General features: G+C 37.6%; 3 protein-coding genes and 2 pseudogenes across 3 annotated transcripts; 1 reads left to right on the top strand and 4 right to left on the bottom strand.

Annotated features, from left to right (window-relative positions):
• Positions 1–5,373: 5,373 nt before the first annotated feature.
• LOC120298030 (olfactory receptor 11L1-like) lies at positions 5,374–8,392 on the bottom strand. Its single transcript, XM_039321363.1, has 2 exons — positions 8,172–8,392; positions 5,374–6,660 (listed from the first exon to the last, which is right to left on the bottom strand). Exon 2 carries the CDS (start codon positions 6,623–6,625, stop codon positions 5,684–5,686), a length of 942 nt encoding a protein of 313 aa, XP_039177297.1. The 5' UTR covers positions 6,626–6,660; positions 8,172–8,392; the 3' UTR covers positions 5,374–5,683.
• Positions 8,393–14,510: 6,118 nt separating this feature from the next.
• Positions 14,511–16,766, bottom strand: LOC120298035 (olfactory receptor 1044-like). Its single transcript, XM_039321374.1, has 2 exons — positions 16,669–16,766; positions 14,511–15,869 (listed from the first exon to the last, which is right to left on the bottom strand). The coding sequence occupies exon 2, from the start codon at positions 15,843–15,845 to the stop codon at positions 14,910–14,912; it is 936 nt and encodes a 311-aa protein (XP_039177308.1). The 5' UTR covers positions 15,846–15,869; positions 16,669–16,766; the 3' UTR covers positions 14,511–14,909.
• Positions 16,767–26,158: 9,392 nt separating this feature from the next.
• On the bottom strand, positions 26,159–27,601 carry LOC120298075 (annotated as a pseudogene).
• Positions 27,602–30,425: 2,824 nt separating this feature from the next.
• On the bottom strand, positions 30,426–34,411 carry LOC120298020 (olfactory receptor 6B1-like). Its single transcript, XM_039321349.1, has 2 exons — positions 33,854–34,411; positions 30,426–32,383 (listed from the first exon to the last, which is right to left on the bottom strand). The coding sequence occupies exons 1-2, from the start codon at positions 33,884–33,886 to the stop codon at positions 31,361–31,363; spliced, it is 1,056 nt and encodes a 351-aa protein (XP_039177283.1). The 5' UTR covers positions 33,887–34,411; the 3' UTR covers positions 30,426–31,360.
• A 9,623-nt stretch (positions 34,412–44,034) lies between these two features.
• Positions 44,035–47,752, top strand: LOC120298074 (annotated as a pseudogene).
• The last annotated feature ends 24,337 nt before the right edge of the window (positions 47,753–72,089 follow it).

Below are 72,089 nucleotides of genomic sequence, written 5' to 3'. Positions count from 1 at the left end.
TAGTTTTATTCTTATTCACCTTAAAACCAGAGACCTGTCCATACTGCGCTAAAATTTCAATCAATTCATTAACCGAATCTATTGGATAAGATAATGTCACCACCAAATCATCAGCAAAAGCTTTCAACCTATAATCAATCTTATTTATTTTTATTCCTTTTAATCTAGAGGATTCTCGAATTTTAATAAGTAAGATTTCCATAGTTAATACAAATAGCAAAGGGGATAAAGGACAACCATGCCTAGTACCTTTTTCTATTTTAAATTGCTCTGTTAATCCCCCATTAATTATAATTTGTGCTGATTGTTGCTGATATACAGCTTTAAAAGCACACAAAAATTTATCTCCAAAATTCATTTCCTCTACCACTTTCAATAAAAATTTCCAATTTAATTGATCAAAAGCTTTCTCCGCATCTATAAATATTAAGGCAGCAGGAATTTGATTATTCTTATCCAAATATTCTATTATATTAACCAATTGTCTTACATTATTTTTCATGTATCTTCCCGTTATAAATCCCGATTGATCAGTATGAATCAGTTGTTTCAAAACCTGGATTAATCTATTTGCCAAAATCTTTGCAAAAATCTTATAGTCCGTATTTAACAAAGATATAGGCCTATAATTTCTAGGCTGGGACAAGTCCTGATCATCCTTTGGAATCAATGATATGAAGGCCCTTTTCCAGGATGGAGGTAACTCTGCTCCCAGCAAAATGTCATTAAAAAGTTCCTTCAATGGTTCTATCATTTCTTCCAATAGCATCTTGTAATAAATTGCAGTTAGTCCATCAGTACCTGGCGTCTTACTAACCTTTAATTGTTTAATTGCAGAGGTAATCTCTTCAGCAGTAATTGCAGCATTAATTCCATCACGCTGATCAGTCGTAAGTCTGGGAAAATTGGCTTGTTGTAAATAATTTTCTACATCTGAGATTTGTATAGCTTCACTAATATATAACTTAGAATAAAAATCTAAAAAAGCCTTTTTAATCAAATTTTGTTGATACACCTGTTTGCCTTTATAACATATTTTGTTTATAATCCTTGATTTCTGCTTCTTACGTAATTGATAAGCCAACCATCTACCAGGTTTATTTGCATTACAAAATGTATTATACTTCATGTACCTCAAATTAATTGCCATCTGATCCGCTATTAACATATTAAATTGTTCCTTAAGCAGAGTTATAGAAGCTTTCAAATTATTATCCATTGGATTTGATAATAAAATCTTTTCCTTACATTTAATCTCATCTTCCAACTCTTTACGCTTCTCAGTTTGTTTACGTCTATGAGCATTATTCATAGAGATCAAAATCCCTCGTATGTATGCTTTACTGGAATCCCAAACCATTGGCATCGAGGTGCCCTTATTCATATTCCAAGAGAAAAATTCTTTTAAATAACCTCTACATTTCTGTATATTCTCTTCATATCTAAATAAATTCTCATTTAACCTCCAAGACCTTCTAGACCCTTTATCCAAAGAAATTTGCAACCATATAGGACTATGATCTGAAAAAAATTCTAGAAAATATCTTACTATTCTTCACTCTGAAAGAAAAGTCATTAGTAACTAGAAAAAAAATCAATTCTAGAATAAGATTGATGCCTGTCTGAAAAAAAGGTGAAATCTTTTTCCTGAGGGTTACGTTCTCTCCAAATATCTCTGAGTTCCAAATCTTCCTTTAAATCAAAAAAAGTTTTCAGAAGTCTAGTTACACACTTTAAAGTCTGGTTACACACTTTAAAAGAACCCTTCTTATCTTTGCTTGGATCCAAAACACCATTCCAATCTCCCATCATAATAACCGATTTATAATCCAAAGAAATTAATTTCTGATGAATCATCTTGTAAAAATGTTTTTGTTGTTGATTGGGAGCATATAGTCCAACAAGAAGAGTTCTATTATCATTTATTAAAAGATCAATAATAACATATCTGCCTTGTAAGTCCAAGTCAATTAATTTTGGTGAAAGCTCTTTTCTTACATATATAAGTACACCTCCTTTTTTCTGCAATGCAGGAGCTATAAAATGTACCCCAAGCCGAAGTTTAAACAAGTATTTTTGATCTTTGGAGATAATATGAGTCTCTTACAAACAAATAATATCATTTTTATGTTGTTTCAAATAGTAAAAAACTTTATTTCTTTTCTGTGGAGTGTTTAGCCTGTTAACATTCCAGGTTAGAAGCTTTGCCATTCTTGGCAGCGGTTGCCATGTTTTATTGTGTCCTTAGCTATATGGGCTTCTTAGCCTTTGCTAGTTTTATTGTAGCTTCCTTTGCAAGGAATCTGCATGATAGCTTTATTGAGGCTAAATTCATTACATTCAGCTTGTTTGTGTTTTGTAGTGTTTGGGCTTCCTTTGTTCCCGCTTACTTGAGCACCAAAGGGAAATACATGGTTGCTGTAGAAATCTTTTGCATTTTGGCCTCTGGTGCAGGACTACTGGGTTGTGTCTTTTTTCCAAAGCATTATATTATAATTGTGAAACCTGGACTTAATTGCAAAGATCATTTGATAAGAAAACTTAATTAAACTAGATATTATTATTTTTATTTACTTCCCTCTTTCATTTGTAATTATTTTTAGTATTGTTTTTCTTATATTTTTCATAAAACACAGTATCTAATAAAGTCTCTTTATTAGTTTACTATTGAAAACAACCTATACCCATGTTTTAAATAAAACAATATATTATAAAAGCAAAAACATTGTATAGTAAACTTCCAACATGTTATTTGCTGAAATGTATAACGAAGATTCCTCTGACAGCCTATCTCATGGACTCAAATACAACCATAACTCACATTCATATGGTGCAATGATAATGTAAATGTGATTACATGTAATTCTCACTTACCAACTGCAATTAGGACTGGCAACTCTGTCACTAAGTGGGCAGTCATAAAGTGTCCATGTCTCATTTACAACTTCAGTTCTGGCTATGGAAGTTAGCAAATCACCTATAGTCATTAAGCACAAAGTCACATGACCATGACTAGTAAAGTACTGCTGGCTTCCTTATTTATTTTGCTTGTTGGAAGTCAGCTCTTACAGTCACAAATAGTAATCTTGTCACTACATGACTTTGTAGCCAATATAAATGCATAATGCACAATGATTGTCCAATTCCTAAAACTTGTTCACTAACAGCAGAGATACCACAATGGCCGCAACTTCAAAGGCCAGTCATTAAGTCTCCTTTTTCAAAACTATTGTAATTTTGAATGTGTGGTTGATAAGTTAGGACTATCTTCAACAACAGCCTAATGATAGATTTGTCACCTCAAACTAGTGGACAACTACATTTAAAGGAGAAAATGTAGAATGAAACTGCTCCCCAGTAAAGCACACAATAATCAAGCCATTCTTCCTTCCCCACTAAACACATAAAAATTGCTGATAAAACTGACTACTGCAGTTCCTACAGAGAATCAAAATGATGGTCTCAACATTTGCTGAAATTCTAACAGATTATAAATTTAATATGAAATCTGATAAATACATCACAGAAACAAAACTATCAGAGAGCAGTAGTTTTAATAGAGCTTTCAGGTAAACATTTGCAGATGCAATAAAGTCAGAGAAATGAGCCTGCCCTGGTGCCTTTATTGCAAAAGCGTATTGCCTGAACATGGAGTCATATCTTTGATCATATCTACTCTTTGTGTATGGCATTACTCCTCTAGGATTATAAAGATCTGTGATTAGTGGGAAGATAGTTGTGTGAAATTCATCCACAGCCCTGATCATCTCCTTAGTTTAAAAGGCAATAAAATGTTGCATGACATAGAATGTCAGAAAAGCTACCAAGACTCTCTTGATCCAATATAACCTAGAGCATCTAGGATATATTGGTTTCTGTCTAAATATCAGTGATTCACGTGTATACATCACAAGAGCATCAAAATTTATGATGAACTCAGGATTAGTTCAAGTATTACAGTTCCTTATTTTTTTCATGGGAAGAAGATGGAGTTTCTGGCCCACAATTTAAGAATTGGTATCTATCCACAGGATAGACAGAACTGAAACTAGAGAATCTTATTTTGATGGCAGTGCCACTCTTTAACAAAGTATGCGTGTAGCAATAGAAATCTGGTTTTACTTTCTTTATTAATAGAACAAGTTTTTATTTCAATTTATTTTATAGATGTCTTTTAAAAATGTACCATGTTTCCCTGAAAATAAGACCAGATCTCTCTTTTTTTGCCTCCAAAAGAAGCACCAGATCTTTTTTTGGGAGGGATGGGCTTTCCCACTCACTTCCATCACCATCAATCCCACACAGCTGGTCCACGTCTGTGACCAAAGGAGCAGTTTCATTCTGCAGCTACATTTTGGCCTGCATTTCATAGTCAGGCCTTTCTGGAAGGCCTCTACAGCTGAATACTGAGCTATGGATTCAATGTATTCATAAGCAAAGACCCCAGAATAGCTTTTCATCAGATATAGTTTGTTATTCTTAATTTGTATAGTTAATTAGAGTCTAATCAATCTGGTTTAAGTCCTGATGCTTATATGGACAATCTTGACTCAGCACTTTACAATCTTATCTCTGAGCCCGTTTATTAATATGGATTTAATCCATAGCTGGGTCCTCAGCTGCAGAGGTCTTGCAGAACCGAGCTATGGATTGAATCCATAGCTTGGTTCTTGGCTGCAATGGCCTTTCAGAAAGGCCTATGACTGAGAAATGCAGGCCTGGCTGCAGAAGATGTGTCAGAAGAAGTGGGCTGGCGAGAAGAGGCCTGGGTGCAAGGTAAGTGGGTACGGGGTACTTGGGGCAACTCCATACCCCCACTCCCATCCTAGCTGGATTTTTAGGTGTATGCCTTGCCCCAAAACTATGGTTTATTTTTGGGGTAGGACTTATATCAAGCCCACCCCCAAAAATCAAACTTATTATTGATGTAGCCCTTACTTTTGGGAAAACATGGTAGAAATATTCATTAGATTTTATAAAATATTCTATAACTTATATGGCTATTATTTTTGTAAGCTGGGGAGATAAAGCACTGAATATGGATTTGCATTCTCTGTATGTTCTCTATTCAGGATTCAACAGAAGTGGAGATGTTCACAGAAGTGAAGATGTTCAAATTGCTTTCCAAGAATCTGAGCTGGTAGAAATGCTTGTGAAGTGGAAGTAATTTTATTGAATCATCACTCAGAATCATGTACACAAAATATTCTAAATATTAGTGCAGAAGTAATATTTTTATTATTGTAATTGTTTACAAAAATAAACAAACCCAAACCCTTGATACTATGAATCAAGTTAATGAGGCTATACCTTCCTCACTTCATTTTGGTATATTGGCAAAAAACAAAAAGAAAAATCAAACCGATTGGAGAAGAAAAGTCATGAATAAAATGAATAAATGGGCTCAGAGATAAGATTGTAAAGTGCTGAGTCAAGATTGTTCATATAAGCATAAGGACTTAAACCAGATTCATTAGGCTCTAATTAACTATACCCATTAAGAATAACAAATTAGATCTGGTGAAAAGCTATTCTGGGGTCTTTGCCTGTGAATACATTCACCAAGTTGGAAATTGTACCACCTATTGATGACATTAAAATGCATCATTTTTATATTTGTTGTACCACTAAAAAACAAAGGATAGTATATTGAAGGGCAAGTAGGATAGATATCTGCTTACAGTCAAACAAAAATGTGATTGATAGCTTTCCTCAAAGCTTGCTTTATATCTTTATTCCTCAGACTGTATACAAAAGGATTTATCAGGGGAATCAAAATGGTGTAGAACACAGAGCAGATCTTATTAAGATCTCTAAGGGATCTGTTCTTTGGCAGCACATATACTATCACTATAGTTCCATAAAAGAGTATAACCACAGTGAGATGGGATGAGCAAGTAGAAAATGTTTTCTTCCTTCCTACAGTGGATGGAATCCTTAAAATGTTTTTTACAATGCAGCCATAAGAGATAAGGGTTAAAAGAAAAGGAAGCAATCCAAAGAGAGCTGACAGAATAAATATTAGGAGCTGGATTTTCATGGTGTTGCTGCAGGATACTTGGAGTAGTGGTGTGAAATCACAGAAAAAGTGATCAATTACATTAGGTCCACAAAATACTAGCTGTTTTATTAAATAGGTGGGCACAGAGTTCACAAGAAACCCAATAATCCAAGAGCAACCTGCTAACTGCAGACAGGTTTTCATACTCATAATGGCAACATAATGCAATGGTTTGCATATTGCTAAATACCGATCATAAGACATGGCAGCAAGTAAGTAGCATTCTGCTGTAGCCAATCCCCCAAAGAAATATAACTGTGTGAAACAGGAATTTAATGGCATCAACTTATTTCCAGTTAGGAAGCTGTCAAGCATTCTGGGAAAAATAGTTGAAATATAGCATGTTTCTAAGCAAGATAAATTTATCAGAAATAAATACATTGGAGTGTGAAGGTGATGGTCAGCTACAATTAAGACAACAATAAGAAAGTTCCCTAGCATTGACACAAGATAGATAACTAGAAACATCAGAAAAAGAAGAATTTGAAACTCATAAATATTTCCAAATCCCAGGAGGATGAATTCTTTTATTATTGTTAGATTATTCTCTTCTCTGCCTCCCATGGTTATTCTGTAGGTTACATCAATGAGCTGCAAAGCTTACAGAAAACAAGGATTCCTAATAAAAAACTGATACAAGACCTAAAAGTATTCAGTATAGAATTCAGTATAAAGTATTCAGTATAGTATTCAGTATATGAATGTGCAAGAATATATATATTCTGACATGAGTGATGAGAGGATCAATCGACCGGGCCCCATAACGAGGTCTATGAGCCGTGTGCAGACGCGTTTGTGCCTATAAACGAGCTCTCCCACCCTCTGGCTTTTAACACCCTGACGATGATGGCAGCAATATAGCCATCGAAAGCTAGGTTATTTATTTATTAAACTTTTAATTGTTTTACCTCCTGGTGCTCGTTTTTATCTTTTGAATATGTATACACCCAGGAGACTACGTTCCTCAATTTTTATGTTAATTTTTAATATATATATATATATATATATATATATAATATATATATATATATATATATATATATATATTTTTCTGAGGTTTTCGCGGGTGTTTGTATGTAGGTCTTTGATTGTTCGGGTTTTCTCCCGAACAACGCGGGAGAAAACCCGAACAATCAAAGACCTACACACACACACACACACACACACACACACATATATATATATATATATATATATATATATATATATATATATATATATATACCTATAATAAGCAAGGTCTATGGTCAGTAATTGAATGGTAATCTCCATTACAGTCATCTGATTTACCCAGGATCTTCCCTCTTAGAGTTAAATATAAGATTTATTCATCTTAATTATGTCACCATTCTTCAGATTCTAGCTATGTCTTCTTCTCATATATGCATACTTTTAACCATGGTTATAAGAATTATTGTCACTTATGGCATAAAACTGATTTAATGATCTGGCACATCCTTATTTAAGTTAAGACTTCATTCCAGTTAAAAACATTTTGTTGTCATCATCCTCATCCTTTAAAAAAAAATCTAAGACATATTTACAATAATGTTTTACTGGTGGCAAAAGGTATCAATGCCCATTGACTTTTCAGCTGTTCCCCACAAGGAGCTGCAATCTTCAAAATTTCCTCTCCCTGGTGGTTCCACAGCCATACAAAATTTGTTTTGTATTATTCCTAAGTGCTCACTTTTTAAATCCAGGCAGCAAAACTGCCAAAGAACCAGCTCTGAAAGCAAACAGCAGATTGTGAGTAAGAGAAAGAAAATTCCTTACTCCTCAGCAGCCATCGTCATCCTCATTCTTATTATCTGCTTTGTTCAGACATAATAACCAAATAATGTGCATTAAAAGATGTAAAAAAAGATAAAGAGTACATAGATATATACCCATATAGTTTTACTGGCAATGTCATTGCTTTCTTCTGAGTATTTTCTAATTTCTCATTCTACCTGACAACAGTGGAATTCACTTGTGCTTTCCCATCAAAAAAGCCCAGAATTCATTAACTAGATTCTTGCATGAGACCATTTTAAGATTATCCGTTTTCTTATTGCATTTTACAGCCTCAGATTCTACACAACATTCTATAGGGATTAAAAATAAATACCTGAGATCCAGCTCCATGCGTGTTTAATAAAGTGAACTGAAATGATAAAGCTGTTAAAAATGTCTATCAGATTAGAAATGTTTCACCAAGTATGTTCTAATCCTTAAATCTGAATGTGCAGAATGCAGACTTTTTCCATGAAATCGTAACTGTAAGTAAATTTCTTTTCCTTTCCCCCCCCTCAAATCTACAATATATACCACATTACATTTGAAGAAAAACATAATTTACAACCTGAACCTTAGACTTCATTCAGTCTAAGATTCAAAGCTATATTTAAAGATATGAAAGAAATTTCTCAAGTAGGCAAAATGTTCACAAGCAGTGAGTGTCCATACAGGTTTAAACTGTCCCTATGGTAAATACTAAGTTTTCAACACCAGGGAATTAATTAAAATATTTAACCAAACAAATGAAGAAAGGCTAATGGGAAAAGTTGATAATTTCTAATATCCAAATAAGTGAAATTTATTTATTTCCAGTGACTAAAAATATTGTAATAAGAACTAAATCATGAAATAGGTTTAAATTCTACATAGTAGAATACAGCAGTGGTATATTGTTTTGCTCTAAAATTCAGTAATAAAACAAATTTTGGCCATTCTCTTAAAGAGTGTCATTGATTTAACTGCTAAGGAATAAGAATAAGAACATTTAGTGTCAATTCATAATATGCCTAATTAAGTCATTATGTCAGATCAAAACAAGGAAAGTGGAGAAGGACATGAGCCACTCATTTATGCTCCTTGAGTGGACAAGAATATATACATTTAGTTTTATATTTAACCTGTCTTCTAATAATAATGAAACTAATGCACAGTTCAGTTATAGCTTTGATAAAGCTTCCTTGGAAGAGTTTGAGCTCAAATATTAGTAGAAAAAGTAATAGATTGAAAGATTGGAGACACCTGGCCCATAGAACAACCAAGAGTTGCACATGACTGAATGGATATCATCATCATCATCATCATTTATTTACCCTAATTATTTATGAAAATTTCCAGGAGGGGCATGGAAGCTGAGGATTCTTACTAGATTAATATAAGCTAGGTTTTTAAATGGCAGAGCGGTATTATGCCAGATACCAGCTGTAATGAAGAATTGGAAGGGAATTTTGTGTGTGTGTGTGTGTGTGTGTGTGTGTGAGAGAGAGAGAGAGAGAGAGAGACAGACAGAGAGACAGAGAGACACAGAGAGACAGAGACATAGACACACAGAGATAGATAGAGAGAGAGAGAGAGAGACAGAGACAGAGACAAAGACAGAAACACATAGAGAGAGTACATGTTATATTGAGGCAAACAAATAAGATTTTTGACTGAAAAGCTTTAGTAGGGTACATATGATATTTGTCAAACAGTGTGCTGTAACTTAACCAACACACAACCTTTTTACTTTAATATTTTTCAAATACTAAATATCTGAAAGGAGATGGGTCTTGCCGTTCATATTAGTTTGGTTGATGAACATGTTCTATGTTTTCAATAATTTCCCGAGCATATTACTGCTGGTTTTTCATAATTGAAAATTGGGTTATTTTCTCTGAAAACAGGGTCAAATGTCCTGAGACATCTTCTCAAACCTGTTTATATTTTTTTTTTTAAAAAATGCTCTCAATGTATGTGAAGTGTTAATATACCACTTTATATTGTTTTGGTAAGATTGCATCCAAGTCATTATACAAAAATTAAGAAGAAATTGAACAGCCATGTAATGTATTGATATGAATTACTTGGAACTGTTGAAAAACGGTCATAAGTCTATGTCTGTTAGATGCCAGACTTTCTGTCTACATGCCCATTGACTCCTGTTTAAAGCAGGAAAGATACTTGAATCCTATTGGCTGCCGCCTTTTGCCAAGTGTATAAATAGAGATGGAGCAGCATTTAACCAGGCTTCTGTTTAAACCTTTAATAAAGAGTTGTTTCACCTACTGCCTCGTGGATGTCTCCCCGATCACCAAACATAACAGTGGCGACAAAGGTGGAATGTGCTGCCTACGTCGAAGAGCTGAGTTACTAAGGGGTAAGCCAAGTGATGATGCCTTGGTCAGATCACGTCCCCCATTCCTGCTAGTACAAAAATGATGGAGGAAGAGCGCTCCCAAGGAATCATCCCTGGGAGATTAAAAGAAGCCTAGGTAGCACAAGACATTGTTAGGCCAAAAACACAGCAAAGAACTCACCATGGCCAAACTTGGGAAACTCTTGGAATTTGAAGTTGCTCATCCAGAGAGGTGGAGCTCATATGTCATGAGAATCAAGAATTAATGCGTGTGTGCAGCCAAGAAACTTTTGAAATCGCTGAGAAATTGGTCACTCCAGCTCCACTTGAGTCCATCACTTATTCAGAACTTTAAAAAATGCTCAAAGAATACTTTGTGCTGAAGCTATCAGTCATCGCCTAGAGACCAATGACCGGGTAAGTCGGCTACCGAGTTCATAGCCACCCTTCATCAAGTGGCACAACCCTGCAAATTCAAAGACCTTGAAGAGTGACTACGAGACACCTTAGTGTGTGGGTTGAGAAGTAGCGAACTCCAACAGAAATTATTCGCTAAAGAGACTATTTCATTCCAAGGTGCCCTAAGGGAGATCATAGCCAAAGAAGCTGCTGGAGAAGTCGTCAAAGCTTTATGGTTCTCCAGGAGCACTCCCTGCATAGAGGCCGTCACCAGGAGGGTGCTGAGAGAGTCAAAGACACTGTATTGAATCAAGAGGTCGATCAGTTACAGAAGCCAGAAAGAAGGTCACAGCACCCAGTTGACAAGGCAATTCCCTTCTCTCGATGTGCAGGGTATGGAGGTTGACACAAACACGTGGAATGCAGGTTCCATTCAGCAATGTACCAGGTGTGTGGCAAACAAGGCCACAACACCACTGTCTGTCAGGGTCACCGGAGAGAAAGCCCACCAGAAGAGTTTCCCCGAAAAGGTACCCGGGCCCCGGGGCAACACAGGGTTGGCTATTGCACCAGTAGAAGGAGCATGTATAGAACAGATGCCCATCGCCCACTCAGGGAGAAGTTGCATCTCAAAGTCAAACTGCACAGAGGTCCATGCAACATGGAACTTGATATGGGGTCAGCATTATCCATAATTTCCCAGGGAACCTTCAAACACATTTTTAGTTGCAGCAGCAAAAGAGTTAAGCTCAAGCTGTCGAGCCTCATATTAACGGATTTCCAAAACTCTAGTGTAACAGTTAAAGGGGAAGCTACATTCAGGGTACAATTCAAGGGATTTGAGGGCCCACTGGAAGTTGTAGTAGTTGAGGGCAACCGCACAAGCCTCATAGGGCTTGATTGGTTTGATGCATTGGGAATCAATGTAACTGGAATTAACAGCACACAAGCAGTGGACTTAGTGGTAGTTTGCCAGGAGTTTGCTGACATTTTTAGCCCTCACTTAGGTAAATAAAAGGGTCCTCCCATAGCTCTTCAGCTTGATCCTGCCATAACTTCAATAAGAATCAAGCCACGTAGAGTACCCTTCGCCCTCAAGCAGAAGATCATTGCAGAGCTGGACAAGCTGGTGCAGCAAGGCATCCTGTAGCCAGTTGATAGCAGTCAGGGGGAAAACCCCATAGTTATGCCACTTATGGCCAAGCATAGCACATGGTCTGAACAACTAAAGAATCCTTGAGGAGGATAGTAACCGGCAACTGGCAACACAGACTGGCAGATTTTCTACTCTGCCAATGCACAATTCTGTGCACTTCCATGGGCAGAAGCCCAGCAGAATTAAGATGGGGCCAACGTTTGATCACAAAGCTGGATCACCTATATCCAGATGGAATTGCCTCACAAACATCACAGCTAAAGGAACCATGACACTTGCAAGTTGGCAACCCAGTTTGGGCACAGAACTATGGGCAAGGGGCACTGTGGGTGGTAACTGTGATTTGTAAGGTGATTGGGCCACTTTCTTATGAAGTGGTCCTGGAGAATGGTTGCATGCTACGTAGGCACATCTACCAACTGTAGCAGAGGGTAGCAAACCAGCCAACAGCTCAGGACTCTAATGACAGTCTAGCTCATGGTTCTTGTGACAGTCAAAGTCAGGAGCAGCACGATGGCAGTAAGTGCATTAGAATCTGCCAGCAACAGCAGAACTCTCCGACTGAGGAATGGGGCTCTAGCATCTGGTAAGTCAGTCTTAAATTGATACTTCAACCAATGTGCAATGCCAGCAGATGGCTCCATTTTCTGGACCAGTGGACTCTGTTCCACCTATGGACATTGTCTCAAGTCTACCAGGACAGACCTGCCATGGAGACTTGATTCTACCTGTAATGGATGGGTCCCATAGCCCCGGTCTACCTAGCTGGGCAGGCTAGCAAGCAGATCGGGGTCCTCCAGTGGTTCCGAAGCATTCGGAACAGGCAAAAAGGCCACCATTGTGTTTAAAAGATTTTGTTCAATAATTGTCATTATGAACTATCTAGGGGGCAAGGGTGTAATGTATTGATGTGAATTACTTGGAACTGTTGAAAAAACGGTCGTAAGACTGAGTCTGTTAGGTGGCAGACTTTCTGTCTACATGCTCATTAACTCCTGTTTAAAGCAGTAAAGATACTTGAATCCTATTGGCTGCCTCCTCTTGCTGAGTGTATAAATAGAAGTGGAGCAGCAGTTAACCAGACTTCTGTTTAAACCTTTAATAAAGAGTTGTTGTTTCATCTACTGCCTCATGGATGCCTCACCGATCACCAAACATAACAAGCCATTTGTCCAGAATGCTTATTTAGGGTCTCTGGCTTGAGCAGGGGGTTGGATTATAAGACCATCAAAGTCCCTTCCATCTCAGTTACTCTGTATTCTGTATCATGTATATTCAGTAAACACTAAATCGTTTTATTGGCCAGAGGGGAAATGCAACTCTATAATAGGAATCTAACAATAGAATTTATGTAGTTATACCTGTGTTGAAATGTAGTTCTTTTTTCTTTTCTTTTTAATGAACATGAGTGAGAAAGTTAAGCGGATGTTCTTCAGAATATTATATCTAACTGGAAGTATGTTGTTCTATAATTGGAATAAAGTTTCATAATTGGAATAAAGTTCTAATCAATTAAGTAATAATCTTATTTCTAGAAACTGAATCAAGTGCTATCTTCATATCTATGAATGCAACATAACAATTTTCTCTGAGGTTGAGTGATGTATATTTCACCTAAATGGCAAAAGACTAGGCAATAGTGTAAAGCTGACCAATCTTTGCACTTTTATTCTTCTGCCAAAATGTTATTATTGCCACATCCAATCTACAAGTTTCTGTTATAGGTATCCATCACAAAACATGTTATGAAATTCAGCAGATTGAGTATTAATTTGCTGGATTTCTTTCATACACTTTTAATACAATGGGAGAGTCTTAGATTTGTTCATAGCATTTCTGATGTCTATGTGTGTTATGCTGTTGTCTAGTATTAGCTCCCAACACTACATCCATTTTCAATAATTCCTTTGGAATTAAATCTTCCACAGTGATATTGCCATTTAAAAAAAAATCATGAAAAATAATTTAGTAATCCCAAAAGGAAATATAGAAGTGTAGTTTGTAGTATTTTAGGACACAAATAAAAAAAAATGTAGACTAGTATTGTATCTAATCTAAATCTAAAATGCAGAAGGCGTTTAAAAGCAAACATCAGGAGAAAGGCACAAAAATACAAAGGGAATCTACACCAAAATAACTAGAATTGAATATAGTCTATAATCTGTAATATGATTTGTGCAACTCTGCTGTGAAGGAGAGTAAAAATTAAAATCTGATAAACATGTTTTCTTTAGAAGTTGGAAGGGAAGTGGTTCTACAGAATTGTTATCATCCTAAAATTATAGTTCTTCCTCTTGGGAAATCCTCAATGGATTCCACATATATTGTATGCATATAAATATTGCCTGATGAATGAAACTCTATATACAGAGACTTACCTATTGCAGGATTACTGAAATTCACTAGGTCATCCTGATCTGTAGACAAAGAGGCTTGTTTCTTTGATAATAGCTGTATATTTTATTATTAAGTTTTTTATATCTTTAGGCTAAAATCTTCTCCAGAAAACTGACTGGAAACTGCCTCAGAGCAAGGAAGAGAACCACTTCCGATTCCATGGTTGACTATACTGAAACATTACTCCGAACCCACAGTGTTTATGCTACAGTTTCCTAACTATTTTTCCATGTTGTCCTCAGAATAATCTTTATTTCTTAAGTTCAGGGTTTTAAAACTTCATTCTTTTCAACACATAAACCCAACAATCATGAAGAAAGAAATTGATTGTTTAATGAGCTTAGACCAAAACTATTAACAAGACAATTATAGACTCATTATAGACTTGTAGGAGGATGGGAGCCAAAATTTAAAAGCCATGTAATAATTTTTCCTAATTAACATATTTTTAATAAATAAACTTTGAGCTTTATTATGCCTTTTAATAACATTTGCTAGATTAATTCTAATATTTGACTAAACAATATCAGTAAATTTGTAAAACTTCACATAAACTGAAAACCCCAAGTGTGATGCTCATAACTTTTCATTTTTAGCCAAAAATGATACATATAATATTTTGATGCACATAAAATTAAGCAGTTTTTGTTTTCTGATTAAACATTTATCTATAGAACTGATTTTGAAGATAGAACAATCAATGAATGAAATATTATCTAAACTATAAGAAGAAAATAAAGTATTTCATTTAAGAATATAAGAGGAACATATTTTGACTCTTTTTATATTTTTCTAAACTTGAACAAAATGTAACAAAGTCTTCTCAAAGAATCCTTTACTTCTCTATTTCTTAAACTGTATATAATAGGATTAAGCATGGGGGTTATTATGGTGTAGATCACAGAGAATACTTTATGAAGCCCATTCAGTTTGTTAGTGTTAGGTACTACATAGATACTCATCAGAGTCCCATAAAAAATAGTCACTACCAAGAGATGAGAAGAACAGGTGGAAAATGCCTTTTGTTTTCCTACAGTGGAAGGCATTCTCATTATGGCTACAATGATAAATGTGTAAGATGTTAGAGTTAATATAGATGGTGGGAAAGTAAATATTGAGCTTAAAACATAAAGAAAAACTTTTAAAGCATATGTGTCCCCACAAAATAATTCTATAATTGGGAAGGTGTCACAAAAGAAATGATCAATTCTATTATTGCAGAAAACTAATTTGGATATGATAATCAGTGTAATAGTGTTTGCTAAAAAACCACTAATCCAAGAATAGGCTATCAGTTTAAAACATATTCTGCCATTCATCATGGTAGTATAACGTAGTGGTTTGCATATAGCTAAATACCGGTCATACGACATTGCAGACAACAGGTAACATTCCACAGATACAAAAGAACCAAAAAAATAATGTTGCACAAAGCAAGTGGTATAAGAAATCAGTTTACTTCCAGTAAGTAAGTTGAATAGCATTTGTGGTAAGATGTTTGAACTGCTACAGGCCTCCAAGTATGAAAGGTTCCCAAGGAAAAAATACATGGGAATGTGGAGGTGTTGATCAAAAACAACCAGCAGAATAATAAATAGGTTTCCAGCCATGGTCCCCATGTAGATGAAGAAGAAGGGCCAGTAGAGAGGAATATGTAGTATCTGATTGTTTCCAAATCCAAGCAGAATGAATTCAGCATTGAATGTCTGATTTATCATTTCAGTAGTTTCCAATAACTGTTCCTGGGAAAAGTAATATGGTAAATCATATTGTCATTTTTCTCTTCGATTTAAAAATATATGAAAATGAGAAAAATCCACTTCCACTACCTCCTCAATTTCATTAATGTTATTGGTTCCACCCCTTAAAATATTTTTTCTAAAATAATAAAATATTATTTGACAGAGCCAATTAGGTACTTTTATTTTTACTGTTGTTTACTGACAGATTGGTCTCAAGTACCATTGTATTTTCTAAAAATAGAAATCAAATCTACATTTTGCATAACAAAAGGCAATAGCTATTATAAAAAAAACATGATTATTTACTATAAACACACCTGACTCAAATAAATTTAGTGTTTTAGAATTTTCTGACTTAAAGTATGACTTGATTTCTTTTTCTTTCTTTCAGCTTAGAATGTTTTCACTTACACTGCTTTGTCTTAACCTTACAATGTTCCTGGTATTTACAATTATGTCACTGTTTCTTTAATGGAATGAAGTGGAGAGAAAAAACATCCATCACAAAAAAAAATGAAATCTTTAAAATTATTTATGAATATATTAGACAAAATGAAGAAAGTTGGATATCTTTATTTCCAACTTAAAATCTCTTTCTCTATGATATGGGAGAACTTTTGATGTATTTATAAACCCGCAAAATATAAATTCATTCTCACATTTGATTTGATTTGATTTGATTATGAGACAAAGCAGAAAGAAAAGAAACTTGTACCTAAAATAGGCATGACAAATGTCTAAAATGAAAGAAATATATTCCATAAAAATGATCAAATATTATAGAAACTGAATATATTACCAAATCATCTATAAATAAAGTTGTTACCACTGATGTGATGGAAACTTGAACAGAGATTCAGTCTTAATCCTAATACCTTACTTAACTTTATATTTCTTTCATAGCTTTCTTATTAATATTATGTTTATATGAGTGTTTGGATTTTTAAAATGTAATTGTACATTGTGCTTTGTGAGGGTATTTTTATCAGAGTAGAAGAAAGTTTCCTTTACTCCCCAGGCATAGGCAGATCACTAGGGAAAAAGCAGCATGAGGAAATCTAGGGAAAGAAAGATCTTCAATTTCATAAAAAAGAAACTTAGAAGAATGTTTATTGTGCAGTGTGCACCTGTTTACAAATGATCTGTTTTATTAACACACAAAAAAAAATCTGATTGGGACATGATAGATTGTTACTGCAGTTGGGCAGAAAACCTAATCTAAGAGAAGGCTGTTATTCCAAAACATAGTCTGCTATTCATTGTGATAGAGCAGTTTGCACATAGATAAATACTTAGTATAGGATATTGAAGATAACAGGTAACACTCCACAGCTCCTAAAAAAGCAAAGAAATAATGTTATAGAAAGCAGGTGCTTAGTGAAATTATGTTGTTTCCAGTAAGAAAACTGGATACCATTGAGATATTTGAACTGTAGCAGGTCTCCAAATATGACAGATTCCCAAGGAAGACAAACATTGAAGGTGGAGGTATTAATCAAGGGCAACCAATAGAATAATAAGTAGGTCCCCTTTACATGGTCCCCTTATAGAGGAGGAAGGAGAGGAATATGTAATATCAAATTCAAGCAGAATGAATTCAGCATTGAATATCTGATTTATTAATTCTGCAGTTTCAGATAATTGTCCCTGGGAAAAATAATAGTGTAAAATCATATTGAACTTTTTCTCTTTAACTTCAAAGTATATGATAATGGGAAAAAAGACACCTGGAGAAGTTTGACTTCAATTTCTTCAAACATTCTAATTCCACAATTTCAAATTTCATTTCTGGCATTTTTGTTCTAAAATCAGAATTCTAACCTAGTGAACTAGAATTATATAAAAATGGAACTTTAAAGTTGTTTAAATTTGACTTTAATACTTCCAGAATAGAACGCTCCCAGTGGGTCCCCAGGCCAATTTGCATCCTTATATGGAAGAATTCTGCACTTTTTTATTCATTCAATTAAAGATAAAATGATACATTATCTCTCTCTATAAATGCAAGTAGTCTTGATTAAATTAAATTAAAATTATAGTCATAAGTGATGGTCATTAAGTAGGTGACTACTGTATTTTCCGGCGTATAAGACGACTGGGGTATAAGACGACCCCCAACTTTTGAGAAGATTTTCATGGTTTAGAAAGTCATCTTATACGCTGGAAAATATGGGTACTTTAACTTTCTAATAAAAGTAATGTAAGTCCTAAACACATTAGCATTTCATTATATTGCATTGCTTGTTCCTGATCTGCTGAAGACAAATGTAGCTGGGTAACATCCCATAATAATCATGGGGGTGAACTTGTGAAGCTTTGCAGTATATGAGGAACTGCCTCACCCAATGGGACTAGTTGGCCCCTCTCGTTCTAGTGGAAGCAGCCTAATTTGGATCCTACTGGCCAAAGAATTTCTGCTGCTGGGCTCCAGGAGAAGAGTTCTGCTGTGCCCCCCCCAGAATATTCTACCATCAGAGGTGAGATTTTCCCCCCCCCAGACATACAAGAACACAATCCTGGCCTTCTGGCAGAGCCAGAAGTTCCAGTTGACAGTTAACCCAAAGGTGGGCCGGGGCCCCTAGTGCTGGATGCTCTGCAGCGGGGATGGCCCGATGGGACTGTTGGAGGTCAAGACTGCCGTTTTGTAGAGGCCACTGAACACCCCCATGTTACTGATGCTGTTGATCTCCATGCTGGAGTTGAGGTCATTTTTCCAGGTGCCGATCAGGGAGGACTAAAGGAGAGCGGGAGGGGGAGAAAAGCAGGTCGCTGTGCTAGCCAAGCCCAGCTGTCCAACAGGTAGAGACTTTGGATCCATTTTCTCTGTGAGATATGAAAACACCCTCTAATCCCACTTGTCTGACCCCCAAGGCTGCCCACACTGGGTGGGGCTGGCAAAGGCGGTGAATCTTAAAGTCTGCCAGTGGAGGCGCCTGCCAGACCGCTTCTGGGATGACACCCCATGGACGGATCATTCTGTCATCTGCACAGCGAGAGCACCAGCCACGACAGCAAGTTGCCAAAGAAGCAGCCAAGCACGGAGGAGGAAACGCTGAGCGTCCGTCTGTCAGGGTCCCAGGGCTTCTGGTGTTCAGTGCGATGGCACCTGGTGTGGTCAACCCCAAGGAAGGGGCACCCTCTGTACACTCCGCTGGCTCCCACCAGCTGCTCCTGCCACCCACCCAAGCAAGGCTGGTGGCGGGGGGGGTTTCTCTGGGGGATGAAAAGCCCTGCTTGCACCGCCTCCCTCCCTTGCCCTAGATTGGGAGGGGCAGGATCCCTGCCCAAGGGGCAGATGCTTCTAAGAAATCTCTGGCCTTCTGTGAGCACTGAGCAGCACTTTGGCAGCAAGGGGGGTGGGGGCAATTCTTCTCAGGAAGCCCCCACCGCTGCCCCAACATGGGCATTCTTACTCGGCTGGCTCTCTGCCAGTGCTCCTCTCCCGCCATTAGTCCTCCAACGCTCCAACCTCACCCCTTCCTCCCAGCTGTTTCTCGGAGGGACACTTTTTTAGGGCTATGGCTGCGTGGGACACTTAAAATCTCATCTGGACAGCCAATCCCCACACCAAGGGGTGAGGAGCATGGGTCGCAGGATATGGGGGAGCTTGCTTTGATGTACCATATTTTCCGGCGTATAAGATGACTGGGCGTATAAGACGACCTCCAACTTTTCAGAAGATTTTCATGGTTTAGAAAATCATCTTATACACCGGAAAATATGGTATGTATTGAAACCCAATTTTCTGACCTTTTTTGTAGTGGTTATTAAACCAAATTGTTTTCCCAATTGATTTTTTTGCCAGTAATCAGAAATAAAAAATGAAAAGTAACCAAAATTGTCCAAAATCACTGTTATGTGACCAAAAGATATTGTAAATGGTCATAAATATGAGCCATTTGTCAAGCAATTCAAATGTGAGCATGTGACCATGAGGAAGTGGTGGCAATCAGAATTTTGAAAATGGGTCATAAGTAGCTTGGGGGAGCTCCATCATAATTCAAACAGTTGGGTCCTTGTTAAGTGGGGAATACCTGTAAGTATTTTATGTCCTGAAGGCAAGATTTCTACCATAACAGGTATATCTGAAACAAGACATGGAAAGTTCTCATTATTAGGGATAAAGCAAAACATAACTAAAGGCAAACACAAAAACACACATCTTGTATTGAGGAAAAATCAATGAATATTCATAGAGGTAAATATGATATACAGTACTAGTTTGATTGCAACGTGTGTAGGTTTATTTGTTTTATTTATTTTATTTGTTAAATTACTACTGCATATTTCTGCAGGAGTTAAACATAGCCTTCTGTCCATTTTTCCCCACTGCAGAATTCCTGTGAGATAGGGAAAACTGAAAGATCAAGAGTATGAAAGAAACATTAGTTTCATAACTATGAGTGGTCTTAAACCAGTATCTTCCCTGTTCCTAGCATATTCCCTATCCATTATAGTTTACTGACTCTATTTTAACCATCATCATCATCATCAACAACAACATCCAAGATATTGTAATGGAGTTTGGCTTGGACAAATGTGCCACACTTACTATCAAACAAGGAAAAATAGTGAAAACTGAAGGAATCAAGATATCCCACGAAAATAACATTAAAAGTCTGGATGAGGAAGAGTACTACAAATACTTAGGTATCCTTCAAGCTGACAACATCAAGCACACTGAAGTCAAGAAAAAGATTAGAGGTGAATACATCAAGAGAGTGAAGAAGATCTTAAAGTCCAAACTCAATGGTGGAAATACCATAAAGGCAATCAACATCTGGGCAATTCCAGTCATTAGGTACACAGCTGGAATAGTGGACTGGACTCAAGCAGAACTAAAAGCAATGGATAGGCAAACCAGAAAAATAATGACAATGAATCATGCCCTTCATCCACGCAGTGACATTGATAGACTTTATCTACCAAGGCAAATAGGTGGGCGTGGAATGCTACAAGTACATCAGATGGTTGAAGAAGAAAAAATGGCTTTGGAAGAATATCTGAAGAACAATGATGAAGATGCACTGAAATTAGTATATCAGGAAGGCTTACTAACTACTGGAGAGACCAAACTGGCCTACAAGAAAGACCAAATGAAGAACAGAATAGAGGCATGGGAAGATAAAGCACTACATGGCCAATACATGAAAAAAATAGCTGGGAAAGCAGATAATAATAAAACCTGGCAATGGCTAAGAGCAGGAAAATTGAAGAAAGAGACCGAGGGACTAATTCTGGCTGCATAAGACCAAGCCTTAAGGACAAATGCATACAAAGTCAAAATTGAGAAGACAGCAACAGACAGTAAGTGCCGCCTATGCAAAGAAGCTGAAGAAACAGTGGACCACTTGGTAAGCTGTTGCAAGAAGATTGCACAGACTGATTACAAGCAGCGGCATGACAAAGTAGCAACAATGGTGCATTGGAAGATCTGCAAAAAATATCATTTGCCTGTAAGCAAAAACTGGTGGGATCATAAAATAGAGAAAGTCATAGAAAATGATAAAATTAAACTGCTCTGGGACTTCAGAATTCAAACAGACAAGCACCTGCAACATAACACCCCAGACTTAACAATTGTTGATAAGAAAGACAAAAAAGTCTGGATAGTGGACGTGGCAGTGCCTGGAGACAGTAGAATAGACGAGAAAGAACTGGAGAAGATAACAAAATACAAAGACCTACAAATAGAAATAGAAAGACTGTGGCAAAAGCAAGCAAGGTTAGTACCAATAGTCATAGGCACCTTGGGTGCAATCCCAAAACAACTGGAGCACCACTTGAACACCATTGGCATTGACAAATTTGCTATTAGTCAATTGCAAAAGGCGGCCTTACTAGGAACTGCTTCCATCCTGCGACGATACCTGTAATACCATGAAACATCCACATCTGCCTATCCCAGGTCCTGGGTAAGGACTTGATAGGTAGAATGCCAAATCCAGTCTGAACATCTGGCTGACTGTGCAATGATCCATCAATAACAATAATAATAAAGTTGGAAGGGACCTTGGAGGTCATCTAGTCCAACCCTCTGCTCAGGTAGGAAACCCTATACCATTTCAGACAAATGGCTGTCCAGTCTCTTCTTAAAAACTTCCAGTGTTGGAGCATTCACCATTTCTGGAGGCAGGTTGTTCCATTAGTTAATTGTTCTAACTATCAGGAAGTTTCTCCTTAGTTCTAGGTTGCTTCTCTCCTTGATTAGTTTCCATCCATTTCTTCTTGTCCTGCCTTTGGGCACCTTGGAAAAAAGCTTGACTTCCTCTTCTTTGTGGCAGCCCCTGAGATATTGGAATACTGCTATCATGTCCCCCCTTGTCCTTCTCTTCATCAAACTAGACATCCCAATTCCAGCAGCCTTTCTTTATATGCTTTAGTCTCCAGTCCCCTAATCATTGCTCTTCTCTGTACTCTTTCTAGAGTCTCAACATTTTGTTTACATCGTGGTGACCAAAACTGGATGCAGTATTCCAAGTGTGGCCTTACCAAGGCATTGTAAAGTGGTATTAATACTTCACATGAACTCTGTTAATGCAGCCCAGCACTGTGTTGGCCTTTTTGGCAGCTGCAGCACACTGCTGGCTCATATTTAAGTGATTGTCCACTAGGACTCTGAGGCCCAACTCACAATTACTATTATTGAACAAGATACCCCCTATACTATATTGAACAAGATACCCCCTATACTATATTTTCTTGCCTAAATGTAGAACCTTACTTTTTTCACCATTGAACTTCATTTTGTTAGATAGCGCCCAGGGTTCAAGTCTGTCCAGATCTTTCTGTATCCTAACCCTGTCTTCTGGAGTGTTGGTTATTCTTGCCAGCTTGGTGTCATCTGCAAATTTGATGATTTATCCATCTATCCCCTTGTCCAAATCATTGATGAAGATGTTGAAGAGCACTGGGCCCAGAACAGAGTGCTGGGCACCCACTACACACTTTTTTATTTATTTTGTATTTATTAAATTTATTTACCATCCATATTACTATGGCAGTGACTTTGGGGACTTTCCTTGCGATCACAATAGAAATCATGGAGACTTCAAGCTAAGATCCCATCTAACCCCATGATTCAAAGTTTCATATCATCAAGTTTGGGGTGCTTATTTGACATTAGGCTCTTCAACCTGGAGGTCTATGCACTGAACAAATGGAAGTTGCCTGTCATTTGAAACTGTATGTTAAGGAAATTATCATATTGTTACATTGTAGTTATTAGTAACATATTTATTGACAGAATTGAGCACCATTCCAAAGCATTATATTACATATGATCCAGTTTGAGAGCATCTGATTGTCTCTGAGGTTTTCAATTGAGGTTTAATAGGCCTATCATCACTGAATGATAACAATATAAATGAGGTTTTGATTATGGTTATTTATCCTGCTCAAGAAAATGCAGATGATATGTTATCAGAAATTACAATGGAATGTGAGAATGAGGGGAAGAGATGCAGCCTACACAAGATGCAGACAAGAGAGACAGGAGCACCCAGTAATTTAATGGCCAGGAAAAGAAACTTAGGAAAGACCTGCCATAATTGATCACGTGGCTAAAAGTAGCAATGAAAAGTATGTACTTTCAGACTTACAGAATTTGTTAATATAGCCTGACAATAAAGTAGATTTAACTCAACTAGCCATATTTGTATGGGAGGGCTGACACAAAAATGTTCCATTGCATCCAGGAAATGAGCAAAAAAAAAAAAAGAAAAAAAGCGGAGAAAGATTCAGTCATTTTTAAATGATAATAAAGCCTTGATTTACTATTATTGTTGAATTATAAGAAGCCTATAAAAGACCATTCCAGACTGATAAAAATAAAGGAGAACATGATATAACAAAACAAATGCAAACTTCCAGCTTCTAGATTTTATCAGTGATGAGGCCTGCCTCCTTGCTACAACATTCAAGAAGCTTCTTCTTAAAATAATGTACATAATGTACATAAACTAAAAATTCACTTTCTGGAATCTTCGCAACCCCATCCTATTAATCTTAACAAATTTTATTACAGAGAACTGTAAGAATTGTGTTTGACACTTAATGAATTTTGGTTTTAAGCAGCTTTCAAGAACTTCACACAGCCAATCAAAATTCTGCCTAGTCTAATCTAATCTAGTCTGAATTGCTGTTCTAGATGAAGTAGTAATGAAAGGAAAACTGTTACATCTATTTTTTTTATATTTTTCCCCTTTAAAATATGGGATTTGTTTATCTATTTTTAAAACTTTAAAACATTATTTTACACAGACTGGGTTAAAGAGTAAAATTATGTTTGTTGCTTGTTTGTGCAATATGAGAAAAACCTATGAGAAATATGAATATCTGGTAGATTTTTTTTACCCCATATTTGATGTGCAATTTTATACTGATGTTGGTGCTTTGAGAAAAATGCAGTAAGTAAGGCTTCTAACCACTAGTGGCATATAGACAATAAGGGGTAGTTTAAAGATCACTTGCGAATCTTGCACACACCAAAAATCAGACCAGGGTTTATTTTCTGCGTGGGTCTTATTTTGGGGGAAATATGGTATTTGTGCCCTGATATATATTTTTAAATTTATTTTTCATCATTTACAAAATATTTCATTTTATCATGCTGTAGTAAGATGAGGAAAACATAAGTCTGGCAAAACATGTTATTATGCAAATGTCAAACAAGGTCAACACAAATGTGAATTCTTTAAAATTAAAACTATATACTTAAAACTGTTTTAACTCCAAAGAGTTAAAACTATTACTTTTGTTGCTCTAGAAAGACATTATTGTTGCTGTTGCATGCTTCCAATCCGTATATTCTATAGTTCAAAATGTGAGAATCAGAGATTAAACCATAGAGTTTTCTACGTAAAAAATAAACTGCAGAATTTCTACCAAGTATTCCATCTACTCTCATACTTTAAATTAAGAATGTTGGAACTTCTCTATACAGTTCGATGATGTGGTCCACAAATATGGAATTCTAAGATAAGGCTGCATAATTTAGATTCTAAATATGTTAGGATGATTACAAGAGACCTAGCAGAATTTTTTGGTTACTTAAAAGTTTCATTTTCTTTCCAAATGTAAGCTAATTTATTGGCTAGGATTAGAATCAGCACTAACTTTACCTATGAAAAACACCACCGCATTGCCGCTTATAGAAGTTGCACTGCTAGATCAATTACTCAAAGAGAAATTTAGGATGGATATTTGTTTTGGAGTCCAAGTAACTGTGTGTGTTCAAGGAATAGAAAGAAACAAATTTGGATTTGAAATCTTATAGCAAAGGCTATTTGTAAGTATAAAACTAGAGGTGCTCCTGGGACACAGATTGAGAGGACAAAAAGAATGGGATCTTTCAGTCAGTGTGTGAAAACTAGAAGAGTGGAAGCTCACAAGAAACATGGCTTACAGGGATAAAGCAGGGCTTAAATCAAGTATGTCAAACTGCCGGCCCACAGGCCGGATGTGTCATGTCGAAACCACACCCATCCATTGCCAGCAATGGGGAAAAAGTTCCGATACATCGCACGATGTCACATGACATCACGAGCTTGACATGCCTGGCTTAAATGGAGATGCTTTATTAATCTGAACACCATTATCCCTTACTTGCCCTGTAATTGCAAGTCACTGTAGGTTCGATAATTACTTAAAACATGAATTAATGCTTTTTTTAAAATGCATATCAACATAAATATGCTGAACACATACCAGTATGTATATAATATTCATATCAAAACTTATCTTTGAATAGACTTTTTTCTTTTTAATATTTGTTATTGCAATGCAAAAAAAATGAAATGAAGCAAAGATATGAATAAAGTCACGTGCATATAAAAAATAAAGCAGGTAGGGCAGGAATTAATGGCTTCAGGCTACAGAAAACAGGATCTCAACAGAGATGGTACTACCAGATTCATCAAAAGAACATCCAACACCCTATGAACTCAGAGAAAATAACCCTACAGTTTAAACCCTTGATCACAGGGACTTAATTCTTTAATATGGAGTGATTGAAGAAACAGTCTTAGGAACAAGTGCCCCCAAAAGGCAGAAGTGTCTAAAGAATCAAGCTTCAGTTGAGCCCTGGCATGAAGTACGGCAATAAAAATGACACAGTCCAGAACAACTTCTCCACTAGATCTGAGAAAGTATAATTTCTGAGAGGTTAATCATAAGTTTTATAATTTAACAGAAACAATGAAATTGATCAGAGATTCTAGTTATTGTATAATTAATATAATCTGAATATGTTCTAAGACTGAAATGGGCATATAGTAATACTGGATTTACTAGTTGATATCTGTGTAATTCATAAGAGATTGACAGACTTTTTCAATTGATCCACCTACTCCCTTTAAAAAAATGACAATAATGAAACTTTAGAACAGAAATAAAATTTTGAATGTGAATTTAATATTGTGATATGCAAAAGCTAAATTGGTGGGTTCAGAATTTAAAAATTGACTAGTTGCTTAATTTCTGTAGTAGGAACATGTATACAGACTGGACACCACAAGTTACTATCTCCCTATTCTGGCATAAGTATTTCTGGGTAAGAGGGCTCATATTTACTTTTTATATTTTTTAAAAAATTCTGAAAAGAAATATTTAGTAGTAGTATCAATATTATTATCACTATTGTTATTATTTATATGGAGTTTAATAAGCAAACATTTGATTTTAATAAGTATCAGGAAAGATTTATTTCTTTTTTGAGACATTTTCCAATTGCCTAGTGATGTTTGTTTGCAGAATTCTACTATTATGATTACTTACCTGATTTCTAACCCATGCTATAACTATAGATCTCTGAAGAGAATCTTTTACCTCTTTATTTCTTAGGCTGTATATGAGAGGGTTGATCAAAGGTGTTAGGATTGTATAAAAGGCAAAGATGAGTTTGTTCCAGTCGCTCAAGGAATTTAAATCTGGTAAAGCATATGCAACAGTGATAGATCCATAATAAATAGTTACCACAACGAGATGAGAAGAACAGGTAGAAAAGGCCTTTTGTTTTCCAATAGTAGATGGGATTTTAATGATAGTAGATATTATATATGTATATGACAATAATGATAGTGTAAAGGGGGCAGGGTGAACAAAGATACAAAAGTTAAAATTAGGATTCTTAAAAGAAGAGTATTGCTACAAGACAACTGCATAATTGGGTAGGTGTCACAAAAGAAATGATCAATTTCATTTGGACCACAGAAGACTAACCGTGACATTAATATAATTGTTATAGTACTGGCAATGAATCCAGTTACCCAAGATCCTGCTGCCATGTGGAGACACAATTTACCATTCATTACAGACACATAATGAAGTGGTTTACATATAGCAACATATCGATCATAGGACATTGCTGAAAGGAGATAACATTCCACAGCTTCTAGGTAAGCAAAGAAATAATGTTGTACAAAGCAGCCATTGACTGATATTGATCTATCTCCATTGAAGAAACTAGCCAGCATTCTGGGTAAAATAGCAGAACTATAGAAAGACTCTAAGCAGGATAAATTCCCAAGGAAAAAATACATAGGAGTAGGAAGATGGCGATCAGTTGCCACCAGTAGAACAATAAGGACATTTCCAGCAATGGTCATGATGTAGATTATAAAGAACACCAGTAGCAAAATAATCCTTATGCTCTGAAGATGCCTAAATCCCAGCAGAATGAATTCCTTGATAACAGTTTGATTTTGCAGTCCTAGAGTTTCAGCAACCTGCATCTGTGAAAAACAACAGAGTAGCAATCTTTAATTGCTACATTACATAATGTCTCTGCTTATTTCCATTACTCATTAATAGAAAACGTACATTCAATTTGTGAATAAAATAAAAAAATAATAAGTCAGTTGTTATCAGTAGTGGCACAAAGCATTAGAATTATAGGTAAAATCCTTGTATAGCTTTAAAAAAGTTGTTTCAGAAGACAAAACTCTGAATAATAGCAAATAAATAAGAGTATCAAATTAATAAATAGAACTCATATTTTTATTGTATCATGGCTATTGATTAAAGGTTTTCCCCGCTTTGGAAACTTCAACATAGTAAGAAAATATGCTGATTAAATCAAATTTCTATTTAATAAGTTTATTTAGATGTTATGCTTTTTTCCTTTCTTACAGGAATTATTTAATAGTCAGTTGCTGCTAATGAATTCATAGATGCTGCTAAGTTTTTTGAAAAATGACCAAAACATTTATTATACTTTAAACAGAAAATAGCGATAAGCCACTAGAAAATAAGCTATGTGTAAAATAACTATCAACTCTTTATTTTATATTAATCTAGTGGACCCTTAAGAATAATTTAAATTTTTTGTTCCTTGTTTCTGACTCAGAACATTAACCTTTTCTAAGTCATGGGGAATTATGACTCATTGATAATATAAATACCAGGTGAGGCATTTGAAATTATAAAGAGGCCATAATTTTAAGCAATCCCAGTCCCAGAAGAGAATTCCAAAACATTATAGAAAATAATATATAAGTATATATTTAAAAACACTCAGACAATCATTTTTTTTTATTTTGATCATAAAGCAACATAAAGTAGAAGTAAGAAAAACTCATTTTAATAATACCACTGGAACTTAAAAGAGGTGAAAGGCAACTAAAAGTTAGAGTTCTTAACATAATACTATATAATTAAAGTTAAAATATATCTATAAAATAGAATAAAAATAAATTCTCAGTTTACTCATGCATAATACCCTTATTTATCAGTTTGCAAATTTTAATTGTTGCTAGGCTAAATCTAGCAACATTATATGTAATAAACAGTTCCTTATCTAACTGAAGAAAATCAAGATCCAAAATGGGGGTCCTCTCCCAAGATGGCTGCTGAATGGTAGAATTTTTTTTTCTTTTCTGCTGACAATCTGCTGATTTTGCTGCCAAAGTTGGTTCTTTTGCAGCATTGCTCCCCAGATTTAAATATGAGTGCTAAGGAATAACTCAGGACATCTTTTGGATGGCTGTGGACCGATCCAGGAAGGAGAATCTTGAAGATTGCATTTCCCTGTAGGAGAAGCCAGAAAATCAGGATTTTCTATCCATCTTTTCCTCTCAGCAGACTGAGAAATCTGGGTTTTAATTACACTCTTTGAAGTTTCTGTTTTGTTTGTTCTTTATCTCTAAAAGTTAACTGGTTCATTGAATGCTGATTTATTTTAATCCTTGTTGGATTTTATCAGATCTTTTCACTCTTTTTTGTTTCTTTGTTTTGTTTTGTTTTTTCTTTGATCTATTTGGCTTTCTGTAAGGAAGTCATCCCAAGTTTCTGGGTAATGAAAATGCTTGAATTTGATTTACATTTACACTTATATATGACTTTCCACTAAAATGTGTTTTGCATTTTATTAACTTGCAAAAAAATGGATTTTTTAAAAAATTCTTGGATCAAAATAACAAAAATATCCTCCCTATTTTTCTATTTGTTTTCTCACTGCGAGAAATATTACTTTAATGTTCCTTGTTTTTTGTCTCTGAAGATTTTTTTTTAAATCTTTCATCACTAAGTTGCAAGAGAGCAACAGTGTATCAGTTTATAGACATGGAAATGTGGCTGGCATTTGAAAAAAATAATAATGGTTCAAAAAATATTCAGATGCAAGTAAGTATAGATAAACCAAATCAAAAGGAATTTGATTTGAAAATAACAGATTTGGTGAAGACTGAAAGACATATGGAGTTACAGAATTCCAATACAACAGCCTAAAACTGATAAATTGGTTTACCCTAAGAAGATTGAAGAAGACTGGGAATGAATTTATCACATTTAACTGGACAAATTCATTTAGACCTTTTTGCAAGGATAGATCAAATCTGGAGAATCAATTTATTATATTTAATCAGACAGCAATTGATAAGAAATGGTATTAAAAAACTAACATGAATATTTGGTCCAGGATGAATTAGTATTAATTGTTGGGATAGATAAGAAGCTGTGGTAAGCTTTTTATGAGTTGTATACAATAATAGTTTATTAACAAAGAGTTTTGAAATTTTACTCTTCTCTTTGTTGTTGTTGTTGTTGTTGTTGGTCTACCTTTAACTATTTTGTCATTTATATGAAAGATAAATAACAGGTTAATACTTTGCAAATAGAATTAGAAGTTTAAAAACTTTTGGGGACTGTTTTGTAAAGGGTGGGAAATTAATATTGTTACAATATATTTATTAGTTTTCAACTAGGGGAACAATATGTGCATATGTGTTTGTATGTTTTAGTGCACATTTTTAATGTTTTATTTGTTTGTTCCTGTAAAAAAATAATTTTGTATTTTAACTTTATTTGAATAAAATAAAATTATGTTATAAAAGGCAAAAAAATCATTATGATCTATAACACATAAAGGAGAATAAAATTTTCTGAATTATATTGGTAATAGGAGCACTATGAAAAACATGTGTGATAGTCTTGATGGTATTAAGATATGGACAGGTTCTCAGATACATGCTGTAAGCACTTTGATAAATCTTCCATTAAGAATTTCAGAAGATAAAACATGCACTTCTTTTAAAAAATAACCTTTAACCATTTATACCATTTGAAGTTGAAAATTCAGCTTTATTGGAAATGCACATAGGGAATATACAATATATTTCCAGAGTATGGAAAGAATCTGTTTTCTTTTGAAGACAGCAATCTTCATAATCTTGACCATTTCCAGTTTTGTTTCTCTATGTCAGGGGTGTCAAACTGAAAGCCCACCGGCTGGATGCATCATGGTGAAACTACGCCCACCCCATTGCTGGCAATGGAAAAAAATGTCATGATACGTTGCAACATGACACGTGAGTTCCAAGTTTGACACCCTTATCCTATGTTATTAATTAAATAGTTTTGTCAGATAAAGAAAAAAATTAAAAATACGGTGTTTTTTTTAAAAAAATAACTTGTTTTAAAACAAATGTATTCAGTTTGCATTTACTGTGAAGATCTTTTTAGTACTTCCTGAATAAATGGATACACATCTTTGTTTTGAAATGTGAAGTTCCATTTTCCAAAGAACAGAAAGTTGCTAAAATCCACAATTAAGGATTGTGTTGCCAAAATATACTCTCCCTTTTGCTCTTTCTATGTGTATATTGATGCACAAAAACAAATAAACATCTTTAAAATATAAAAGTGACTTTATTAGGAGAAAGAGTCACAAGCATGTATATAAATTTGAATTATGTTTTAGAATTACAAACTAATTCAGAAGCATGATATCACAAAAAACTGCAAAAACTCATGCAGTCCATGCCTCCTTCCTATCTTTACTTATGGTGTGGTGTTATGAACGGATAAAAGAAAATGTTCAATAATAAATTATAACCAAAGTCTAAAATAGGGTGGATCTAGTTCTACACACCCACTAGTGATGTGGAAAAATAGATAGGCCAAAATTTCACAATTTAGAATTTCATCTTCTATATGGTGATTTCAACTAGAAAAATTCATATCAATAACCAAAGAAAGATGAACTATGCAAAGGGCTAATTATCATATTGAGGACAGACAATTCTTAAAGACATAGACCTACATAGCTTTGTTGATAAAGATAACAAATTGATAAATAACTGACACATATGTTTTCTCAGTGCTTTCTTTACTTCATTGTTTCTCAAGCTATAGACAAGTGGATTTATCATGGGTGTCAAAACAGCATAGAAGACAGAAAACACTTTATTAAGGTTCCTCAGTGTATCAGTATTGGGTAAGATATAGACAATTGTTATGGTGCCATAAAAAAGGGTAACCACAATAAGATGAGATGAACATGTAGAAAAAGCTTTTTGTCTGCTACTGCTGGAGGTGATTTTCAGGACAGCAGTGATAATGCAACCATATGAAATTACAGTAAGCAAAAATGGAGGTACGGTGAACAAAAAGGAAATAAGATAAATTAGAATTTTTAGGAGATGGGTATCACTGCAAGACAATTCTATGAGTGGGAAGACATCACAAAAGAAATGATTAATTTCATTTGGTCCACAAAAATCTAAGCTGGACAGTAATGCAATTGTTGTAGAAATAGCCAAAAATCCACTAAGAAAAGAGCTGCCAACTAACTTCAGACAGAATTTACCATTCATTTTGTTTGCGTAATGTAAAGGGTGACAGATAGCTAAATACCGATCATATGACATTACAGATAAGAGATAACATTCAACAGCTCCTAGTGAGGCAAAGAAATAGTGTTGAATAAAACACAGTTGGAATGAAATGGATCTGTCCCCAGTTTGAAGACTGATCAAAGCTTTGGGAAGAACAGTAGAACTATAGCATGTCTCTATGAAGGAAAAATTTCCAAGAAAGAAATACATCGGTGTATGAAGCTGTTTATCTTTTATAACAAGTACAACTATCAGAATATTCCCAGCCAAAATTATCATATAGATTAAAAGAAAGAGGGAGAACAAAAGAAATTGTAGCTGTTGAGGATTCCTGAATCCTATAAGGATGAACTTGGTAACATTTGTTGACTTTTCTATACCAATTTTTTTTAGGAGTTGCATCTGTGGATAAAACATATTTACATATAGATGAAAGAAACATTCTTAGAAATATTACAGAATCATCTTTCACTGATCTAATCATTAATCAATATATTAGGTACAGATGCATATAAGGATTCTGAAGATAAATATTGCAAAGAAACCAGATTTCTTTTTATTGGGTAAGCAATACAGCAGAAGAAGGAATTGTGAAAATGCCAGAATTCACAGAACTGTCAAAACTGACATGTTTCATCACCAGAAAAGGTAACAAACACTTTTCTAAAAGATTAGAACTCTTATATAGATATTTTTGCTGAATGAAGAAAAATGAAATTATTATTTATGGATATGAAGGTTAAGAAAGATGTGTATTAAAGGAGGGATGAAGGGACTTCTATCTAAGAAAAAAGGAGTGTTATCTCTTGAAAGAGAGTTAGAATTTATTTATTTATTTAACTTTATTTTTTTATTCTTTTTTCCCTTCCTTCCTTCCTTTTTAACTTTTTTATTAATATTTTTTTATTTTTCCAAACTCTCCCCCATACATATACCATAATACTTATCAGATGTTAACATACATTCCCCCCACACTCACATACAAGATACTTTTAACAAAATGAAATAAATACATACACATGACTTTTGGTGTTGCTCGCCCATTTCCCCTTTTACCGTATCCACACTCCTTCTTCTCTACCTTCTTTCTCCCTTTCTTCTCTTCCCTACTTCCCTCTTCTTCCTCTCCTCTCCTTTACCACTCTCCTCCCCTTTCTCCTTCCTTCCTTCCTTCCTTCCTTTTTAACTTGCAGTTACTTTTTTACTCTATGAAAGAATTCTTAATAAATATAAATTATTTTTAAAAAGATAAGTTCATAGCAATCACAGTAGATTAATTTATAATTATAATATATGTATTGTAAGCTATTAATTTGTATGATGCAACACACTTACTCTGATAAAATATGATTTTTGTGCCATGTTTCATAATCAGTTGCTATTTTTTGCTGGTTGTGTATTATTTCCTAGTTTTATAGTTTCAGAATTTTTATCATTAGATCAACTTCATTGCTGAAAATATATTTCTTTTTTTAAAAAAAAAAAATCTTTATATCATATAGTTTGTTTGTTTCTTTGAACTCCAACCTCAGAAAGTGGGTGATCTTTATTTTTAAATAACCCAGGAAGAGAGAACCAAGATCTGGCTACTTCCCAGTCTTTTTGACTCCATTCCATTATAAAGCTGTACTCATTAGTCAGTGAAGTATATAAATCTTATTTAACTTGCTAAATAATTCCTATATGTAATCAATTATATTACAAAAACTCCAATGCAGTATTTATTAGTATTTATTTATCTGTTTAAAGTCACTGATTTTTACCTAAGCTCTTTTCTACAGTTTCATTCAACAAATATTAACAATTTACTTCTTTAAAATTTAATAAACCTGATAAGATTTTTTTAATTGATTGAGTGATTAATTGTCTTACCTTGTTTGTTGGTTCTGTTCTACAGTTTTGCATTTTGGAAGAAATCCCTATAATGTTTTGGTTTTATGATATACATAAAAAGTACATCTTGCAACATTTTAGTAGTGCATGTAGAATGTAACTTAGTCATTTCTACAAATTCACTTTGAAATATATATCCAATGGGTACGTTACATTTAAATATATTCACTGAAATAGTGCAGTCTTTTATACTTCAGCTGTTTTATGGTCAATTTTCTTATGCACAAGTTTGATTTACAACTACTATATCCAATGGCACCAGTTATCACAAAAGATGAAATGTAAGAAAAAATTAAGAAATCCCATTGGATCTAAGCAAAGTCTAATTAATAAGGGAAGAGGAAAGAAAAGTTAATGAAGAAATTTAGACAGATTAAATATATATTAACTAAGGGGAATATGGTCTAGGATAGGGTTCCCCAGGGAGTCAGATGGGATGATCCACTATTGTCATTATTATTGTTGTTGTTCATTGTGCTATTAATTAAAGAAGTGTTTATTAAATTATTTTAGTATAATAAATGTTTGGGGATCAATAAATAATCTGAAACTTTATGAAGGGATCAATGAGCTGAAGAGTTTGGGAAATACTGATCTAGAATTAGCAATAATTTTCCCCCTAGGCCTGCATATTTTTTTAAAAAAAATATTTTTAAATAATTTACTGGGGATGGGTGGCCAATAAATGTAAGTAAGAAAGTAAATAATAGATAGATAGATAGATAGATAGATAGATAGATAGATAGATAGATAGATAGATAGATAGACAGACAGACAGACAGACAGACAGAAAGACAAAATGGAGGGCTATATTGATGATCACTTTTTGGTAACAAGCAACAGGGAGAAAGCAGAACTATTTAACTCATTTTTTGCATCTGTCTTTACACAAAGGGAAAAAAACAGACCAACTACCAAATATAGTGCCATAAAAAAACAGAATAGAAACGCAAGTTAAGATAGGCAAGAAAACAGTAAGCGAGCACCTGTCCAGCCTAGATGAGTTCAAATCACCAGGACCAGATGGATTACACCCCAGAGTTTTCAAGGAACTGGCAGATGTGATTTCAGAACCATTGAACTATTGAAAGCTGGCTGAGGAATTCTGGGAGTTCAAGTCCACAAGTCTTAAAGTTGCCAAGGTTGAGAACCCCTGTACTACTTGATAAGATAGAAAAATGTGGGTTAGACAGAAGCATCACCACCAGATGGAGTCGTAGCTGGCTGACCATCCATACTTAGCATGCGGTCCTCAATGGAACTGCATCTACATGGAGGGAAGTGTGTAGTGGGGTGCCCCCAATAATCTGTTCTGGACCCAGTACTCATCAACATCTTCATAAATGATTTGGATGAGGGGATAGATGGGGAACTCATTAAATTTTCAGATGACACCAAGCTGGCAGGAATAGCCAACACTCCAGAAGACAAGCTTAGGATACAGGAGGATCTGGACAGACTTGAACACTGGGCGCTATCTAACAAAATTAAGTTCAATGGTGAAAAAAGTTCTACATTTAGGCAAGAAAAACCAAATGTACAGGTATAGTATAGGGGGTACCTTGTTCAATAATAGTAACTGTGAGAGGGATCTCGGAGTCCTAGTGGACAATCATTTAAAAATTAGCCAGCAGTGTGCTGCAGCTGCCAAAAAAGCCAACATAGTGCTAGGCTGCATTAACAGAGGGATAGAATCAAGATCACATGAAGTGTTAATACCACTTTACAATGCCTTGGTAAGGCCACACTTGGAATACTGCATCCAGTTTTGGTCACCACGATGTAAAAAAGATGTTGAGACTCTGGAAAGAGCACAGAGAAGGGTAACAAAGATGATTAGGGGACTGAAGGCTAAAGCATATAAGGAGAGCTTGATGGAATTGGGTAATGTCTGGTTTAATGAAGAGAAGGATGAGGGGGGACATGATAGCAGTATTCCAATATCTCAGAGGCTGCCACAAAGAAGAGGGAGTCAAGCTATTTTTCAAGGCACCTGAGGCAGGACAAGAAGCAATGGATGGAAACTAATCAAGGAGAGAAGCAACCTAGAACTAAGGAGAAACTTCCTGACAATTAGAACAATTAACCAGTGGAACAACCTGCCTCCAGAAGTGGTGAATGCTCCAACAAGTTTTTAAGAAGATACTGGACAGCCATTTGTCTGAAATTGTATAGGGTTTCCTGCCTGAGCAGAGGGTTGGACTAGATGACCTTCAAGGTCCCTTCCAACTTGGTGATGATGATGACGATGATGGAAAGTAATAGCTGAATTAAATGTAGTGAAATATTTAAAAGTAGTTTACAATTACCCTGTAATAATAATCAATATTTTGCTAGCACATCAAAACCCAGAAGCACAAGACAGGACTTGATTGTTTTTCTTCTGGAGCCTTATTCCATACCAGTAGCCCAAAACTATTCAATGCCACCTGTGTTGCCTTATTGGTGTGAATCAGAACAGCCATAGATTACATAGATACAAACACTTCAACAAAAGATATTTGAAGTTTGTGGTATGGTCTATAGGAATCTCATTAGGTATGCCCATTCTACTGAACTATTTTATTAATTCATTTGCAAAAACTATTGTATTAACCATGAGAAAATTGCCCCCAAGATATGTAGTTGCATATATATTGACCTTTTTATCATTATTATTTTCTTTTGTTAACTTTGGTAAAGCATCATCTGGGTTCATAACAGTTTTAGAAAATGGATAGAACAAAAAAATGATTTCCGTAATGCCCTGGTTCCCTTTTTCCTTGGGTTTGACATATCAGTAATTTGGACAGGATTTATCATGAGGTTTCTCATCTTTAATTATTCCTGGATTTAAAATATTTGTTTTAAGCAACTTCTTGTCCTGAATGATCTGAAAACTGGTTTCAGTATGAGTTTCAATAAATTTGCTTTGAAACTCTGTGGAACAATCACTTTTATTTCAAACAGAGGTATCTGTGACATAGAATCATAGCTTTCTTTGTCAAAACAAATAACTTCTCCTCTCATCACTATCATCCTACAATTCACAAAGGAAGAAATTTAAAAAAAAAAAACAATTTGCCTTCCTTAGAGCTATTTTTTATGAGGTTAGTTCCAAAGAACAATAAAACTGTTTCAGATGGCAAGATGTTCAAGTAATGCTTTTTCACTCTTATACTTCTTTCTTCCATTCTTGTAATTGACTTTTGTTATGAGAACTAAAGTATCTCTACTCTACTCCTCATTATCATCTTCCCAACATAGTTTTTTGTTTTAGTGTCTTCATGGTATTTTGAATACATGACAAGACAGCAAAGTCCTGAAGTTCCTCTAATTTTCGCTTTTTGAGTTAGTCTGTGAGGTAAGCTAGGCTAAGAGGCAATGACTAATACTAAGTTACCCAATAAGCTTCAGAGCTAAATTAAATATCATAAGGACATACTGGTTTTACTAGAGATAAAATTGTAACACTAGGAAAACTGGACTCATTTTTATTGATTTTATAAATATTTATATAGCACATTTTATTTGAGAAAATCTCAAAGAGATGAGAGAGGTAGAGAACAAGCAGTCATGGAAAATTAAGACTCCTAAACTATCTGTTTTCATATGGATCCTGCAGAAAATAACTATAGAAATCAATATACAAATTAGCAAGTAAGCAACAATTCTTTAAAAAAAATAGAGTAAACCTTGCTAGATAAAGAAGAATGGAGTTGATTTTTCATTTGTGCTAATTTACCAAGCATAATTTTAAAGGAAAACTTTTTCAAACTTATCAGGGTTAGGATCTTATCAATGTCTATATAGGTGCTTATTGTCACCTAACAGTATAAAGCTCTTCATTACTTATTAGGAGGACCATCTCTTACTGATTGTCCCATCAGAACTGGCAGAAGAAACATGTTATGGGTTCTATCAAGAATTGTTTTCCAGACTTTCGGTTTGCCATCGCAGCCTGGGCAAATGCATGGAAGTGAGCCTCATCTCCAGCATCTGGTTTTATCCTGCTTGGGGACCCTGAAAAAGATTGAAAGTCACCCTGTAGGGGCAACTGATCGCGGAAGGGCAGCAGCCTTCCTCTTGATCAGGGCAGCTCTTCAAACTGACGGGGAAAAGACCAGCCATAGTAATATGGCTCATCACTAAGCTGCTGACAGCTGAAATCAAATTTATTACCAAGCACTTTGAAAGCAATGCGGATGAAACTGGGTGAGATTTTATCTTCTTTTTATCCTAAGTATCTTCTTCCTGTAAAAGCTCTTTGAAGTATCTTCCCCCTGTGAAGAGAGAGGGAAGGGAATTTCTATCTCATCCTCTAGTCTAAAGAATAGCGGCGTCTGACTACTGAGGGGAATTGAAGCATTAAAAAGAACAACTTTAATCTAAGTGGATTTATATGTTTTCTGAAACTTGGGGACCAAATTTTTTCCTGTTTTTACTGGAAACTCTTGTTTTTAACCTCCCAAAAAAAGAAAAAAAAGAAAAGAAAAAGAAATACAATTGGAAAAAGAATTAGAAAAAAATTGGGACTTAAAAAATCCTTAAATGGCACCAGTCACATCTTGTGGTGAAGCTTGGTATGGCAATTTGTTATTTCCCAAAAAGAGACTTGACTCAAAGCCCAGACCTTTATAAGACCTCCTTATCCTTGGTACTATCGCTGAAGACTTAGCTGCAAGAGAGCAGCTGGGCAGCAAAATTGGTTTATTTGAACTGTAAATGTAAACCTTTACTGACTTTTGCTTAACAAATAACTTTTACTAGAAAGACTATGCACAAAGAAGTGAAAGAGATGGATGGAGACCAGAAAAAGATTCTTGATATGCTGAAAGCAAGACATGAAACCATTCTTTTAGCTTGTGACAAAGTGAGACCTAAAATAAAAGATCAAGATGCCAGCTCAGATGTACAAAGCCAAATTTTGACTACTACCAAAGAACTAACAATGCAGAAGATAACAGAAGAAGCGGGACAACCAAATATTAAAACAGAGGACTCAACTGATCAACAAATACAGCTGATGGAAAGTCCAGAAAAGGAAGTGACAACACTGAAAATGGAAATGACTTTCTATATGAACCAGAAGGAATTTGAGAAAGAAATAGAACAGATTGAATTGAAGACAAATATATTAGAGCAAGCATGGGGAACTGGAATAACAGGGAGACAATTTAACAAATACAAATGGGCTAGTCCTTCCAGAAAACTGGCAATCAAATGATCTCTTTTAACTCAAATTTGGGACTTAAATATATAAGAATAGATGGAAATCTATTTGATGATTTAAAGGTGCCGATATGAAAGCTTAGTTGGCAAAAGAAGAAAGCTAGAATAAGATTGAAAAAATTGGGACTTTGACTCATTAGAGGGGATTTATATTGCCAATTAGTGGGCTAAAGGGAGATGTTGAGACAAGGGGAATTTTGGTTATTAGAATTAAAATTTTGGGAAATCAGTCAAAAATAAGGATTTTATCAGTTCAATATTTAAAAATTAGATCTAAAAGGGAAAAGAAAATGAAATACTATGAATATGTTTGATTTATTGATTAATCCAGGTAATGGTTTTTGATTTACTAAAAGGGATATTGTATTATTAAGTAGAATTTAAAACTATGTTTAAATAAATAAAACAAGTGCCTTCTAATAGTTAATGTAAAATTATTCTAGGCTGCAATCTCGATACATTAGCAGTGTAAATTAATACACTTAAATTACTATATTTAAGCATAAATCACTATATTCTATCTTATCATACATAGCACTGTTTTGGGGTTATAATAATAATAATAATAGTAGTAAAGTTGGAAGGTACCTTGGAGGTCATCTAGTCCAACCCCCTGCTTGGGCAGGAAACCCTACACCATTTTGGACAAGTGGCTGTCCAGTCTCTTCTTAAAAACTTCCAGTGTTGGAGCATTTACTGCTTCTGGAGGCAAGCTGTTCCACTGATTAATTGTTCTAACTGTCAGGAATTTTCTCCTTAGTTCTAGGTTGCTTCTCTCCTTGATTAGTTTCCACCCATTGCTTCTTGTCCTGCCTTCAGGTGCTTTGGAGAATAGCTTAATTCCCTCTTCTTTTTGGCAGCCCCTGAGATATTGGAACACTGCTATCATGTCCCCCCTTGTCCTTCTCTTCGTTAAACTAGACATACCCAATTCTAGCAACCGTTCCTTATATGTTTTATCCTCCAGTCCCCTAATCATCTTTGTTGCTCTTCTCTGTACTCTTTCTAGAGTCTCAACATCTTTTTTACATCGTGGTGACCAACACTGGATGCAGTATTCCAAGTGTGGCCTTACCAAGGCATTGAAGAGTGGTATTAATACTTCACGTGATCTTGATTCTATCCCTCGGTTAATGCAGCCTAGCACTGTGTTGGCCTTTTTGGCAGCTGCAGCACACTGCTGGCTCATATTTAGGTGATTGTCTACTAGGACTCCGAGGTCCCTCTCACAGTTACTACTATTGAGCATGTGCCACTTATGCTGTACTTGTGCATTTGGTTTTTCTTGCCTAAATGTAGAACCTTGCTTTTTTCACCATTGAATTTCATTTTGTTAGTTAGTGCCCAGTGTTCAAGTCTGTCCAGATCCTTCTGTATCTGAAGACTGTCTTCTGGAGTGTTGGCTATTCCTGCCAGCTTGGTGTCATCTGCAAATTTGATGAGTTCCCCATCTATCCCTTCATCCAAATCGTTGATGAAGATGTTGAAGAGTACTGGGCCCAGAACAGAGCCCTGGGGCACCCCACTACACACTTCCCTCCAGATAGATGCAGTTCCATTGAGGACCACTCACTGAGTACGGCCGGTCAGCCAGCTATGGATCCATCTGGTGGTGGTTCTGTCTACCCCACATTTTTCTATCTTGTCAAGTATTAGGTTGTGATCTACTTTATCAAATGCCTTACTGAAGTCCAAGTAAATTATGTCCCCAGCATTCCTCTGATCCACTAATTTTGTCACTTGGTCAAAGAATGCAATAAGATTTGTCTGGCATGATCTATTTTTGACAAACCCATGTTGGCTTTTAGTAATAACTTTGTTTGCCTCTAGGTGTTCATTGATTCGTTGTTTGATTATCTTTTCCAGGATCTTCCCAGGTATTGAAGTCAGGCTGATAGGTCTGTAATTTCCTGGATCCATTTTTTTCCTTTTTTGAGGATGGGAACTACATCAGCTCTTTTCCAGTCCTCTGGTAGTTCCCCTGTGTTCCATTTATTTATTTATTTAAAAATATTTGTCATTGCTTTGTTGGTCACTGAATAATAGCTGAAAACAACTGTATCATCCAAATTAACGTCAGTCTTTGAAGAATCTGGGAATGAATTTTTCAGATATAATCAATTTTATGATAATTCAGCAGAATTCAGATAAGAAAAGAATTATGTTAACATGAAAATTGTTCATTAACTTTTAGAATGATGGATTTCAATTAGATAAATATCCTTATTCAAATTTCTGACCAATAAAATTTATTGCAGTTATGATACAGCTTTTATGTACTGTAAGTAAAGAGAGAAACCTATTTTAGGATAAGTTATGATTCAGGATGTGCTGGCAGAAGTCAAAATGTTGGATGGGAATAATGTTTATGTTTTATATCCCCTTTTCTGCAGTCAAAGAATGATAATAAATAAAATATTGAAGTTTTACCAAGCATTCATTGTTGCAAAAATTATCAATATAGTTTACAAAAGAAGTTGGAGAAAGATAGGACACTAATAGTGAAAGCGATGGCAATTTCTTTGCTCATGGGAATCCAGGTCGTAACCTCTTCAATTATAGTTTAAAATTACATTCAGATATTACCCTTATATTACATATTTTCTTTTCATTGAGATAAATTAAATTACTCAATGCCTTTTTCAAAGATTCTTTCACCTCTTGATTTCTCAAAGTGTAAACAAGAGGATTGACCATGGGAGTTAATATGGTGTAGGGGATTGAGAAAATATTTTTAACATCCCTGAGTGTGCCACTGTCTGGTAAAATATAGACAATCATCAAAGTTCCATAGAAAATGGTGACCACAATGAGATGAGAGGAACATGTGGCAAATGCTTTTTGTCTTCCAGTTGTGGATGGAATTCTAAGAATGACAGTAATAATATAAATATAGGATGCAATTGTTAGAATGAATGGGGGCAGAATATCAATTGATCCAATTATAAGAGCTAAAAGTCTGACATGTCTTGTGTCTGTGTGAGAAAGTTGGAGCACTGGACTGAAGTCACAGAAGAAATGATCAATTTCATTGGGCCCACAAAATGATAGTTGTGCTACCAGGCATATGATTATCACTAAAATTAATGCTGCACACAACCATGATGATGCTATGCAAATGAAAATGACCCTATTATTCATAATCATGATGTCACGCCATCTGTCGTTGTCCCGATGAAATAAATGCAGGAACAAAGTGCAAGTCAAGTATTCTAATCCCTAACATACAAAGTCAGCACTGGAAGTGGTTTGCTCCCAGTGCTTCATATACAAGTGCCACACCCAGCTGTCTTCAAAAGTCTGTTTGTCTGGCCCTGGCCCTCCCCCTGCTGAACCCCACCCCTCTACCCTGCTTCCTGGCCATTCAAGATGGAGCCTTCTGCTGACGCACTGTTTTCAGGTTCCTCCGGTAATGGTGAGTATGTTTGTGCTTTGTAGCATTCTGCATTGGGCATCCCTTTGAGGTGGGCAGGAAAAAGTTCAATATATGTATATCTTAATAGGAATGCTTGTTGCTGATAATAGTTAATAGATAATATTAAGCTTGGCTGTGAAATGTAACCTAAATCATATAACCTGTGTTTCATAATTATAGAGATGTGTTCGTGCTATGTAGAAACCATTTTACAAGAAGTGTCAGTGTCAACTAAAAGTCACAGATGTTGTAAGATAGCACCCATGCAGAAAGGTGTGGTAAGACAACCGTTTGTGTGAACTTCTCCTTTTTACTTATGTAGCTGCAAGATATAAACTTCTCTGTTTTAGTGTGTCAAAGGTAGATAAGAGCCACCCTAAGGCTAAGGCGTGGGTGGTTAATGCTATAAGAATTACTCCCTGAGAGTAGCTCAGGGTTCAGAATTTGTCATGCGAATGCTCTGAACCATTGTGCACAAATAAAAACCTGTTTTCTCCAGCCCTTTGTGGTCTTGTCTTCTGATGTAAGTATTGTGGTTTTCCACTACATTTGTCTGGCGACCGCAGCAGGATGACAAGGAGTCTTGGGGCTCTCTGGAGGACCCACCCCGGTGCAGAAGCCTGCAGTGAGGGGGGAACATCCCAGGCACCATCGGACCTTTTCTTCCGAGGGACTTCCCTGTGTCACAGGGCTCTGACATCAGCGGTCGGCCATTCCAAGAACCACTGGTGAAGGGTGAGGAGACCAGGCATCTCTCCAGCTGGCTTCAGGACAGAGGATTTGCCTGCAGGCAAGTATTGAGGGAAATAGGGAATCCCTCCCTGTAAGCAGGTATGGAGGAGAGGACTGATCACCCTCTCTTTAGGATAAGGTGGGAAGATTGTTGTGTTTGTTTGTTGTGAGTGAATGGCATTTGAATTTCCCATCGGTGACCGTTGAGTTTCCGGCTCCCTGGGTCTAGCGCGTATAAGTGAAACCCTCAGTGTTATCCTGAGTGGAAGGACCCCTTACCTTTCTCTCATCCCTTTTCCTCATTTGTCTTGTCTGATGCCCTGGGAGGCTCATGGGGGGTGGTGAAAGTATACCCCTTACTCCATTGGGATGCATGCTAAGCATTTTAAGTCTGCTTATGAGACACAGGATTATGGTATTAAGTGGACCAGGCATAAGTTGAGGAATTTCTGTGAGATAGATTGGCCCAGCTTTAACGTAGGCTGGCCAAGCACAGGGACACTAGATCCATACATTACACAAAAGGTACATCAGCTAGTGTTCAATCCCACATTAGGGCACCCAGACCAGGCACCCTATATTGATGTGTGGCTTGGCTTGTTGCAAAGACCTCCCCCATGGATCCAAAAGTGTAACAAAGAGCAGTGTAGACTTCTAGTATCATGCACTTTGCCATTCCCAATGGGCTAAAAAGCCCATTCCAGTTCTACCAAGTAGCCCAGAAGAACTGCCACATCCACCACCGTACATCCCTCCACATGGATTGAGGGGAACCCCAGGGTCATCATCAGCATTGGGATCCATGTGGCGCCTGGACATGCTGTCCCCAATGCTAAAAGGTCTCCATCTTGAGGAAAGGAAAGGTCAGAGACGAATACCAGCCCAAGTAGAAGTTCAGGATCAAGGAGCTCAAGCAGGACCATCGTCCCAAGCAGCAGAAGGGAGCTCTGGGACTGAGGAGAAGGAAGAGCAAATGGAGGGAAGGGAGGAAGAGGAGCCAGTAGCTGAAAGGACTAGGGCAAGGACAGAGCTAGTCTCTCTGAATGCTCCCCTCAGGCAAGTGGATCAATTGGTTGTTAATAAAGACGATCCTACAGACACAGCAACTGCTCCTCTATTCCAACATGTGCCTTTCACCACTTCAGATCTTCTCAACTGGAAGTTTCATTACGGGCCGTTTAGTGAAAAGCCAAATGAAGTTGCAGACTTGATAAAGACCATTGTAGACACCCACAACCCCAATTGGATGGATATGCAACAGCTTATGGGAACATTGTTCAATCCGGAGGAAAGGGAAAAGATCAGAATAGAAGTGGCAAAAATTGTGAAGCCCAATTTGCCTTCACTTTACACTCTTGAAGACTATGTCGAGGCTAAGTTCCCTTCTAAAGATCCTAAATGGAATCCATATCGTGACCTCCAAGAATTGCAGGCTTATCAGCAATTAGCAGTACAGGAAGTCCTTGCAGCAGGGAAACCAGCTGTCAATATGTCTAAACCATCCTTGGTGGTGCAGGAAGCCACAGAGAGTCCAGAAGCATTTTATGCTTGGCTGCTTGAAGCCTACCAAATGTACACCCCTATTGATCCAACAGAACCTGACAATGCTAGAATGCTTGCCATGGCTTTTATCTCACAAAGCGCCCCTGATATTTGGAGAAAGCTGCAAAGATTGGAAGGCGCCCTAGGGAAGCCCATGAGTGAGCTGATGGAAGTAGCCCGGAAGACTTTTGTGAATAGGGAAAAGGAGGAGGAAAAGAAAAGAGATCAGAAAATGCAAAGGAAGGCTGAGCTGCTTGCAGTTGCTATGATGGGGGTGCCAAGGGGAAGTGGAAGAGGCAGAGGGAGGGGAATGGTGTTAGGATGAAACCAGTGTGCCATATGTAAAAGGGAAGGACACTGGAAGGGTGAATGTCCAGAAAGAGAGAGGGAGGAGGAACAAGGAGAGGGAAGAGGAAGATTTGCAAGGTTTGCCAGAAGCTTCAGAGGTAATCCAAGAAGAGGCCAGGGATGGAGAGGAAGAAGAGAAGGATTTTCAAGGACCCCCCTCATAGACCTGGCAGAAACAGAGGAATGGGACTGAGGCCGACCAGGTTCAGCCTGCCTCCCAGAACCTGTGGTCAGTTTAACAGTAGGAGGCAAATCTATTCCCTTCCTTGTGGATACTGGAGCCACCTGATCAGTCCTAACCCAACCCCTAGGCCAAGCCTCCCCTCACTCTATTAATATACAAGGAGCAACAGGAAAAATATTACAGCGACCTTTTTTGGAGCCCCTAAGTTGCACAATAGGGGGAAGAACGATAACCCACCAGTTCATATACATGCCCGACTGTCCAATCCCATTGCTAGGGAGGGACCTGCTTTGTAAATTAAGGGTTCAGGTCTCCTTTGAAGAGGATGGCACAATGGCCATAAATTATGGAAAAGTAACCATGGAAGTTCCCTGTGAAGAGGAATGGAGAATGGTGATGCTGGCACAAGCAGTAGAAGAAAATACCAAGTGGAAAGAGTTCAATGTGCCACTCCTGTGGGCAGAAGACAACCCCCCTGGTTTTGCAAAACATCATCCTCCAATTATAGTGGAAGAAATACCAACTAAAGTACCTATCAGAATTAGACAATGTTCGTATCCCACGGTGGTAGCACAAGCTATCCAGGAGGTAATAAACCTCTATCTAGCTCATCACATTTTAGTCCCTATAGAATCAAAATGGAACACCCCAATTCTGCCAACACCTAAGGGGGAAGGGAAGTTTAGGCCAGCCCAGGATTTGCGGGTTGTGAATCAGGCTACAGTTATTATCCACCCGGTGGTCCCAAATCCTTATGTCATTTTAGGGCTAATCCCCCCCATGGCTAAGTGGTTCTCAGTAATTGACCTAAAGGATGCCTTTTTCACAACACCAATATGCTTGGACAAGGCTACCTCAAGGTTTTAAGAACTCCCCCACTCTCTTTGGAGCTGCATTAGGAAAGGACTTACAAGACTTAGACATCCCCCACCCAGACGTGGTGCTGCAATATGTTGATGACCTATTAGTCACTGGTCAGACAGAAGAGGACTGCTGGCAGAATACTTATGCATTGCTTCAGCTCCTACAAGACCGAGGCTACAAGGCATCCCGTAAAAAAGCCCAATTGGTAGTCACGAGAGTTAGATATCTGGGATATGACATAGAGGAGGGAAAGAGAACACTTGGACATGAAAGAAAAGGAGCCATCGGTCAGCTGCCTGTCCCGAAAAACAGGAAAGAGTTAAGAGGTTTTCTAGGGGCTGCTGGCTTTTGCAGAATATGGATCCCCAACTTTAGCCTGATAGCAAAACCCCTGTATGAAGCAACCAAGGGAGGTGATAAAGAACCATTGCAATGGGAGAAGCAGGAAGATAAGAGCTTTACAGCTCTCAAAGAAGCTTTAATGTGTGCTCCGAGTCTAGGGTTACCGAATTTGGAAAAATTTGGAAAAACCCTTTCAATCAATGTTTTGTATCTACAAACAATCTACAATTGTTTGTAGATACAAAACAAAATGTGGCTGTAGGAGTTCTCACTCAGAAACTGGGGGCCTGGCATCGCCTGGTTGCTTACCTGTCTAAACAGCTTGATAATGTAGCCAGAGGGTGGCTGGCTTGCCTCAAAGCAATTGCAGGAGCAGCGTTACTAACACAGGAAGCCAACAAATTGACTTTGGGCAGAAGTTAGATATCTACACACCCCATGCTCTTAAAGCTGTTTTAGAAGCAAAGGGGCACTTGTGGCTGACCAACCCACGCATGTTAAAATATCAAGCCTTAATAACCCATAACCCAGCAGTCACATTAATTCAATCTAACTCACTGAATCCAGCCACGCTGCTGCCTGAACCAGACTTGGAAACCACACACAGCTGCATACAAGCAATTGAAGCAACTTATGCTAATCGCCCAGACATGAAAGATGTTCCCCTGCTGGATCCAGACTTTACCCTATACACCGATGGAACTAGTTTTATGCAGGAAGGAATTCGAAAGGCAGGATATGCTGTGGTGACTTTGGAGGAAATATGGGAAGCCGAGCCTCTTCCGCCTGGTACGAGTGCTCAACTAGCTGAACTGCATGCATTAACTAGAGCTCTGGAGTTGGCAAAAGGGAAGCGTATTAATATTTACACAGGCTCTAAATATGCATTTCTAACAGTGCAAGTCCATGGAGCCTTGTACAAAGAAAGAGGACTTATCACATCAGGGGGAAGGACATTAAATATGGACCCCAGATATTGCGTCTGCTGAATAGTGTGTGGGAGCCTCAGGAAGTAGCTGTAATGCATTGCAGAGGCCATCAGAAGGGAGCCTCAGAGATTCAAATAGGAAATAATAAAGCAGACAGGGAAGCTCACATTGCTGCTCTAAAGGCACCTACTGAACATACAAATTGTCTAGCTTTATGGACCCCTAAAGAACAAGAGCAGGTGAAACCAAACTACTCTCAGGAAGAATTGGACAAAGCTGAGATGTTGGAAGCAAGGCAGGAAGATGGTTAGTGGATTTTGCCAGACCAGCGAGTCTTTATCCCAGGATATATGGCATGGGATGCAGTGCAACAGGTTCAGAAGCAACTGCACCTGGGAAAGGGGGCACTGGCAAATGCCTTGAAGAGAGAGGTTTATATTGATAAAGTGCACAGTATTGCAGCAAATGTCTGTGCTAGGTGTGAGACCTGTGCTGCCAACAACCCAAGGCACGGACCTCAGCCCAGAGGAAATTATCCCTTTGATTCCTTGATGATTGATTTCACTGACATGCCCTGTTCAGGTCCATATAGAGCAATGTTAGTTATAGTCTGCACATATACTGGATGGCCAGAATGCATCCCAACAAGAACAAAAAAGGCGACTGAGGTTGCAAAGGCCTTGCTTCACATTATTATTCCTGGGTATGGGTTGCCATCTAGAATCTCTTCAGACAATGGCCCTGAATTCATCCATAAAGCCACCCAAAAGATAGCAGCTATGTTAGGGATAACTTGGAAGCCTCACTGTAGTTTCCATGCTCATTCTGGGGGGCGGGTGGAAAGGATGAATAGGACCATTAAGGATAAATTGGCAAAAATATGTCAGGAAACTCAGCTTAAATGGCCAGATGCTTTGAATATGGCTCTGATGGCAGTAAGGTGTGCTCCACAAAGGGGGTTGCTTGTATCTCCCTTTGAATTGCTGTATGGCCGAGTCCCCAACCTGCTCAGACCAGATGTCCAGAACACTGGGCAGGTGGCGGACACTGTCAAGCTCAAACAGCTGCAGGCTCTTAACATTATAGTCCAGCGGTTACAACAATATGTTCTAACCCAAAGACCCCATGTCCTGGTTACGCCAACACATAATATACAGCCTGGACAGGAGGTTTGGGTAAAGGACTGGAAGAGGGAAGTCTTAAACCCAAAGTGGAAAGGGCCATATACTGTTGTTATGTGTTCTCCCCTAGCTGTTAAGGTGGCTGAGATCAAGTCGTGGATCCATTGGTCCAGGGTTAAATTGGCCGCCCCCACCCAGTGGAAAGTACAGGGTGATCCAAAGCAACCTCTTCAACTCACTCTGCATCGTAGGAGAAGGAGCCTCTCCCCTTCTGGTGACACCCCGGAAGCTGCACCCCTGCGAACGGGAGAGGTGAAGCAAACCCCTGCAGGTGTTACTCTGGAAGCTAACACCTATCGCACGGGCAACAAAAGGTCCCTATCTTGGAAACTGCGTTCACATCATTAGTCTTAGAAGTTTTTTTTAATTGGTTATGGATTCCACCCAGAGGATGAGGGAAACTGCCTGTATTAGGAAAGGGCTCATCCCAACAATTTGGGTGGTGGTAATGTTGTTAATCACTGTTATAATTAATTCTCTGTTTCTGTATAGAGGGATCACAGTCAAAGAAAAGGGGGTTGAGGGTGTGCCTGAGGACTGGCTAATTGAACCCGATGATCTGAATATCAGTCAGGCTGTCACCCCATCCCCCACTTTAAAATCTCCAGAACCTGTATCAACCTCTGTGGGACAGGGTCTTTCCACAAGGGAGGGAGATCATAAGGGAGTAAGTGGTGATGAATATCTCTTGGGAGACCCACGCCCTTACCCTTCAAACCACGTCCCTCCTTGTGATGAATGTTTTGTAGACCTTCCTACAGGGAGACACTTTGTTTATTCCATCACACAACCTCCTAACTGTTCTGTTTTTAATCACCTGCCCTGTGAAAATGAGGGGCACCGATATTGGCGTTGTGTTTTTAATTCCACTATCAGGTGCCATAGCCTATGTGTTCCATGGATCCCTCCTGTACAAATCCACATGCCCCACCATATATCCCGCCTATCAGTAAGGGACAATCACCAGGTGAGACCAGGGAAGGAGCCCTGTACTCAATGTCTCAAACACGATGGGGCGGTGCGAAGGAGGATTGGTAGACCTGAAACTTGTCACCAGTTTGATCTGCCTCCCTGTGTTCAGGGCCAGCGACGGGTCACCACTTATAAAAGATGCAATGGTACAGAGGGGGTTCTTTGCTACCGGGAGCACCCACCTCTCTCTATCCATCGCATCCAAAGGGCCCCCGAGGGATCAGATAACTGTCACCAATGCATAACAAAGGCAACTCAAGGTGCAGCCACCATAACTACCTTAGTCTATCACGCCCAAATACCAGTAGGATGTAAACAGACAGGAAAAACTTGTCTGAATAATGGCACAATGTATACCTTGTGCACCTTGGGAGAAAAGGATGTTTGTTATCACCCCCAAACCCCAGAAAAGTTAAATATTACCTTGTATACAGGGTTTGGACAATGGCACAATGGAAGGGTGATTGGCCTATATGCCTATGTTAATCACACCACCGTCCTTAAACAAGGGCAGGAGACGGTGTTTCTGGAATTTGATGCCTGCAATGCCATAGATAAGCCAGGCAAGTATGGGAGAGTGGGATGTGGATCTGAGGCCTGGAAACAGTCCTATAAAAGTAACCATAAGTATTTGTGCACTACGGATACTACCTGGATCACAGCTGCCCATAATTGGCTGCCGTGTGCTGGCTCAGTAAAATCCTCAGGGTGGGAATGTGTGTGTGCTTATACAGGAGGTGGATATAAGGGTTGTTCAGGATTGGGTGATCTCACACGGGTTCTAAACAATAATTGGGTAAAACTGGAAATCAGAAGAACTCACCCATCTTTGAAAGTATATGGATTTGGAATTGAGGGGACTGGTGAAGACCCTAAGACCTACCTCACGGTCCAAGTAGAAAGAATCTATGATGGGCAAATTAGGTCTTTAGGCTGGTCTGTATATGATAATCTGAAGAAACTAGAAGATGACCCCCTCCCTATAAGTACAACAGCTACTAATTTGTTTATTGAAATGGCTGAGGAGGTGGCAAAAACACTCACTGTAAAGAATTGTTTTGTATGTGGTGGTACCAACATGGGGGAGCAATGGCCATGGGAAGCATTAGAGGCCATCCCTGAAATTTATAACAACATGTTTAATGCTGGAAATGTGACAGCTCGAACTCGCTTCTCAGGAGCTGTGTGGACTTTGGCTACTAACCTGGTTGGGAAGAACTGTTTCTTCAGAAATCATACTGTGCCAGTAGGGCATCTGATCTGTTTGGGATATTGGGATCAGGACTATGTAAAATGGGTCTCTCCTGGTCACAGCCCAGAGCTTGCTAAATTTGAGGGAACTCTGCTCCCCTATCTTAAGGGCACTCGAAATGAGTGGATTGCCCCAGAAAATATGTATTGGATTTGTGGTAATTTGGCCTATGAGAGGCTACCCCTAAACTGGGCAGGAGCCTGTGTTTTAGGTTGGATTAAACCATCCTTCTTCCTTTTACCTATCAGGGCCCGACAGCTGCTAGGTGTACCTGTATATGACCCCATAGGGATGCTGAGACGAAGGAGAGATGTGGAAACCGCTTTCTCTAATTTCCCCTGTAAAGAGCTAGCTGAATATGAAAGGACCAATGTCTGGAATTCTGAAAGAATAGTGTGCTCTTATGGACAGGCTACATGGGCTGAGGATGGGTCATATGGCTACAGAACACCTATCTATATGTTAAACAGGATTATCCGATTCCAAGCTGTCTTGGATCTCGCAGGCCAACGTTTGGATAAGGCTCTCAATATATTGTCTGATACTACTGATAAGATTCGAAGAGCAGTATATCAGAATAGGTTGGCCCTAGATTACATCTTGGCAAAGGAAGGAGGTGTTTGCGGAAAGTTCAACCTTTCCAATTGTTGTTTGCAAATTGATGAGACAGGAAAGGTCATTAAGCAGTTGACCACTGAAATGAGGCAACTTACCCATAATGCTGACCAAGAATGGAAAGGTTTTGACTTTACCCGAGTGTTTACATCTTGGTTTCCCAAGCTGCCTGGTTTACAAGCCATCGTGGCCCTCGTGGGAATCATTGCCCTTGGTTGTCTAATACTACCTTGTATTTTACCTATTGTTACTCGCACCATTTCCAAAAGCCTCTCTATGCTCGTCAAGAAAAGAGCCATAGCCCAGGTCATGGCCCTTGTGGAGGAAGGGGAATATGCTACCTTATGTTATCCTCCAAGGTATGAAACTCCTCAATAATCTCATGATTTTAGTGAAGTTTCAAGGGGAGGAAATGAGGTGGGCAGGAAAAAGTTCAATATATCTATATCTTAATAGGAATGCTTGTTGCTGATAATAGTTAATAGATAATATTAAGCTTGGCTGTGAAATGTAACCTAAATCATATAACCTGTGTTTCATAATTATAGAGATGTGTTCGTGCTATGTAGAAACCATTTTACAAGAAGTGTCAGTGTCAACTAAAAGTCACAGATGTTGTAAGATAGCACCCGTGCAGAAAGGTGTGGTAAGACAACCGTTTGTGTGAACTTCTCCTTTTTACTTATGTAGCTTCAAGATATAAACTTCTCTGTTTTAGTGTGTCAAAGGTAGATAAGAGCCACCCTAAGGCTAAGGCGTGGGTGGTTAATGCTATAAGAATTACTCCCTGAGAGTAGCTCAGGGTTCAGAATTTGTCATGCGAATGCTCTGAACCATTGTGCACAAATAAAAACCTGTTTTCTCCAGCCCTTTGTGGTCTTGTCTTCTGATGTAAGTATTGTGGTTTTCCACTACACCTTGGTTCAGCTTCCCAGCTGGTTCACCCCCCCTTCATCCAGCTGCTGCACGGAACGTCCGTTCTGTTGGAAAAGCCTCCTCACCTGGTTTCGGCTTCTTGCTAGCCTGTGCATGTCGCCCAGGCTTTGCAATGGCCCGCCTTCATCTGACGGTCAGCTGAGTGGTGGCCGGCGAGGCTTGGGGTTTCCGGGTGCTGACCGCCCAAGTTCAGAGCTGTCTTGCCGGTTTCCAGCTGGTTGGTGGGGCATCGCAGCTTGGGTTGCTCTGCTGCCAGCTGAAGCAAGGGGCTGTGCAGCGGTGCAGCTGGGTATGGCGGTGGTGGGTTGTCCTTCGAATTCCCCCACCAGTGATTGGCAAGCCCCTTAGGGCTTGACATGTGGCCCCCTCTATGTCTTCACCTGGAAGGTAAGGAGAAATAGGTGAGTCCAGTTTTCCACAGTTTTTACTACTCGGCTTCTCTGGCCATCGATGGTGGAACACCTGTAGGAGCCGAGGAGCATGTACATCCACCACCCAACCCAAGAGGCCTATGAGAGGGGGTACCCCTTCCACCGGATAAGATATTGCAATCTACCGTGGCAGACCCGTGAGTCAATAATTTCCTGTACCTCATATTGTGACCCATTTACTGTCCCAGTGCCTTACAGCCCATTGAGGCCCCGTGAACTGGTTTTAACAGACTGCCATGAAAAACAGGATGTATCTTTCCCAACAATGGAGGCAACCGTAATCATACTGTCACCGGGTTCATCACCTGGGTTATTAGGAAAGGACCTATGTATTTAGGACCAAGTTTCTTGCAGGGTAATCGCAAACGGAGGTACTTTGTGGATAGGTATACCCAGTCGCCCACCCGGAAAGGCCTGTGGTCTGCTCTCTTTTTGTCAAGTGGGGCTTTTACAGCTGCCTTGGCCTGGGTTAGAGCATCCTTTACTCGTCCTCACAATCCCGCCACTTGTGATATCCATGCCTGGGGGGTATTTGGTGTGCCTGCTTCCTGAGACCATTCTGGGATGGGGACAAAATCCACTCCATGTACCACCTGGAAAGGGGTAAAGCCGGTGCTGCTCTGCACCGTATTATTGTATCCCACCTCAGCAAACGGCAAAAGGTCTACCCAGTTCGTTTTCTGGTATGTGACGTAGTTGTGAAGGTAGCATTCTATCATGGCGTTTGCTTGCTCTGAGGCCCCGTTGGTACTGGGGAGGTACATGGAGCTGAGGCCCTGAGATGACCCTACCAGTTGAAGGAATGTACGCCAAAAGTGTGCCGTGAGCTGCACCCTGTAATATGCCTCCTGGAGGTCCAGTTTGGTAAATACTCGACCCTTTCCCAACTGGGCTAGTAAATCCTTCATGAGTGGGAGGGAGTATTGATGTTCAACACAAATGGTGTTAAGGCCTCGGAAGTCAACACACAGACGAAGCGACCCATCTTTCTTTTCCTAGAATAAGACTGGGGCAGTGACTCGGGAATGGGCAGGTTGAATGAACCCTCTTGCCAGGTTCAAATCAATAAACCACTGTAATTCCTCAAGTTCCCTGGGTGCCATGGCGTATATTCAGGGCTTCGGTAGTTTGGCTCCTGGTTCGATTTCAATTGCACAATCCATCCCACAGTGAGTTGGTAGCTGATTGTACTCCTCGCTAAACACTTTGGCCAAGTCACTGTATACTACAGGGAAAGGGGCCTCCCCTCCTCTGTGACCACACACACTGGGACCTGGTTCGTGGGGCTTGGCCCAGGTGGGGCCCAACTCCAAGGCATACTTTACGGTAACCACCCTCCCACCAAAATGGTGGGTTCTCACTTATCCAACCACGCTAGACCAAGGATCACCGCCTCAGTCATAACTGGAGCAACAACAAAACAGAGGACTTCCCAATGACCTCCAAGCTCCAGCTGGACTGGTTCCGTGATATGGGTAGCCGGGGCCCCTCCCAACAGGGACCCGTCCACTTGCTCAAAACGAACAGGTTGGGCCAATCTATGCAACCTGATACCACTTTTCATGGCTACTGCCCTGTTTATCAGGCATCGTGTACAACTGATGTCTATGAGGCATGGCATTCCCTTCATGCGCCGGTCTGTGTACTACAGGCAGGACAAAGGGGGCCACTAGCTCACTCACCATCGGGTCATCCACTGCATCATCCTCACTGTTGTCGTCAGCTAGATGATACCATGCCACAGCTGTGGTGTCCTGGTCTGTTGGCAATACTCATTGAAATGCTGAAGTCATCGGTTGCCTCGCTGCCCTTGATGACTCGGCTCCTTTTTTTCGGTGTTAGAGTGGCTCCTCCAGGTGTCCCAGAACCCCGTGGGGTAGGGGCTGGGCATTCGGCCACCCGGTGGCCTGGCTGATTGCACTGGAAACAGCGGAAAGAGGGGCCACTGGACAGACCGGAAACCCCAGGATAGCTGACCAGCTGACTCTGACCACCCTCTGAACAAGAAGCTCTGAGGGTCTGGCTATTTCCTCAGGTTTCACAGGCTCAAATTTTACCCTATGTCTTCTAAGACTTAGCCCCGACCAGCCCCATAGATTCTCCTTTAAAGCTGGAATCCAAAGTAGAGTGAATATGAGCGACTTTGTCCATCAGATGTGTAGCATATTCCTCACAGGGACCCTTAGATAAACTTTGATATTACTCTCTCCATGAAGAAAGTCTTTCAAAACAGGGTGCATTAAGAGTGGAGAAATAGTTATGTTTTGCCATCTAACAACTGTAAGACAGGCCCTGATAGTAATTGTAGCTTATGCCCACTCATTTTTTGCTTTTAGTCTCCTGCCAGCAGTGCTCTAGGTCAGAGCTTTTCAACCTGTGCTTCACATACCATTGGTGGTAATTTGACGTTTGGTAGGTGGTACGCATACGATGGGTTGAAAAGTATTGTAAAAAAGTGTATGAGGTGAAGTGGTGGCAGAGCCACACAGGCCTGTGGGAGAGTCAGATGGAGCTGTGATGTTGCCAGGACTCTGCTGAGAGCCCAGGAGAGAGAGGAGAGGATATAAAAAGAAAAGGGAGAAAGAGGAGAGGATATAAAAGCAGGAGGAGGGGAGGAGAGAAGAGAGGATATAAAATGAGGAGGGGGGAGAGGAGAGGATATAAAAGCAGGAGGAGGGGAGGAGAGAAGAGAGGATATAAAATGAGGAGGGGGGAGAGGAGAGGATATAAAAGCAGGAGGAGGGGAGGAGAGAAGAGAGGATATAAAATGAGGAGGGGGAGAGAGGAGAGGATATAAAAGGAGTAAAACTGATACTTTTTTCCTTTTTTATTGTTTGTAACATTTTATTATATTATATTACAGAATAAAATACAAAAACATAATAGTAGGACACAGTGAGGAGGAAACAGGCAAAGAAAAGTGAGAGGAAGAAGAGAAAAAGAAAAGAAAGGCATTGGCTTCTGACTGCAGTAGAATGAAGCATTAACATCAAACCTCAACTTTTTACTTTTTCATAATAGTATAAACTTTTTGTTAGTTGCAAAGTCGTGTCCGACCCATCACGACCCCATGGACAACTTTCCTCCAGGTCTTCCTATCCTCTACCATCTTCTGGAATCCATATAAGCTCACGCCTACTGCTTCAGTGACTCCATCCAGCCACCTCTTTCTCTGTTGTCTCCTTCTTCTATTGCCCTCAATCTTTCCCAGCATTAGGCTCTTTTCCAGTGAATCCTTCCTTTTCATTAGTTGAGTTTCAACTTGACAATCTGGCCTTCTAAAAAGCAGTCAGGGTTGATCTCCTCTAGGACTCACCGGTTTGATCACCTTGCAGTTCAGGGGACTCACAGGTGTCTTCTCCAGCACCATACTTGAAAGGCCTCAATTCTTTTGCACTCAGCCTTTCTTATGGTCCAACTTTCACAGCCATACATTGCAACTGGGAAAATTATGGCCTTGACTATAAATACTTTTGTTGGCAGGGTGATGTCTCTCCTTTTTAGTATGCTGCCTAAATTTGCCATAGCTTTCCTTCCCAGGAGCAAACATATTTTAATTTCTTGGCTGCAGTCCCCATCTATGGTGATCTTGAAACCTAGGAAGATAAAATCTGTCACTACCTCCATTTCTTCCCCATCTATTTGCCAGAAATTGAAAGGGCCAGATGCCATGATCTTGGTTTTCTTAATGTTGAGTTTCAAGTCAACTTTTGCACTCTCCTTCTTCACCCACATAAAGAGGCTCTTTAGTTCCTCTTCATTTTCTGCCATTAGAGTGGTATCATCTGCACATCTTAGGTTGTTGATATTTCTCCCGGCAATCTTAATTCCTACTTTTGATTCATCTAGCCCTGCCTTTCTCATGATGTGCTCTGCATATAAGTTAAACAGGCAGGGCGACACTATACAGCCTTGCTGGACTCCTTTCCCAACTTTGAACCAACCAGTGGTTCCGTGTCCAGTTCTCACTGTTGCTTCTTGACCCACATATAGGTTTCTCAAGAGACAAATAAGGTGATCTGGTACTCCCATATCTTTAAGAACTTGCCACAATTTGTTGTGATCCACACAATCAAAGGCTTTAGCATATTCAATGAAGCAGAAATAGATGTTTTTCTGGAACTTCTAGCTTTCTCCATGATCCAGCGTATATTGGTAATTTGATCTCTAGTTCCTCTGACTCTTCAAAATCCTTCCTGTACTTCTGGAAATTCTCGATCCACATACTGCTGGAGTCTAGCTTGTAGGATTTTAAGCATAACTTTACTAGCATGTGAAATGAGTGCAATGGTGTGATAGTTTGAACATACTTTGGCAGTGCCTTTCTTTGGAATTGGAATGTAAACTGACCCTTTTCAATCCTGTGACCACTGTTGAGTTTTCCAAATTTGCTGGCAAATTGAGTGTAGCACTTTTACTGCATCGTCTTTTAAGAATTTGAATAGCTCAGCTGGAATACTATCATCTCCACTAGCTTTGTTGTTGGTCAGACTTCCTAATGCCCATCTTACTTCATATTCTAGGATGTCTGGCTCGAGGTCTGTGACCACCCCATCGTCATTATCAGGGATACTAAGCTCATTCTTGTATAGTTCTTCTGTGTAATTTTGCCACCTCTTCTTAATCTCTTCTGCCTCTGTTAGGTTCCTGCCATTTTGGTCCTTTATCATGCCCATCTTTGCATAAAATGTTCCCTTCACATCTCCAATTTTCTTGAAGAGATCTCTGGTTCTCCCTAGTCTATTGTTTTCTTCTATTTCCTTGCACTATTCATTTAAGAGGGCATTCTTATCTCTTCTAGCTATTCTCTGGAATTCTGCATTCAATTGGGTGTATCTTTCTTTTTCTTCCTTGCCTTTTGCTTCCCTTCTTTCCTCAGCTATTTGCAAAGCTTCCTCAGACAACCATTTTGCTTTCTTGCATTTCTTTTTCTTTAGGATGGTTTTAGTTGCTACCTCTTGTACAATGTTGTGAACCTCCATCCATAATTCTTCAGGCACTCTGTCTATCAGATCTAATTCTTAAATCTATTTGTTACCTCTACTGTATATTCATCAGGGATATGATTTAGTTCATACCTGAGTTGCCTAGTGTTTTTCCCTACTTTTTTTCAATTTAAGCCTAACTTTTGCAACAAGAAGCTCATGATCTGAGCCACAGTCAGCTCCTGATCTTACTGACTGTATAGAGCTTCTCCATCTTTGGCTGCAGAGCACATGTTCAATCTGATTTCTGTGTTGATCATCTGGTGATGTCCATGTGTAGAGCATTTCTTGGGTTGTTGTAAAAGAGTGTTTGCTATGACCATTGTATTCTCTTGACAAAATTTTGTCAGCCTGTGCTCTGCTTCATTTTGTACTCCAAGGCCAAACTTGCCAGTTATTTCAGTTTTCTTTTGGCTTCCTACTTTAGCATTCCATTCCCCCATGATGATAAAGACATCATTTTTTGGTGTTGATTCTATAAGGTGCTACAGGGCTTCATAGAACCGTCAATTTCATTCTCTTCAGCACCAGTGGTTGGGGCATATCTTTGGACTACTGTGATATTGAATGGTTTGCCTTGGATTTGCACTGAGATCATTCTGTCATTTTGGAGATTGAATCCCAGCATTGCTTTTTCTACTCATGACTACGAAGGCTACTCTATTTCTTCTGAGGGATTCTTGCCTGCAGTAGTATACCTGATGGTATTCTGAGTTAAATTCACCCATTCCTGTCCATTTTAGTTCACTGATTCCTAAGATGTCAATTTTCAGTCTTGTCATCTCTTGTATGACCATGTCCTGTTTGCTTTGATTCATGGATTTTACATTCCAGGTTCCCATGGAGAAAAGATCTTTACAGCATCGGACTTTCCTTTCACCACCAGATGCATCCACACCTGAGCGTCCTTTCAGCTTTGGTCCAGTCATTTCACTCTTTCTGGCGCTACTAGTATTAGCCCTCTGCTCTTCCCCAGTAGCATATTGGACACCTTCCAACCTGAGAGGCTCATCTTCCAGCATCATATATTTTTGCCTTTTGGTACTGTCCATGGGGTTTTCATAGCAAAGATACTGTAGTGGGTTGCTATTTCCTTCTTCTAAGGTAGAAAGTTTCCAAGAACTTTGTATTCAATAAATACATGACAAAAGATTCCAAAATATACAAATATAAATGATTAAAAATGGAAATTTAAAAGAAAATATATTTAAAATGAGAAATAATAGAAATAAATATTTTTATTTACATTATTAATATTGTCTTTTAATTAGTTGCTTCTGGTTGTTTAGTTCTGGCTTAAAAATTATTACATAACATTTTGGGAAATATATGCAAACCAACAACCCAGCACTAGAGGCCAAAATGGAGAAAACCTCCACAGCCACCATATATTTGCCTTTTGTGCTCAGGTAAGATGGAACAAAGGAGAGCCACACACTGCAGAAAATTAGCATGCAAAATGTAAGACATTTGGCTTCATTGAAACTACTAGGAAGCTTCCTGGAGAAAAAAGCTACTATAAAACTGGCAGCTGCCAGAAAGCCCATGTAGCCCAAGACACAGTAGAACATGGTAGCTGAACCTTCATTGCACTGCAATATCATTTCCTCAATTTCTGAATGGGTGTCAACATCTGGAAAAGGGGGACATGTGAACAGCCATATTGTGCATATGCCTGTTTGAATCAGGGTACAAGACAGAACAATGAAGATGGCTAACCTTTTCCCCACCCATTTCCTCATTCTGGATCCTGGCTTGGTGGCCATGAAAGCCAAAACCACAGTGATGGTTTTAGCCAGTACAGAAGACACAGCCATTGAAAAGATGATGCCAAAACTAATTTGTTGGAGGAGACATATTATATCACCTGGTGCAATGAGTAACTGCAATGAGCAAAGGAAGCAGAGGAGGAGGGAGATGAGTAGAACATAGGTGAGATTTCGATTGTTAGCTTTGACAATAGGAGTATGGTGATATTTCAAAAATGTTGACAGCATCAAAATTGTACAAAAGGAAAAAAAGAGTGCCAAAATAAGTAGACTTATTCCCATTGGTTCTTCATAGGATAAGAAAAATATTCTCTTTGGAATACATGAATCTTGGTCCATGCTTGTATATTGGTCTTCTGGGCATCCAGAACAATCATCCATGTCTGTAAGATTTTTTTTTAAAAAAAATTTAATAATAATCTGTTATTCCTCTATTATAATTCCATTATTCTTCTTATCACATGTGATTTTTCAGTGTCTTTCCTTCATCTATAGCTGGCACCAATATTTTCAGTTTGTCTTTGTGCACTGCTATTATTGACTTCCAACTTTTGGGATACTGGTCAATTAATGAAAATTAGGAGGCTAATAATGGGGGGAGATCAGATAAATTCAATTTTAATTATTTGGGATAAAATATAATTAATAGCATATTTTTTTAATTCCAAATATTCTGTTAATATGATTTTCTGATAAGATGACCAAATATAAGTATCCACTTTATCTCTATCTATATCAGCGGTTCTCAACCTGTGGGTCAGGACCCCATCTGGGGTCGAATGACCATTTCACGGGGGTCGCCAAACAACAATAGAGTCTAATTCTGTTGGCTTTCAAAAGCCCTGCTGAGCCCGCCAAAAATCCCATTCTGCAAACGGTGCTGCAAGTTGTCTGCAGCGAAGGTGAGCTGTCTGGAAGTTTCCACCCCTCCCTGCTGAGCAACTACTAAAAATGTAAGTAAAAGAGGGCCGGGGTGGGAGGTGGGAGGCTGGCGGGTGCAGGTAGGGTTGCTGGTGGGTGTGGGGCCCGGCGGGTGCCTTACCTCTCTTGGGCTGGGCCAGCTGGTGGCCCAGCTGGTGGTCAGCCTGTGCCATCTCTGCCGCTTGCCAGCTACACCTCGGTCGGTGCAGGGGGCAGCACCATGCATGCGCAGCACTCCCAGGCAGGGAAAGTCCTCAACTTACGATTGGTTGGTTATGACCAGTTGGGTAGTCCTCGACTTACGATGGGTTGAGGGTCGCGGCATTAAAAAGGTTGAGAACCACTGATCTATATTGTTTCTATTCAAATTCTTATTAGAGTCTACATGCAAAGCTTTAAACTGTGTCTTCCATGCATGAAAAAGAATTTGATTGGACAGATCAACCAAACATTTAAAATGTAAACCTATAGGAAAATGAAAACATTGTGTTGGGAGACAGAATTCAGAGATGATTGATCAATTGTAGATAATATTCTTGTATTACACCATCTCAGGCAGATATGTGTAAAAAAAAAAATCTTGACTTTCCTAGATTTTATTTTTGCTTTTGATTTATAATTTAGAACTTTTTGGAGGAGAAAAACTCTCAGATGCATCTTTTGAGAGGCACAAGTGCATCTTGTGATTGGTACTTCTACATGGAGCAACCCATGAAAAGTGTCTGGAAACTCCAATTGGTTCAAAATGTAACAGCCTGTATGGTTTTGTGCAGGCGGGATGTCTATGTCACCTCTCCTGCAGGAGCTGCATTGGCTGCCAATTTGCTTCTGGGTACAATTTAAGGTACTTATTGTCACCTTTAAAGTCTTTTAAAGCTTGGGATCAGGTTATCTGAAGGACTGTTTCTCTACATCCACCCAACCCACCAGAGCAGGGAAACAAGGAATATTGATCTCCCCTTTCCTAAGGAGGTATGTCTGGTGGGACCCAGAGGAAGGGCCTTCTCCATGATGGCTCCTTCACTTTGGAACACCATCCCCTAGCCCCACTTTGACACTTTCACAAGGTCCTGAAGACCTGGCTTTGCCAAAAGGCCCGAAGAACCCAAAGTGGAATGGAGTCCATCAAGTGGGTTGTTTGACTGATTGTTATTTTTAAAGTTTTATTAATTTTATGGGGTTAAGGGTAAAATGGTGTCAGGGTTGGGATTGGGATCTAGATTAAGGTTGTGATCAGGGTTGGGGATAGGGCTGGGGTTTCCCCAGGTAATATTTTCAATATTTAGCAAACAGTATATTGTCTGGGTACATATATTTAAATAGCAATAATAGATATAATACTAAGTGATAACAATAAATATGGTTAATTATCTTAGACAATATTATTAGTGATTAGTGATTATTAGTTAATCACTCCATGTCATCCTTCTTACTAGTATGTATTCAAAGTTACTTATTACATTCCTTTCTCTCTAAATCATTTTTTTAGTCATTGACAAAAATTATCCCATGTTCTAAAGTAAACTGAATTTTCTTTCTCTTTAATCTCTAAAGTCAATTTATCCATTTCTGGACTCTCTAAAAAATTTAATTAATATTTTTTCAGTTGGTAAGTTTTCATTTTTCCAATATTGGGCAAACACAATTCTTGCTGCTATTAATACATGTAATATTAGATATCCACTCTCCTTCTTGTAATTAGCTCCTATTATTTCTTATAGAAACAATTCTGGTTTAAAGTCTATTTGTTTTTTAGTCATCTTCTCCAACAATGAATGTATTTTGACCCCAAACCTTTTTGCTTTAGGGCATGTCCACCAAATATGGTAATAAGTGTTTACATTTCCAACAATTATTTGGGATATTTTTAAACATTTTCGCTAATCTCACTGATGTCATATGCCATCTGTAGAACATTTTATACAAGTTTTCTTTATATGGCATAGCTTTAGTTAATATGATATTTCTATCCTATAGTTTTTGCCACGCTACTAACTCTATGATACATCCAAAGTTCTTTGCCCATATTATCATTGTTTCTTTTACTTGTTCTTCTTCCATCTTCAGAGTTAGCAGAAACCTATAAAGTTTCTTAATCAACTTATCATCTGTCTTTAACAATACTTGATCAAATTCTGTCAGTTCTTTATAAAATCCTATTGTTTTCGTGTCTTTTTTATATCTCGTTTGGATTTGCTAAATCAATACCTTGTTGTTGTGGATCTTGTCTATGTTTCAGTTTCCCTTCATTATCCAAAATATATGTATAAGTTACAACTTTATCATAATTAATTAATTTAAGTTTGGGCAGGCAAAAGCTTCCATTGTTGAAAGCCATTCAGGTATCTTAATGTAATTTTTTTTTCTTTTATTTTTTCCCATTCTAAAAGAAGTGCATTCCTTATAAAATGGTTTTGAAAATATCTATGCATTTTATTCTTTCTGTACCACAGAAATGCATGCCAACCAATCTGCAGGTCATGCTCCTCCAGGAACAGTAGTCTTTTTTTCCTAAGCATATCCATTCTTTGAGCCATGTTAAGAGAGTTGCTTGGTAATACAACCTCCAGTCTGGGAGTCCAAATTCTCCACTATCTTTAGCTTCTTGTAGCATTTTCAGTTTAGTCTGCACTTTTTTTCCTTGCTAGATAAATTTCAATATTATTGCATTCAGTTCATCAAAAAGAGCTTTTCCCAGTCTTACAGGAATCGTTTGAAATAGGAAGAGTATTTTCGGCAAAATATTCATTTTCACTGTAGCTATTCTCCCCAACATTGACAATTGAAAAATTTTCCACTTTTCCAAATCCAGTTTTATTTGTTTTAACAATCGTATATATATATATCTTCTTTTACTGTTACACATCTTGCTGTTAAGTAGATTTTAACTATTTGAAGATTTTTTTGTAAGTTGTTTTTTCTGTTTTTCTGTTAAATTCTTTGTCAACACTTTAGTCTTTTCTCTATTTATTCTCAGACCTGCCACTTCTCCATTTTTTTTCTATTTTTTCCAGCAGTTCAGTGCTTGTTTCAAGTAGCTCTTCCAATATAAAAATCAGATCATCTGCAAATGCTTGTAATTTATATTTTTCATCTTTTATCCTGAGTCTTTTAATTTCTATTTTGTCTAATATTTCTATTCAATACTTCCAGTGTTAATATAGACAGCAGTGGGGGTAATGGACATCCCTGTCTTGTTCCCTTTTTAATTTTAAAATTTTTTGTATAATCTCCATTTACAATTATTCTAGCGGTCTGTTTATCATAAATTGTTTGGATTGCATTAATAATTTTTCCAAAATCCATTTCTACAAGCTGCTGAAATATAAATTGCCAGTTTACATTATCAAACACTTTTTGTGCATCAAGAAATATTAATGCCATCTGTTTCCCTGGATAAGTTTCATAATACTCTAGCACGTCAAGAATTATTCCTTTTTATTACAAGCTTGATTAATTTTCCAATTTTACAAAGCTCCAAATGTTAAGGAAGCAACATGATGATTGGGTAGTCCATAATCAAATAACAAGCTCTTTCATGCATATGTCAGGTTACATCATCAAAATTTCCTCTCTATTTCCCTTAGTTATTGTATCAGATTCAAATTAATACATTGCTAGTTATAACTCAGTCAGTTAAGACATTTATCAATATATTTTGTCTTATGTGCCTTCGTATCCTGTTTTGAATTTAAACTTAATTTCAGTTACAGTATTCCAATTAACTTAATATCCATAGTCTTTAGATTTTGGGTGACCCAAAGTTCCCTTAGTTCATTACAAAATAATTGTCATATCTAAAATACATTTATTATTTACTCAGATAGCTTCTTACTTTATTTCACAAACATATTCTATTTTTCATCCTAATACCTCATCCCTTACTAATAAGATAACCTTTATCATCTCAATCCATGTTCTATATTATAATCCATAACTATTATTCTAGTAACTATTTTTCTATTTCCCTTATGAATCTAGATCCTAAATATTAAATCATTTAGTATCTTTTAAGTTCTCCTTAGGCCATTAGGTGAGATTTTAAAGATATTTTAAACTCCTCCATTATAGGTCACATTAAAAAAAAAACATTTTTAAGTCTAACACTAGCTTTCTTTTGGTGCCAAACAGGCTTCCATAGCAATGCCTCTAACTCCTTAGGTGGATCTCCTTTCATCCCTACACAAGTCATGTGGGTCAAGGGAGACCATCCAATTATCAATTTTCCAAAGAAGCTGGCCCCTTCATAGTCATTAGATTGTTGATCCAATAATTCAGGTCTCCATATTTGGCTTAGTACATCTGTCATCAGTTCAGTCTGGTCTTCTTCTTCTTCCAGTTTCAGCTGGTTTAAGTAGAAAGTCATGTTCAGTGTTATAGTTGTTGTTTGGTTATCTGGGTTCTCAATATGTTGTACATGTAAATCTTCAGCACCTTCCATCTTAGTGTTGGTTTCTTCAGTTTCTGATGCTGTTAGAGTTGCAGGTTTTTTGGTTAAGATCAAGATCTGGGTATCAGGATTCTCAGTAGGTTGTAGCTGGTATATATTAATTCCTTCCTCTTCTGTTGCCTTTTGGGTTGTAAGTTAATCAGTTGGAGTCTGGGTTGCATTTTGTAGCTTTGAAGTGGTGCCTTTATTTTTCAGTCTGGAATTCATTAGCTCAGTAGCCTCAAGGATTTTTCAAGTATCAATTTAGAGTTAAGTTGTGGGTAGTATTCCTCCATTTCTATGGTGTTTACAGATAGTCCTTTAGTGGAGGCTATTTTTGATAAAAGTCAATAGTGTCCACCTCCACTATAGACAGTTGTTTTCACCACCCAGCTGTTTCAAGTTCTTATCTTTTTTGATAGTGCCAAGGCCAAATCTTAGTCTCACAAGTTTCCCAGTCAAAAAGAAATTCACTAGCTGTACCAAATTTTACCACAAGATGTCCTCAATGACATGTAAAGTATTTCTCAAACTCAGGTTAGGCTTTTATCCAGTTTGAAAAAATAACATTTTTTTCCCCAGCTTGACAAGTAAGTAAAGTAATAAGTCCCTATAAGAATAGGAACCTTTTAGGGACACAAATATCCAAAAAATTGCAAATCCAATTATTTAATCATTTAGATTAGTTGTTCTATTTTTTTTCCATAACTTTATGTTCCCAGAGTATGCAGAAGCCGCCAAGTTAGAAAGGGGGAAAAAATTTCCAAAGGCTTTTACATGAAGGTGCAAGAAAGGTAAGGTAAGATCTCACCCAATTCCTCCACATTGCTGTTGTGCTTGGTAGTGCTTTTGGCTTTTGGCTAGTACAGCTTAGTGATTGGCCATGTTTTCTTCGTCGGTCCAAAGGAGCTGCCTCGGATTAAATGGAAGAACTGCTTCCCTTCTGTAATCTATTGAGTGTCCTCCTTACTGGTGGTCATCCCTCCAGGGAGACTTTTGACCCTTTCCAGCATCTTCCAATAAAGGGAAACCAGACGGCAGAAAGCTCACTCTTCCTGAGCGTCTGCTGGCACCACAATCCGGAACCGAATCATTCTTAAGTTATTTTTTATCTGTCTTTTAGGCAAAAAGCCATTTTGGTCTATATGTATAAATTCTGTCAGAAATGTCTTAGTTCTTTCTGCCATTATCGAGGCAAAATTTTTATAGTCTACATTCAATAATGATATTGGTCTATATTTTTTTATTTGTGTCAGATCAGTATCTTCCTTAGGTATTAGAGTAATTTTTGGTAAATCTGCTTTTTTTAAGTACTGGTTCAGGATCGCCTCTTTCCAGAAAGGCTGATTGTTGTCACCAGGGGGATGAGGAGGTTATTGTTTTTATTATTGTATATTGGGTTTTTATTTTTTGTAAGCCTTCCAGAGTCACTAAGAGTGAAAGGGCAACATCTAAATTTTCTAAATAAAATAAATAAGTAAATAATTTTTGCAGAAGGAAAGGTGAAAGACTGATTTATCTTTAAACTACTGAAAAGAAATGTATCTCAAGTCTTTCCAGTCCCTTAAAGCAAATATTGTGAAAGGTAAATTGATGTGCTTTGTTTTATCAATTGAATTGATATGGCTGGTGTGACATAATTAGAAGGCTGAGGTACCCAATTCATGTAATACAAGTCAAGGAAATTAAACTTTTAGTCCCCTTAATAACCCTTTCTCCTACCTTTTCAAGAGGTAGTGGAGTAGGCAACTTCTGCTGACAAATACAGGTAGTTCTTGACTTACAACCATTCATACATACAACCACTCATACAATCTTGACCAAAGTTACAATGGCCCTGAAAAAGGGACAGATGACCATTTTTCATGCTTACGATTGTAGCAGCATCCCCATGGACATATGATCAAAATTTGGATGCTTGGCAATTGGTTCATATTTATGAGTCTTGCAATTTTCCAGAGTCATGTGATCACTTTTTGCAACCTTCTGACAAGCAAAGTCAATGGGCAAGCCAGATTCACTTACTAACTGAACAACTGCAAAATTAATTTAACAATTATGGCAACAAAGATTATAATATGTGGCAAAATTCACTTAACTGTTTCACTTAGCAACATAAATGTTGGACTCAATTGTGGTCGTAGGTTGAGGACTACCCATAAAATAATATAGCCCAATTTCCATACATGTGTTGGTGGATCTGTTTGGTATATCCTGCAGAGTCACAAGATCTTATTTCATAATGTTTCTTACCAATCAGGTTTGACATTTTCTCTTTAGGACATGGAAGACAATCATAGCAACAAAATTGTTTTTCCTCCTGCTTTCTCCTGAAATTACCAGGGAGGCAGCTCTTAGTACACAAAGAAATAGGTAGTGTCTGGCCCAGAAATAAGAAAAAAATAAATCTATTAGCATTCTTACAAGTTATTTACATATAGAGAATATGTACATATAAACAATCATATGGCTATGAAGAAGTAGTCAATTTACCAAGCAACTGATATATCTAAAAACTCAGACAGTAGCAGTTCAACTCTCTCTTGCTGCCCTTGCAGATCAATTATTTTCTTATAGATGTTTTCTTATTCAATTAGATAATATTTCCAGGGTATACTGATGTTACATAGTTGGGTTATGAAACATCTACAAGAAAAAAACCAAGCTCAGAGAGCATCAAGGATTCCACAGTTCTGAACTACAAATATTGTTATTGCTCTCTAAATCATGTAGATGCATTACTTAGCACACCATCTTCAATATTTTTCTAACAAACATCATATAAAGAAACACATACCTACACATGTACACAAAGAAGAGATTTTAGAAGTAAAGGTCACAAGCATCAAAAAAATATTTTTGAGGGTAAAGGTTTGTTCTTTGAACTTGTGGGTTGGTTTCCAAAGGTTTTGTTACCAGGCTATCCTGGTAATGAAACATTCAGGAATCAAGCTACAGATATTTGCCACTATTGCAAAATCCTTTTTTTGCATCATAGTTCCCATATGAGGGGAAGGCTTCCATGTAGAAACCATACAATTTGTTTTATTGATTTCTATATATGCCCATTTCAGCAAATGACTGGGCAGTTCACAATTCAAAACATATATTACAATTAATTTTTAAAAATACTTTAAAACAATAAAACAGTAAAAAGCATTAAAGCAGTAAAAAAAATTGAAGTACATACAAAAGTAAGATATGTGGCCCATTAATCATCTAGCCAGGAGGCACAGTTCTTGGCACATGTAGCACCTCAGGCTCAAGAGCATAACCAGGTTTTTAGAGCTTTATGAAAGACTAAATTGTAATATTCGAAGGGAGGATGTTCCCCAGAGCAGGGGCCATTGCAGAAAAAAATAACATTCTAGTCCCTGCCAACCAACATTCTTTGGCTGATGGAATGTGCAGCATGCCCATTCTATTTTACCTGGTTGGATAGGGAAAGACTACAGAAAAAAGGCAATCTTTCGGATACCTGGTCCAAAGCCATGTAGGGATTTATAAATAACCACCAGCTCCTTGAATTGCACCTGGGAACACACTGGCAACAAGTGCAGCTAACTCAGGAGTGGTGTTATATGTGCCATATATCTGGCACCAATTATTATCCGCACAGCTGCATTCTACACCAGTTGAAGTTTCTAAATGGTCTTCAGGGCAGCCCCTTGTAAAGCGTGTTACAGTAGTCTAATCTAGAGGTTACAAGGTCTGAGGTAATGTGAGCAGGGCAATCCAATCCAGGTATGGATGCAACTGGTGCACCATCTAATGGTGTGCAAAGGACCTCCTGGCCACTTCTGTCACTGTTCCCTTGGTGTCGTTGCTTACATTTTTTTTTCAGCTTTATGCAACATAAAAAACATAGATGTAGTATGTTTATGTTTTATTTATACAGGTGGTCCTTGACTTATGATCCCAATTGGGACCAGAATTTCTCTTGCTAAGCAAGGTGATTGTTAAGTGCATCATGCCTAATTTTACAATCTTTTTACCATAGTTTTTAAGCAAATCACTGAAGTTTTTAAGTGAATTACACAGTCATTAAGTGTATCCAGCTTTCTCCATTGAGTGCTTGTAAGAAGCTGTCTGGGAAGGTTGCAATGATTTCCACATGATCCTGGGATGCTGCAACCATCATAATTACATCTCAGTTGCCAGGCACCCAATTTTTGATGACATGATTATGAGGAATGTTTCAATGTTATAAGTGGGAGGGCTTATTCCATAAGTCACATTTTTCAGTGGCATTGTAACTTTGAATAGTCACTAAATGAATAGTTGTGAATTGAGGACCACCTGTATATTAAATAACATCTAGATGTACTGTAATTACCTACATTCGGAACCTACTTGGTTGAAAGCTCCATGCCAGGTGATGGCTTCATCATGAATGATGAGCTTTTTGCCCTCAAAAATCGAGGGATTCAGTTTCCCAACTTTCACTCAACAGAAGGACTGGTTGGGGAAGGTGACCCAGTTGATAACATCCAATCCAACTATCAGTTCCCTTTTCTGATCAAACAAAATCTCATCCCCAACATTGTTATTAAATGCAATGCTTTTTAGAAACTGGTGGAGCTGAAGATCAAATAATACACAAAAATTGGTCAGAATGTCATTAATGAATAAAATTCCCTGATATGTAAAAGCATCTCATTAAGAAACTTCCAATATTCTATAGGGTTATATTTTTCCCTGAACAACATTACAATTTTCTTAAAGATTCCATTTTCATAAAAAATGGGTACTGTAGACTATTCCAAGATAGTCTACAGTACCCTAGTATTTTTAATGCATATCAAATAAAACATTTCCTGTCTTCTAATGAAAACTGACAATATGGAATAATTTCTGAAAGCATAGATATCTTGGCTTGAAAGGACTGTCTGTCTTCTAAGAAGCCTCACAGAAGATTAGAGGATTAGAAGAAGCTTAAGGAAACTTGATGGGTATCAAGTATACATTACTTTTTAATTTTCATGAGTGCAACTTCCTATTAGAAGATTTTAACCTTTCAGATTATGAAAGAGCTACCATCATGGAATACTGAGATATAACTGATAGAGGAAATAGGTTAAGGTTTTGGCTTGGATATTACTTTTTTAGGCAGACTTTTAAATGAATCAAGTTTTAGAATGTGTTGGAGATCTTTTTAAAAAATCAAATGCAACATAACATTTTCTATATATTATAGAAAATTGTTCAACTGAATTGATTTTCAATGTATTCTTTCTCTTAATGTGCATTATTTTTTCCAATATTTTTGTCTTGATTTTATAATTGTACATATTCTGCTTTTTTAATAGGTATTTCCACTGTACTTCATTAAACTACTAAAAACCATTTTGGAAATTGCTTGAGGTTCAAAAATAGGAAAAATGTCCATTTCTGGCTCCTGAAATGTGCAGAAATTTGTATGTATCTTAGTAAATTTGTATGTCTATGAAATTGTACTGGAAGTCAGAAGTATAATAAATCTAACACCAATTTATTGAGTAAATGAAGTGATCTATACACATCTCTAAAGACACTGAATAGATTAAAGAATGACAGCTCAAGTCTAGACCTGCCATGGATGCTGAGTCTGAAGATTTTGTTTTCCTCTGTACAGGTTTCTTTCTTGGTTTTGTTCAATCTGCAGGGCATTCAAAGCATGAGCTACAACATATACTGCATTATATATATTGTAACTATGGCCAGTCATGCTCATTTCAAAAAAAGTCCCAGGGAGGTCCTCTAGTTTCTCCTTCATAGTACAAATATCACCATCTTTATCATTCACCAAAGGACTGGGAAAGGAACAGTCAAATGCCTGTACCCAGACATCTTTGATAAAGCCATCTTCCTTTGATGATAAATGGTGTCTTGCCTGGACAAAGTCCTGAAATCCTGGAATTTCACTGGAGTGAACTGAAAAGGACAGGGAACCATGGATGTCTTGAATATCCCAGCTCTTTTGGTAAAACACTGATGCAAGATCCATCTGGGAGGTCATGATCCATACCTTACCTTTAGGCTCTAAGGATACTAGTTCCATTTTAGGAAGATGTAGTAATAACCTCAAATGCAGAAGTGTTCTTTCATAGACAATCACTGCTTTGGCTTTGTTGTTCATTGAATCTTGATATATTTCTGCTAGCCATTCTAAATCCTCAGAAATACTACTGATATAAATTGGTCTTATTTTTTTAAGGAAGGCAATACAAATGCCATGAACAGGAAACATTGAAAATGTCATTCTCACAAATTTTCCATCGTCATCTTCTTTTACAAGAATCCCAACCCAGGTCCATCCAAAGTGCAAAAGCAGATGACGCAGACCTTTGTATTCATAACTTTCATCAGGGACCATTCGATAGAAGGAAAACGATTCACTTTGATCTGGCATCTCTGGATGTGATCCATATATCATCTACAGGAGTAAAAACAAAAAAAGAAGAAGTAGAAATTTAGAGAATGGAAAGAAATTAATATTTCCCCCCATGGAAATAACTGGTAGACTAAAATTTCCTAACATTTAAATTTAAATTAAAAATGTTGTCATTGTATACAAAATTTAAAATTACATTTTGTGGTTTTTTAAACTATCTATCATCTATCTATCAATCAATCAATCTAGTTTCATAATATCTCTATCTATCTATCTATCTATCTATCTATCTATCTATCTATCTATCTATCTATCTATCTCTATTCTGTAATTTAAAAAAATTCTCAGGAAGCTTCCTTTTTAGGGTAAAATCCTATAACTTGAAGAAAAAAATGTGACAAATATAATTAGGTGTTGCTGTTTAAAAATGAAGGTTTTGTTCTTAGCTTCTCTCTAAGAAAAAAATATTTTACTATATCTATGACCAAGAAATATGATTTATGAACTTTTTAAATTAATGTCGCATATTGTGAATAGTTCCATTTTTAAATAAATATCCTTAATTCACTGAATATTTTATGATTACACTACTGGACTATTTTCTGCAATGATTTTTTTTTAATTTTATCTTTTATTGACTTATATGCTTTATTCACTTTATTGAAGGATAAATATATAAGGTTTCCAAGTTACAGAAATGTAAAAAGATCAAATATGACATAATATGATATCGTGTCTCATCACACCTCTTACCTGTGGAATTTTATAGGTTTTCAAGATATCT

The sequence above is a fragment of the Crotalus tigris genome, unplaced genomic scaffold (genome assembly GCF_016545835.1).
Source record: "Crotalus tigris isolate CLP2741 ecotype Arizona unplaced genomic scaffold, ASM1654583v1 scf7180000023738.1706062, whole genome shotgun sequence".
NCBI classification, from domain to species: Eukaryota; Metazoa; Chordata; class Lepidosauria; order Squamata; family Viperidae; genus Crotalus; species Crotalus tigris.
This window is presented reverse-complemented; position numbering and strand designations above follow the sequence as displayed.

Excerpts from the sequence above, each read along its gene's own strand:
- LOC120298020 (XM_039321349.1), bottom strand. The coding sequence starts at position 33,886 with ATGCAAAACTGTAGAACAGAACCAACAAACAAG. Across the intron at positions 32,384-33,853 it reads GAACAGAACCAACAAACAAG|ATGCAACTCCTAAAAAAAAT; the intron begins GTAAGACAATTA and ends TTTTATCCACAG.
- LOC120298030 (XM_039321363.1), bottom strand. The coding sequence starts at position 6,625 with ATGGGAGGCAGAGAAGAGAATAATCTAACAATAATAAAAGAATTCATC.
- LOC120298035 (XM_039321374.1), bottom strand. The coding sequence starts at position 15,845 with ATGATAAATCAGACATTCAATGCTGAATTCATTCTGCTTGGATTTGGA.